This window comes from Dermacentor albipictus, chromosome 7, assembly GCF_038994185.2.
Source record: "Dermacentor albipictus isolate Rhodes 1998 colony chromosome 7, USDA_Dalb.pri_finalv2, whole genome shotgun sequence".
In the NCBI taxonomy this organism is placed as follows: Eukaryota; Metazoa; Arthropoda; class Arachnida; order Ixodida; family Ixodidae; genus Dermacentor; species Dermacentor albipictus.
In genome coordinates this window covers 62,806,229-62,878,317 of record NC_091827.1, presented here as the reverse complement: position 1 = coordinate 62,878,317, position 72,089 = coordinate 62,806,229, and the positions used below count along the sequence as shown (strand labels likewise).

The window sequence follows — 72,089 nt, the reverse complement described above, 5'->3', positions numbered from 1 at the left end:
AACAGTGCCGTTCACTGTGCAAGGTGATCACGTTGTTTCCTGGGCTGTCGCTTCGTACGGCAAGCGCGCAGCATATTGCCCCACACGCAGCCTGTATTGCACGTGTGCATATTCACTGCATTGTTTATATCGCCGAGTTTAGTGTTCTTCCCACCTGCTCCCATCTCCTCACCCTCGGATGATCGCGTCATAAAGCCGTAATCGACTGTGGACGCGCCAAAGTTGAGTTTTCCCTTCTGTGTGACGCGCCACTGCACGAAGCTCGTGATCGCCCTTGTAAACTTGCCGTGCGCGAGGACATAGATATTCCGCCTGGCTCATTCGCCCTCGTACCCGTATGATGCGATGTCATTTTGATGCAACGGTCCTCTTCACACCATCCGACGCCTTCATGAGCCGTAAAGCTCTACCACTGCCCTTCGAAACGCTTGGCATCACCAGCAGCTGCAGCAATATTGTTATGCGAATGAAATATTAAGAACTGGAGACAGTTTACAAAGTATTTACAAAGCATAATGCAGCGCTTGACAGTTCAGCCGACAGCTCGAGAGCCAGAGAGCGTCTGTCGTCTTCGTCGGGGTGCCCGCCTGCGTCTGCCACAAGAAACATGAATATGCATGTATCATTACCCCCGGCGGCAGAAGCACCATCCTGGTGCGTATAAATGTCGGTGATAAAAGGAGAGTAATATAGTTTGAGGCATGCGACCTGCACAACGTCAGCGGAATTTGGGACAAATGAGGCGTTGGTACTGACTGGGACGATTTCTTACGCAACTGCAGAGTCACGGCACGCAGCACTCGATATGGGCCTGTGTACCGAAACAGGAGTTTTTCTGACAGGCCAACATGACACGTTGAGGGAGACAGGAGTACCAAAGATCCAGGCAAAAAGTGGATGGCTCTGTGTTGGCGATCATACAAACGCTGTTGCTTCTCTTGCGAGGTCAGGAGGCGAGCGCGGGCAATTTCGCGTGCTAGGGCTTCCCTGGTGATGGCGTCAATTGCATACTCGCTGGTCTCGGCTGCGGTGGATGGAAGGGATGCGTCCATTGGCAATGTGGGTTCTCGGCCGAACAACAGCAATAACTGGGAATAACCGGCAGTGTCGTGACGCGAAGAATGATACGCAAAAGTGACATAAGGTAGGGCAAGGTCCAGATCAGTATGGTCGGATGAGACGTAATTTGCAACCATGTCGGTTAGGGTGTGATTCAGACGCTTCGTGAGACCATTAGGCTGTGGATGGTAAGACGTAGTCAGCTTGTGCTTGGTGGAGCAGGACTGCAGGATGATTCCAGCACGGCTCTTTTATAGCCTCCACCGGCGTTTAGCGGGCTTTCCGGCGAAGTCGTGCTCCCATAGCATGAACATAGCCTGGGAATTTTCTAGACATATCTCGCGTCTTTGACCGCGGCAACAAGGGTGTTTTTGAGGAGAGAGGTGACTCATCCGTAGGCGCACACTCGTGCTGTCGCTTTACACTTTCGCTATGTCCACCGTCTGTTGAGGCCTCAGATGGTGTTTAGGCGCGCGCCCCCTCTCTCCTCTCTCTTCGCATATCTTTAGAAGCTTCTAGTCGCCGTTCACCATGTCTGTAGTCTGTGGCATATGCGCTCTCTCCCTCTGTCGAAGCTGTGGAGGGCCGACGTACTCCTTTGCTGAGTTAGGTGATACGCGGCGCGTACTTTGACTATGTGCACTTTTGTGACACCATCTTAGGTCTGCGGCTTCCGAGTTTCTGCAAATCACTCTCACATTTCACGCAGAAGCAGTACACACTACTGCGAATCAGACGCGATCATCCAGTTGGTATCAACAGGGGTCCGGGACATGTGGAGAGCATAGATAAAGCGGACCACGGGCTTGCAACGATGCCAAACTGCATGCCCTGCTCACTTCCCAACCCCCGATACGACTAGTAATCAACGTCGACTTAGAAAGCATCAACACCTTAGAACAATCAGGCGTGATTAAGTCACGGGAGACGATTATATGCAACGGACACCATTTTCTAAAGGCCTAGTCACTGGAGAGAACGCCACAACCAGCCCCCAATCCTTCTTGCATGTAGATTATAAGGATAATAGCCAGACTATGGTACATACCCACAGTTGATGATGAGCCAAGACGCGCCAACGTGCTCATTACGATGACGATGATTTCCACACAATGGCACATACCTGTAATGGGTGGTTGGCCGAGAAGTGGGCGGTACATATTGTACCAGCGCCCACCGGCTGTTTAAAATGATCGCCACGTGTTCATGGGGATAATGGCTTACAGGCTATGGCACATGCGTACAATGGGGGCTCAGCCATAAAGCGTGTCCGCGCGTAGATTAAAATGTTGATCTCCATTCTAATGCACACAAGCAGAACCGGGCATTCGGCTAGAAGTGGCCGCTACATGTCGTGCCGACACCAACTAGCCTTTGAGTTGATTGCCACGTGTTGATTAAGGTTTTGATACTATGGCACATATCCACAATGAGAGATCAACCAAGAAGTGGCAGGCAAATTTACAATAAATCAGAACGAATGAATAAATACAAGCGTATAAAGATTTTTGAAATAACGTAGCATGGATGCGCGAAAGCACATGCACCCTCCAGCTTCTTTTGTGCCAAAGACAAAGGAGTAAATTTGGTAAATTTGTATTATTTCATTAAACTCTTCCCGAATGCTTCGTTTCAAATACGTTGCAACACATACTTCGGGGCTATGTAATCATTTATGTTATGAAATGTCACGACTATGGAAATTTCATGGCCTTGTAGTGACCGTCCGTCACTTTGTTGTGCCCGCTGTGTGGGTCATTGCCCCCTGCTCTAACCAAAGCGGCTGTCTGATAGGGGTCCCCACTACTTCCACTCGGAAAACCTGCGTTTACTCTTGAATGAAGCCAGTCGACTCTCCATTCGCAACCTGTCAAAACGTGTATTGCTTGCCTCCACTAAACCGAGCTCTGATAAAGTGGTGCGTGGACATTCACGTCTTTTTTTTTTTGCGAACACTAACCATAGACGACACTGCTCGTACTTCTGCTGGCAGTGACGACACCACCAGCATACGGTGATCTGAACGCGCGGCCTGCAGCGCCTCGCGTTCAGGCCTGCAGCGCCTATTACCATTTTACCGAAGGAGGATGAATCATTCCGACTGTGACCTGATTACCGAATGTTAAACAAGGAGAGCGATCTTTTTTCATACCCGATGCGTAGGAAGATGACATCATTCGCGATACTGGAGAATGGGAATGGTTTTCAGGTATAGAATTATACAAGGGGTACTGGCAAGTACCACAGAAAGAAGAGACTAAGAAGTTTACGGCATTTCTCTCACCGTTCGACATGTACGAGTATAATCGGTTACCATTCGGCTGGAACAATTACGGGTTGTTGTTCCAGAAGATTATGAACTAAATGCTGAGCAAATTTACAGGAATATTTTTCAGCATAAATGTGGATGATATCATGGTCTACTCCAAGACAAAGGAAAATCACGAGGAACATTTGTATAAGGTACTTGAGGCACTAAGCACCACACGACTTAAGATTAACATAAAGAAAAGTGATTTTTTTTTTGCAAGCAGGTAGTTTTCCTCGGAAAGGTGTTTGACGGTTAAACGAAAAGCACTAAGGAAGAGAGTTTTCAATGAATTAGGAAAATTATGAAACCGTAGGATTTTCCTTTTCTCTGAGTGTTTTTGGGGCTGCCGGGCCGTTTTCATGCAATCATAAGAGACTATGCCAGAAAAACCAAATGTCTCACCGTACTGACCCAAAAGGGCGTGCCATTTATGTAGTCAGAAGAGCGTATGAATAGCAGCACCGAGCTTGTCCGCATCATTTCATCGGACGCTATAATAATAATCCCCGATTTCAACCTGCCCTTTCAGCTCTACACCGACTCATCGTAGTATGGAGTAGATGCCATAGTCCACCAGCGTGATTCTACCAAGTACGAAGGAAAGCTTATTACTCTTCCGCTTTTTACGAAGGCACAAGACACAAGGAAACACTGACGCTGGTGTTAGCCTTGAGATACTTCAGAAACTACCTAGAAGGTAACGACTTCAAGCTGTTCACAGACAAGCAGGCGTTGACCTGTTAGAGCTGTCGCAGCCGAAGGGCAGAATAGCTCCATGGGTTAGCGAAATAGAAGTATTCAGCTTTGACCTCGTACATCACCGGGACAGAAACATCAAGACGCCGATGTCCTATCTCAACTCAACGTGCTGCGCGAAACCCAACAAGAAATTTAAACATGTTGCAGCTTTAAGAAGGCACATAGGAGATGGAAGTAAAGAATGGCAAAGTATACGTCCCGGTGACCAAAGTTCTAACAGTCATGAAGCTTCACCACACTAGTCCTAAGTTAGGAGCACACGGCGGATTCTGGAAGACATACCACAACATAGCCCAGCGGTTCACTTGGAAAAACATGAAAGAAAACATCACAAGCTATGCGAAAACTTCTCATCAGTGTCAGCTTGTTAAAGCCAAGTAGAAGCCTAGAGGAAACAGGGTGGTCTTGCAGAGTATTGTTCTATCCCCTTAGAGTTTCTACATTTTGATTTCCCTGAAATCAAAAAGGAGGGGGAGGGAGCTAGGAGGACGCAAGCATTCCTTGTCGCCGTGGACGAGTGCACGCGTTTTGTCGCCGCCAAAGCTGGAAAGGAGGTCGCAAACTGTGTGATATTGCTGGAACGAGAACTGCTCAAGGACGTCAGAGTCGTCGTCGCAGGCATTGGCGCAGCCTTTAGAAGCGGAAAACTGCAACATTGGGCCCAGAAAAGAAGTATCACTCTTCGCTTCCCACATACCTTATGATCTGGAAGCGAATTCCCTTGCAGAGCGAATGATAAGGGACTTGATCATGTACATACGATTATACCCCGAATTCAAAGGCGGCTGGAAATGCGCTTTGGAAGCCACCATTGCACATCACAACAGATCATAGACAGCAGGCCTGGGTTGCAGCTCACATATCACGGCATTTGGCACGAACTAATGGGACCACGAATTGACTTAGTGAAACAAATTGATCTAAAAAATAACATCAAGACTTCTCATCAGCAACAAAGATATAAAGCGACAATGAAAAAGAATTTTGACCGCAGACACTGCACAAAGATGCCGGAGATTGAACCAGACGCGTGGATTCTGCTCTGAAAAGGACTCGATGCGAAACGCCGTTTGCAGGACCTTGCTATGTCGTCAAGACAGCTAGCCAGCTAGGACTGCTGAAGACAATATATTGCCGCCAGCATTGCGAGAACACAAGACGACCGCCACATCCCAACTGCGTTTAAAAGAGCCGCCACACCGCAAGCGTCAAGAAAAGCACCGCAAGGCAACGCTGGGCCGGTGCTGACAGACCGGCGGCTCGTGCGCGAGAATCGGACTGGCACGCGACAGGAGGCGACAAAGAAGAGAACGACGTTAGAAGAAGCGAAGCTCAAGGGACGTTTTTGTTGACGGGCACAGGTTCGCCCAGAATAAACTAGTTTTTATAGAAACGGCCATCGTAACTGTTGGTTACATATCTGGTGGAGGTGCGGGGTATGACTTCAAGCCCCACACGCGCCAGGGAAGGTAGCCCGGATCCCCGAAGTTTGGAGCCAACGGAATTAACGCCGGTCCACCAACGCACGAGCCGCCGCATACGAGGTGAGGCCCCCGAGTTTGGTCCTCTCGCCGATTCACCAAGGGCAGCGGCAGCAGTCAGCCTAGGTACCAGTGCAATGGCTACTCAAGTGATGCCTCCTCACGTCGTCGTTGATTCACCCCGGACGCCAGAATCCTTTCACGGAGACACATTCGAGGATGCCGAGGACTGGCTCGAAAACTTCGAGCGTGTCGCCAGATGTAACGGTTGGGACGAAACAAGGAAACTCCGGTATGTGTACTTCGCCCTGGAGGAATCTGCGCGCACGTGGTTTCAAAACCATGAAGCGTCGTTATCTTCGTGGAACGACTTCCGGCGAGAGCTGCTTGCTACGTACCCTAGCACGGACCGCAGAGAGAGGGCAGAAGCCGCTCTTCAGGCGAGGAACCAGAGAAACAACGAAAGTGTGACTATGTACATTGAGGATATGAACCACCTCTTCCGCCGAGCTGATCCAAACATGGCTGAGGACAAGAAATTGCGGCACCTAATGCGCGGTGTGAAACAGGAGCTTTTTGCCGGCCTGGTTCGTAATCCGCCCCGCACTGTAGCCGAATTTCGATCAGAGGCGACGACGATGGAGAAGACGCTGCAGCAGCAAGCGAGGCAGTACAACAGAGATGTAAGCCTCGCATCATTTGACGTTGGGTCAGGAGCCCTCTCCAACAACATGGACATCCTACGCGAAATGGTGAGGTCCGTCGTAAGGGAAGAGCTGCAGAAACTGCAGCTGGCTCAAAGCCCTCCTCCATTGTCCTCACTTGCCGATGTCATCCGCGAAGAAGTCCGGCAAGTAATTTGTGAGCCAGAGCCTCAGGTACGGCCCCGCGCACAGCCAGAGCGTCAGCCGCGGATATCGTACGCCCAAGCTTTACGCCAGGACTTAGGACGCACCGACTTTGGACGAACGGCCACAATACCCCAGGTACTTCCGCGCACTGTGCCGCCCATGACAGAAGGAAGGCCGCGTAAAAGCGATGTATGGCGCACTGCAGACCGGCGTCCCCTTTGCTACCACTGTGGAGAGGCTGGTCACCTATACCGGGAATGCCAGTATCGCCGAGTGGGACTGCGTGGTTTCTCTGTGAATGCACCTTGCCCCCGAAATGGTGAGCGCCCTGATGAAGTCGAAGCATTTTTGTCCACGCGCCAAGCTATTCGAAACCCCCCGCAACATGAACCTCGATCGGCAGCGCCTATGCGTTATAGGTCGCCCAGTCCGCGTCCCGCTTCAATTTCACCGAGGCGACGCTCCCAAAGTCCGCGACGGGAAAACTAGTGCCAGCGACCCGTGGAGGCAAGGCCGCTGACGCCCGGAACACCGAATGCCCTCCATCGCCAATCCGACAAGACGACGGCAGTGACGAACCGACGAACCAGTGCAGTGATGACGCCGTTACTTCTGAGTTGCGCGTCATCATCGACGACTTCGAAGTGACTGCGTTGATAGACACTGGTGCGGACTATTCAGTCATTAGCAGTGTACTCGCCAGAAAATTGAAAAAGGTATTGACCCATTGGACCGGACCCCCAATACGTACAGCGGGGGGACACTTAATCGACCCCGTTGGAATGTGCACAGCAAGAATCGGCATTAGAGGCTTTACATACGTCAGCAGCTTTATTGTTCTCCCTGAGTGTTCCCGTGAGCTTATACTGGGCATGGACTTTTTGCAAACAAATGGCGCAATTATCGACTTACAAGAATCACGCGTGTTGTTTTCCACAGAAAATGCTGTTACCATTTCTGATACAGAACAGCCACATATTTCCTCTCTCCGTATTGTGAATGAACACGTGACGGTGCCGGCACGGTGCAGTGTGACTGTCGTTGTAAGGAGCGACGTATTCCGTGGCTATGAGGGACTTGCAGACGGAAATATCGGGCTGCTACTGGAGAAGCAAATATGCGTGGCAAGAGGCCTAGTGCACCTGCGTAACGGATGCGCGGACGTCCTCTTGACTAACTTTGGCAACGAGGCACAACACGTGGCGAAGGGAACAGTCATAGCGTCTCTTCATGACTATGTACAACTCGCGGATTTGTCAACCCTCCATGCAACATCACCAGCTTCTGTCACTTTAGACAGTGTCCTTACCTCCATCGACATTGACCGAGAGCTGTCATCACCACAAAGAGATAAGATTGTGAGCTTGGTCACAGAGTTTGCGGAATGCTTTTCGACTTCATCGAAAGTCCGTCGTACTCCCGTCGCAAAACACCGCATTGTGGTCGAAGAACCTGCAAGACCAGTTCGCCAACACCCGTACCGAGTGGCTCCAAAAGAAAGAGAAGCGATAAGAAGTCAAGTACAGGAAATGCTCAAAGACGATGTGATACAGCCATCCAATAGCCCGTGGGCATCTCCGGTAGTCCTGGTCAAAAAGAAGGATAACACCCTACGATTTTGTGTTGATTACAGGAAACTCAACCTCGTCACGAAGCGAGATGTTTATCCACTCCCACGCATCGACGACACCTTGGACAAACTACGCAATGCTTACTTCTTCTCTTCTCTGGATCTCAAAAGCGGATACTGGCAGATAGAAGTGGACGAGCGAGATCGCGAAAAAACAGCATTTGTGACACCGGATGGTCTATACGAGTTTAAGGTGCTCCCATTTGGTCTGTGTTCTGCGCCCGCCACCTTCCAGCGGATGATGGACACTGTTCTCTCCGGACTGAAATGGCAGTCGTGTCTCGTCTACCTGGATGATGTGGTGGTCTTCTCCACTACATTCGAGCAGCACATGCAGCGGCTGAGAGCAGTTCTGGATGCTATTCGCACGGCGGGATTGACCATAAAACCTGAAAAATGCCACTTCGGCTTTCGCGAGCTCCGCTTTCTCGGACACATTGTCAGTGCTGAAGGCGTCCGCCCCGATCCTGAGAAGATCACTGCAGTAGAAATGTTTCCGAAGCCAAGAGACAAAAAAGCTATTAGACGTTTCCTGGGACTGTGTGCCTACTACAGGCGTTTCGTAGAAAATTTTTCTAAGATTGCCGAACCCCTCACGCGACTGACAAAAGAAGATGTCCCTTTTGTGCGGGAGAAGGAACAAGAAGACGCCTTCTCTGAGCTACGACGACGTTTGCAGAGTCCTCCTATACTTGCCCATTTTGATGAAAATGCCGAAACGGACATCCACACCGACGCGAGTAACGTTGGTCTCGGTGCCATACTTATTCAGTGGCAGAATGGAGATGAAAAAGTTATTGCCTATGCGAGCCGTACCTTATCAAAAGCCGAGACAAATTTCTCAGCTACAGAAAAGGAATGCCTGGCGGTTATATGGGCCATCAGTAAGTTCCGGCCATACTTATATGGCAGACCGTTTCGAGCCATCAGCGATCATCATTCATTGTGCTGGCTGGCGAACCTCAAGGACCCTTCTGGAAGACTCGCTAGATGGAGTTTGCGTCTGCAGGAGTATGACATCACGGTCGTTTACAAGTCCGGTCTCAAACACAATGATGCTGATTGCTTATCACGTGCACCAATCGAATCTACGTCACCTTAATACGAGCAAGATTTCCCATTTCTTGGGGCTGTAAATATGACGGAAATGGCTCATCACCAGCGTACAGATCCGGAATTACTCCTGCTCATCGAGTACCTGGAGGGTCGACAAGTCAAAGTGCCTCGAGTTTTCGTCCGCGGATTGTGTTCGTATGTCATCCGGAACAACGTCCTCTACAAACGAAACTTCGAGAACACTGGTGAGACGTTTCTACTTCTCGTACCATCATCGCTGCGAGCTGAGATCTTAGAAGCTTGCCATGATGATCCTGCAGCTGGCCACTTGGGCGTTAGTAGGACTCTGGCGAGAATCCGCCAGAAATATTACTGGCCGAAGTTGATGAATTCAGTGCAGCACTATGTCAAATCATGCCGAGATTGTCAAAGACGAAAAACACCGCCACTCAAACCAGCAGGTTTTCTGCAACCGATACAGCCGCCAGCAACACCCTTTGAACAAATAGGAGTGGATTTACTTGGACCATTTCCCGTATCAACGTCAGGAAAGCGGTGGATTGTGGTGGCAACCGATTATCTGACTCGGTATGTTGAGACATCTTCTCTTACAAAAGGAACCGCCATTGAAGTGGCTCAGTTTTTTGTCACACACATAGTGTTACGACATGGCGCACCTAAAGTACTCATAACAGACAAAGGGACAGCTTTTGTTGCCCGTTTGATGCAGTCTGTTATGAAACTAACACATACTGCTCATAGAAAAACCACAGCGTACCATCCGCAAACGAACGGCCTGACTGAACGGCTCAATAGAACACTCGCTGACATGATCTCAATGTACGTGGACATCGAGCATCGGACATGGGACAGTATTCTACCATATGCTACCTTTGCGTATAATACTGCAGTACAAGAGACGACACATTTCACGCCATTTGAACTTGTTTACGGTCGGACAGTAACAACGACACTAGACGCGATGTTACCTGTAAACAACAGCAGTGAAGACGACCCTAACGCTAGTGAGTATGTAGAAAGGGCAGAAGCACGGCAGTTGGCAAGGCACCGTATCATACAACAGCAAAACGTCGACGCAAACCGGTACAACCTAGGGCGAAGAGAGGTACAGTACAACCCCGGAGACAAAGTGTGGGTATGGACGCCAATACGTACGCCCGGTCTTTCGGAGAAGCTACTGCGCCGTTACTTTGGCCCCTGCAGAGTACTTCGCCGGCTAAGTCCCTTAAACTACGAGGTAACTCCTGAAGGCCAAGTCTGCTCCACACGACGCAGGACTCGCCCAGAGGTCGTACACGTAGTACGAATGAAGCCTTACCATGAAAGGCATTGACAACCGGAATTTGCACGTACGATCAAGCCTAGCACCAGCCATCCCCTGACCACTGTCCTTTTAAAGCAGTTGGCTTCTCTATAGGCCTTTTCTACGCATCGGGACGATGCTTCTTCGGAGGGGGCTAATGCCGCCAGCATTGCGAGAACACAAGACGACCGCCACATCCCAACTGCGTTTAAAAGAGCCACCACACCGCAAGCGTCAAGAAAAGCACCGCAAGGCAACGCTGGGCCGGTGCTGACAGACCGGCGGCTCGTGCGCGAGAATCGGACTGGCACGCGACAGGAGGCGACAAAGAAGAGAACGACGTTAGAAGAAGCGAAGCTCAAGGGACGTTTTTGTTGACGGGCACAGGTTCGCCCAGAATAAACTAGTTTTTATAGAAACGGCCATCGTAAGTGTTGGTTACAATATTACCAAGGATCCAGTGAAAAAAGTCGAAAAGGCTTCAGTTGGGAATGTGCTACAGTTTTATCAACGCGTAGGTCAGGACAGCCGATTCGGTGTGTGCCACAATGCACATCACCAAGGCAGGGTAATGAGAGACAGAAGGAGACGACGAGGTTAGTCGGAGGAATGTAATAAATTGGTTCTACTGCAGTAACCTAGTGAAATGTTTACATGATATATATATATATATATATATATATATATATATATATATATATATATATATATATAAGGTATAGGCAGGCGAGCCAATTTTTGAGTCAAATACATTGCAAACAAAAATTATCCAAAGATTGGACTTTCTTTGTCTTCAATAGGTACTGAATGGAATAAAAATGAGCGTTTAGTGTACCAAAGCCAAGATAACCAGTGCGGCGTGTTCAAGATATTCACTAGAGGAAGACGTACGTATAAATTTATGCCTATATTACAAGGAACAGATATTACCAAAAAATACCAATTACTGAAACCTCTATAGTGTAAGTACATATATGTGCGGAGTTGCGTGTAAAGAACAACGGCATCAGAAAAAACCGTGGGACACATAAGGCGCCTTCTGTGTACCGTCGTTCTTTCTTGTGTATTCGCAACCCTGTGCATACTTATTGCATGCCAATGGGCCAAATTAGCTACCTTATTGGTCTCTGTAGTGTGTCTATGTTATGTTCAAATTCAAGTTCGTTATCCTTCTACCTATAGTCCACGTTGTGTTCAAATCTTACACAATTATTAAATAAAATTGTTTTTTCATTGCGGTAGCAATATATGGACACTCTAGGCGCATTTCCGCCATCGTTCAAGGGCGATAACGTTGCCGCCACGCGTCGCGTGCTGTGCGAGCGAAAGCGTGCTGGGATGAGCCGACGATGGTGCCTGAATCGCGCGCGCGCAAGGGAGGGAAGCGGGGATGAAGCGCGTCGTCTTTCGTCGCGCGCAAGGTACCAGGTGGAGGGGAGCGAGGCTGGGGCGGGGCGTTCTTCTCTGGAGGCGGCTGCGTATGGTGTGGCCGCGCGGGCCCTATCTTAAAAACGATCTGGGATGGGTACAGGGCGCGCAGAGTGCTGATAGCAGCGTGTCTGCTTGTGTTCTCACCGCTTGGTTCGCATTGCAGCGCGAGGTCGCGCGAAGGTCAATTCGCTCGCTGATGCTGCCGCGCTAACTCGAGCGTTTCCATAGCGAGGGTGTTCGATCGTTGAGTGAGATGTGTTCGTTTTTGCTCGTGCGCGCTTATCACCATGCTTGTTAAAATTTAGTCCGAAAGCAAACTTTTGCAAGTTTGTGTGGCCGACAAAGCTAACATCCTTAATTCGTACAGCTGCATACAAATTTGCCATCTCAATCGGCGCTTCGCCTTTCGGGCGAAGCTGTACACAAATCTAGAGAGCTCACTGTAATTTAAAAAAAATTCACAGAGAGATACACTTTCAAAGAAGAACCCATCCCACGATGAACGTCGACGTTAATGCAGTTAGTATTGAAGAAACGTACCGACACACCATACAGCCACCGCTGATACAAGTCACATCTCAGGCGTGTATGCTCCCACTTAGATCCTCTCTCGCACTTCCCTTCTGGAGAGCTTGGGCCATCTAGCGGCACTGTGGTAAAGTATTCGCGTGGAGTGTGTGTTATTATACTAGGTATCTCACGTAAATTGAGTGAAACATTTTGAAAATATGTCTGGCGACAGAAGGAAATCAAGGGGGAACCTGGTACGAGCGGCGAACATTTCCATTGGCAGCACAACGGCGCCCCCAATGGCAATGATTCTAATGTGCTCTCAACACTTATATAATTGCGACAAAACTAACAAAATACTATTGCGACGAATCAAACTGTGTTCCAACACTTGCTGTTGACGGCAATGTAGACGGCCGAGTGGCCAGCGGCCATCTTAAATGTCGTTCCATTTCTGATAAAGACGTCAAAGTGGGCAGCTTCGTGAAGAGAGTATCGAAGTAAGGAACGAGTCACGCTGATTGTGCTCGTCTTTTGCATCACTGCCTGCAATTTACGGCTGGATGCTTGCAAACTCGACAGGAAAGTCTGTCTTCACACACAAAAAAATAACGTAGAGACACTTTCTTATGCCCCTAATGTAAGTCACAGCGTGTCTTTCTTTCGTCGTCAAGCGCAGAGGCTTAAAATGCGGAACTAATGTTTGCTTTTCTCGAGATATTCTTGTCACCGCAAGCTCACCTCATATCGCAGAAGACAGTTGGAAGCGCGTTCAATGACATGGCCTCGGAGCTGTGCCGTTTGTCTCATTAGCTGTCTACGTAGCCATTTCTGATGCTGGCCATAATTGGAACACACCCTCAGAGGCACTGCAAAAGAAATATGACGGCGAACAAGAGCTACCGAAACAACGTAAGAAAGAAAAAAGCTCATGCTTCCTGGGAGCGATGCTAGGGACAGCATGACGCCGTCGTCTTATGTTGGTTTAATTAAGACCACCGCGCTGCCCAACCTCATTTCTCCGTTTCTCTCTAGGACTTTCGCGGCATTTCTCGCCATTGAACCAAACACAGCAACATACGACGACGAAAGGCATCCATTGGTAGCAAATGCTCACAAAAGGTTTAGGTAACTCCCAGAGGCGTTTCTGCATAAATGTTTTTTTACACAAGGTACGCGCTACACATGGTATATACAGACGAGATTGTCTGAATATGTGTGACGCACCTTTGATTCCACCGAAGACTGGAAAAATCTTGAGAGAGAGAGAAAGTCAATTTTTACTGATGCCAGCAATCACTACGGTGGACGCAGCCTCTCAAAGCTTAGCAGACGGCCAAGATCCCCTCGGCGTCAGCGGCAGCTTCGGCTAGCTGGATGGCCGAGACCTGGTTTCGCTAGTCTGAGCTGAGCAGCAGGATCTCCCACTGCTGCCGCTTTTGAGTTTTGCGGCCCACGAAAGGAGCTGCCTTCGAACATGCACATAGAATATGTGGCAGATCTGCCCTACGCATACATAATTTAGGTTGATCATTGTATTGCCCTGAAAAGAATCTGTTGCAGGCCACCGGGCTAGGATACATGTTTGTTTGCAGGCGGCGCCAAGCTATCACCTGTTTCTTGGTTTACTCTGGATGAGGTGGTAGGCACTGCACCCAGCCGATAGTAATCGGTGATTTCTTTGTAGCTGACCATGCGGTCTCCTCTCGTTTCCCGGCTTGGCTGGCTAACTTGCTTCTCGAGTAAGTCCTCCAGCCGCCTTGTAGCCGGAGAGAGAGAAGTACGCCAGCTCGTAAATAATTTGTATGGTCCCGCGATGATGGTCGCTGTTATTATTTATAATTTTGAGCACCTCTAGTGAGATGCGTCCTTTGGCGAAATTGTGAACTGTGATCTTTGAGTCGTTTATGATAATTCTAGCTTTTGTGGAGGCCACCACTAATGCTAAGGCCACCGCTCCACAACTTTGGGGTTGTCCGTTTTCACGGGTCCACTCGCCAAGGGTTCTTCGTCTGCATCTACCGCTACGACGGCTATTCCATTGCGTTCTCCATATTCCGCGGCGTCTGCATAGGCCACGCCCTTTACATCATGGTATTTGCACTCAGTGTGGCACGCTCTTGTCTCTCGTCGCTCCTTGTAGTGCTCCGGGTGCATGTTATTTGGCAGTGGAGGAATTTTAAAGTTCCTCCTCGCCTCCAATGGAATGCTGAGTTTTGTGCTGTAATTTGTTTCATTGTGAATTTTTACTTTCCGTAGAATGTGTCACCCATGGGGCACTCTGTGAGTCTCTCGCTTTGGGCTGTGGTGAATGTCTCGATTAGTTTCGTCAAGTTTTTTATGTAGCCCCAGTTCTGAGAGTTTGTCGTTGCGTCTTATGACTGAGAGGCCAATGGACTGCCTGTTCGAACGCTCGTCTGATATATTCCACCTTGTTTTATTCTACCACACCAAATCTTAGGTACGGTGCCACATAGACGACGCCGCTGACGACGAAGGCCGGCATTAAACGAATTAGGCCAACCTCCCTCATGCCGTAGTGGCTATAGGCAATCCGTTTGATTACTCTTAATGTTTGCTGTGCACTGTTCTCTAGCGCATTCATGCTATCGAGGTTTCTGCGTTCAGCATGCACTCAAGTCCTAAGACTTTGATCTGATCTGCGATAGATATTGGACCCCCGTTCGCCATGATGTTAATGTCCACTTTAAGAGAAATAATGAAGATTTTTTTTGCTTTTTGAAGGACAGCCTATAACCAGTAGCACATGCCCAGTAGCGTAAATCTCGCAACCCAAGTTCGTCCAGCGGCTACCTTCGAACCCAGCTTCCCTCAGGACACGAGCCGGATGCTCCAGATATTTTGACCATGGTCTGAAGTACAGTTCACCGTGATCCAAGTTGTAGGCAAAGCGGTTAGAGAGCCAGCCCGATAGACTTCTAAAAGTTAAAGCATATTATGCCGATCGCATCAAACAGTTTATTTTGATAAATAAGACAGCAGCAAGATCCTCTTTTTGGGATGCACCTTTCGTCCATGGCCCCGGTGCCGATCACAGCACCTTCGGATCGGGCATTTTAAGATCACAGTTTCAACCCAGCGATGCAACTGCAATAAACGCTAGTGTTTCAACCTAAATTACTGGAATTTCCCTCATCGCCGTAGCACTCCAAATACGTACACGAATGCGCGTGTGTGTTTGTGTCGATTTTGAGCCCACAACCGCTGAAACGGTTGAGTGTTGCCAATTGAGGGCAGACTGTTCCATACAATGCTCAGCGTGTGAGCATAAAGAATAACTAGATAGCTACTACTTGTATACTATATGTCATGTAAAATACAAATGCAACGTCACCAGCGATTTAGGAAATTCACCGCATTGCAAATATGTAAACCATTGGGCAGCTTAGAGAAACTATTGGACAGTAATTATTAGTCCCAAAATAATTACTGCAACAATGTGCAGATCCAAGAGAGAGACTATAGCAATACCTGAGTAAGAAGCAAAAGTTAGACGAAACACATTTGTCGAAAACTTTCGGAACTTTGCCGAAGCACTATAGGTCATCTTGAGCAGATTGAGCACATATTACACATAAGCAAAAACGAGAAGAAAGGGGGTTACCCGAGGGACCCAATTTTTATTAGGCATATCATACCAAGCCAACAAACAATGACACAAAGGACAACGTATTGGAAATTACTTGTGCTTAATAAATGAAATAACCAAACGATAAATTAATGTAAATGAAAGTGGATGAAAAAACAACTTGCCGCAGGTGGGGAACGGCCCCAAGAAGGTTGTGGGATCGTTGCCAACATGCGGCAAGTTGTTTGGTTCATGTACTTTCATTTTCATTAATTTATAGTTTCCTTATTTCATTTATTAAGCACAAGTAATTTCCCCTAGGTTGTCTTTTGTGTCATTGTTTGTTGGCTTCACACACACTAAATGTATCACCCCCACTTCCGGCCGAAGGGGAAGCATTTGAAAGCCGTAGCAAAGTTTAGCTTGCGCTGGTTACGCCTCAGAAAGAATGGCCTGGTGATGAGCGTTGCTAGCTGCGTTGCAGGCGTCGAACCTCGATGGTGCGCGAGATGATAGCACAGGAAAACTGTGGTCATTCGTCAGTGCCCAGTGGAAAGGACGAAGTGTGCTTTGCTTAAGGTTTACTATTGGCTCCGCTTTCACCAGTGTGCACACCAACGCGCGGGTATGCACACATCTGCTCAGTAGGAGCGCACATACGTGTCAACGCAACTATCGTGCCGGCATGGTAGCTAGAACTGCCCCAACTCCGGCAGTGCAGAATGAGAGAAGCGTGACAATGCTGTCCTTGGATTTGTTCGCCTGTCTAGCCCCACTGCGCTTCTTTGCCGACTTTTTCACCCACTCTCCCGCGGGCCGCACATGAGCATCAATACAGAGACAGCACGACGGCGCCGCCAATAGGAACGGTCCTGATGCGCTCCGAACAAGTGTATAATTGTTATCGCAACAAAACTAATAAAATGCTACTGTGACGCCTTAGACGCCATGCAAAAAAAAACAACAAGAAACCAAAATCAGAGCCATTCCACTCTGTGGAGGTGGATTACTAGCGGAGCTGTATATATGGTGATAAATATGTTGATAATCAATACGATGATTAAAAATAACGGGCGCTTACCACATATAATTTTATTTTTGAGTGATTTGTCGTTGTTTTATTAAACTGCATATTCAATGTTTCTTTTTATTTTTAGCTTTCGTTTGTTTGCTTCTTTGGATTTATTATTTGGTCACCAGGGTGACTACCGCATTAAGGTCGCTGTGGTATGGGACCAGTGGCTCTGTGGAGATACTGGAAAGGTTCCTGGCCAATGTGAGGTCTACACACGACCGATGACGTGTCGTGGCCACACTGATGTTTGTGCATCATTTAATGCCGAACCTTTCGGACAAAAACGCCGCGAACAACTTCCCGTTCGGCCGAGATACGTCCATGTTCAAATCACCCACAATTACGACAGAACTGGAATTGGTAAAAGTGATCCAATGAAAGGTGCATTCACTTGGAATTTGCGGCATGATGTTCGTCCGTAATACGTGCTGTCCGCCGTCGTCGCGCACATTCCTGCTTCTGTTCGCGGTGGTGTTCTTCCATGGCGGGCTGTTTTTCCGCCGTCCTCATCGCACGCGGCCTGCCCGTTCCACGGGAGGAAGGGAACTTAGATAAGATTACGTGGATAGTGATAATTACGGTGGTTTACCTCAGCAGCGTGTGTGGCAAAAAAAAATTGGAGGACGCTTAAGCTTCGCCTTCAAGAGTGGAACGCGACAGCGTTCCCGTCGACGCGCCAAAGGGTGTAAGACAGCGCGCTACAGCGCAGCGATCACTTACGAGGCGCCCCGCATCGGACACGGTGAGCGTCGAGCAACGCAGTGTTCGGCGCGGCAACGAAATGTGCGCCTAAGCAAACGGAACGAACCAAAGAACTCGGTGTCTCGGAGGAGGAAACAATCTACGCCAGCCGAACGTCGTGATCGGCACGGGCAGAGAGATGGATAGATAGTAATCTAAAGAAAGGAACGGCGCTTGAGTCTGCAACCCGTGTGGGAGAACGGCGAAGCGTCGTCAGGGGAGAGGGAGTCGGGGCATGCGACGCGCCTGGCACCGGTACGCGCACAGCCGTGGCTCGCCACCTGTCGGGGCAGCGCCGTACATTGAGAGTAGGGGGTCTTCTGTGTTTGCCGCAAGATGGCTCTGCGTGTGCGGTAAGCACAGAAGAAATGTTGCGGAAACGTACTGCGCAACTCATGTAAATGCGGCTTCTGTAAGTTACATGCTCATAATTACCGATATACACCGCAGTATAACTTTCTACGGCACGTTTCTAAGGCAACACCACATTCACTAGAAGCGCTTTTGTACTTCTTGCAAGCATCGAACTCGTGGCTGAGTGGTAGCGTCTCTGTCTCACACTCCGGAGACCCTGGTTCGATTCCCACCCAGCCCATCTTCGAAGTTGCTTTTTATTTATGAAGTGCCTGCCGTGATTTATCGCTCACGGTCAACGCCGCGGACGCCGACGCCGACACCGAGGACACCGGCTTTTCTGCGACACGAGCTCCTTAACGCTATCGTGTTAAAACAAGTAGAGGCTTAGAGAGAGCGGTTCGTCATGGTGTGACTTTTGTAACGGAGACTGATATTTGTGCAACATTGAATGCCGAAGGTTTCCAACAGAAACGCTGCGAACAGCTTCACACCCGCCATGGTTGCTCAGTGGCTATGGTGTTGGGCTGCCGAGCACACGGTCACGGGATCAAATCCCGGCCATGGTGGCCGCATTTCGAAGGGGGGCGATATGCGAAAACACCCGTGTACTTAAATTTAAGTGCATGGTAAAGAACCCCAGGTGGTAGAAATTTCCGGAGTCCTTCACTACGGCGTGCCTCATACTCGGAAAGTGATTTTGGCACGTAAAACCCCATAATTTATTTTTAGCTTCGCGCTTCACTTATCATTGGTTCTTGCAATGTTTCTTTTCTTATTGAAGTCGCAGTTGTCTACTAAAGAAGGACGATTGCCGCAGAAATGCCTTACCTTTTTACTCACGCGCTGAAGTCGGCAGTCGCTCACTGTACATGTCCATATCCTTAGTGAATCTTGCGAGAGTATGGGTATATTATATGGCTACTTGGGGACGACGTAAGTAGCAAAGAGCGCTTGATTCAGAGGCGCTTATATTTGAAAAACCTTTTTATAAAACAACGACATCTACCAACACAGGCTGAATGCTCGTAACCGCAAATATTCTTGTAATATGTATGTCATAAACAATTACTAGCAAGTTTGTTCAAAGTATTCTAGTTGCTAGGGATTTTGTGCTCGTCACAAATAACAAAAAACGTGTTGGTGAGCAGTCGTCGACACTTCCACTATTTTTTAATATGCCTTGGATGTTCAAGATTTTAGTATCTGTCCATGTTTATATTGTTACGGTGAAGTGAAGGAAGACGTTGAATTGGACTAGAGAAAGACGAAGTCTGGCGGTTGCCTGAACGCCATATCCATCATTTGTAAATATAAGTTATTTTACACTCGTGGGCCTGCTTTCTTCCCGCAACATTTTGGTGGAGGTGCGGGGTACCACCACGGAACTTCGCAGCGGACGTCATCTACCTGCTGCCACAATGGCAAATCAACCGACACAAGCGACAACGCCTCGGCAGCCCGTGCCCACGGTCATCCTCACTCACCCACGGGACCCGGGAACATTTTGTGGCACGGACAACGTCGACGTCGAGGACTGGCTTACGATGTACGAGCGAGTGTGCGACAACAACAGGTGGGATCCTACAATGATGCTTGCAAACGTAATATTTTATCTGAAGGGAACTGCGAAGCAATGGTATGACACACATGAAGCTGACCTAACGAGCTGGGATGTTTGCAAAGAAAAAATGCGAGACCTGTTCGGCAGACCTGTCGGTCGTCAGCTGGCAGCTAAAAAAGAACTTGCGTGCCGCGCTCAGACGTCCACAGAATCCTATGTCGTGTACATACAGGATGTGCTGGCCCTCTGTCGCAAGGCTGATGACAACATGACCGAGGCAGACAAGATTGGCCATATATTGAAAGGTATTGCAGACGATGCCTTCAATCTCTTGATGTGTAAGGATTGTGCCACTGTGGATGCAATTATTAAGGAGTGCCGGCGCTTCGAACAAGCGAAGGGCCGCCGCGTCACTCAAACTTTCGACCGGTTGCCCAATACCGCCGCGACATCTTCTTGCGAAGACCCGCCGCGGTTCGTTCAGCCCGCAGGACCGGAAGAAATAACGCGCATCGTTCGCCGTGAGCTTGAGGCCATGGCCCCGGCTCCCGTTCGTTCAGACTGTCGGGAAAGCGTACCCGCTATCTCCCTTATACAAGCGGTCGTTCGGGAGGAAATAGAAAGTTTGGGCATTCCATCTCTCTGCTCAGTCCGCCATACCAACACCTACCAAATTTCTCCGACCGCTCGCTCCCGGACGCAAAGCTTTCCACCACTCCGTCGCAACCCAGCTGAATGGCGCACAGCGGATGATAAACCCATATGTTTATTTGTTCCGGTATTGGACACATCGCCCGTCATTGCCGCAACCACTGGTCGTCGCCTCCTCGGTGGTCGTCTCCGAGTAACTACAGCCAAGTACCCGACAATCGCACTTTCTCGCCCTATACGCCGACTAGGAACATCAACGCCGACAGTGCTCCACCAACATCCAGCCGATCCCCGTCTCCGCAAGGTCGTAGGTCCCGTTCGCCTCTCGTTCACCGCTCTTCGTCCCCTTCTGCAACCGGTCGCTTCGCTTCGGGAAACTAGGCGGTGCAGCTCCCGGAGGTGAAGCTGCAACTCCGACCCGGCCCACAAATCCTCTATTGACCCTGCCTACATGTGGAAACCTGCTGGACATTGAAGTCGATGGCGTTCCTGTTAGATCTCTCGTTGATACAGGAGCGCAGCTTTCAGTTATGAGCGCTGCTCTCCGCCGCCGGCTCAAAAAGGTTCTGACCCCCGCCGTACCGTGCACCGTGCGAGTCGCCGATGGGAGTACGTCACCTGTCCTTGGAATGTGCACAGCACGTGTGACCATTGGGGGCCATTATACCGTTGTTCTGTTTATCGTCCTTGAACACTGCCCACACGACCTAATTCTCGGCCTCGACTTCCTTTCGAAACACTCTGCCCAAATTGACTGCTCCGCAGGTGTTGTACAGTTGGACCTGCCGCTTCCTGCCGACGCAACCACTTGTGCTCCACACCGCTTATGTGCTGCTGAATTTGCAAGGCTGTCTCCACAGGCTGCTACAAATGTCCTGCTGACGCCCTGTCCTCCCGTACCTGATGGCGAGTACGTCCTGTCGCCGCTTACTGACGTGGTTTTGTCGCGTAATATTGCCCTACCGAGCACCTTAATTCGGATCCGCGAAAACTGCGCTCGCGTGCCCATCCTCAATTTTGGGTTCTCGTCACATGTTTTGCCACACGGTATCGCCATAGCGCATATCACTCCTTTGGAAGAATTTCAGATTTCTTTTTTGACCTCTGAATCCTTCCTCAGTACGAACGGACCTTTGTCATCCACTCCTTCGTACTCGACGCCTGCGGACGATGTTTCTAAGATGATCGCCCCCGACCTTCCTTCCGAGCAAACAACAGCTCTTCGTCATCTCCTGTCATCTTATCGGGACATCTTTGATTTGGACGACCGTCCACTTGGCCAGACATCTGTTGTCACGCATCGCATCAACACCGGTGACGCCAGCCCCATTCATAGGCGGCCATATCGTGTCTCGGCAACAGAAAGGGCCATCATACAGAAAGAAGTAGACAGGATGATGGACAAGGACATCATTGAACCCTCCAGTAGCCCGTGGGCATCACCGGTTGTCTTAGTAAAGAAAAAAGATAACTCGTGGCGCTTCTGCGTTGACTACCGTCACCTCAACCGGATAACAAAGAAGGATGTTTATCCCTTGCCTCGCATTGATGACGCTCTTGACTGCCTTCACGGATCCCAATACTTTTGATCAATTGACCTCCGCTCCGGCTATTGGCAGATTAGCGTCGATGAGATGGACCGCGAGAAAACCGCCTTTGTCACACCGGACGGTCTGTACCAATTTAAAGTCATGCCCTTTGGATTATGCAATGCGCCAGCTACATTCGAGCGCATGATGGACTCTCTCTTGCGCGGCTTGAAGTGGTCTACATGCCTGTGTTACCTCGACGATGTGATTGTGTTTTCGCCGAACTTTGAGAGCCACCTGCGGCGCCTCACAACCATACTCTCCGTGTTTCGCAGGGCTGGCCTTCAGCTAAACTCCTCCAAGTGCCATTTCGGTCGCCGTGAAATTAACATGCTTGGTCATCTCGTCAACGCCGCCGGAATCCAACCTGATCCACAGAAAGTTCACGCCGTGCGAAATTTTCCTGTACCTTGTTCAACGAACGATGTCCGTAGTTTTCTGGGCTTATGCTCTTATTTTCGGCGATTTGTGAAAAATTTTGCGGACATCGCTCACCCTCTCACTGACCTTCTTAAGAAAGACGCCTCTTTCTCTTGGGGACCGCTACAGGAGAAAGCCTTCTCTACCCTGATTGAGCGGCTTACCACTTCCCCGATTCTCTCCCACTTTGACCCTTCTGCGCCCACTGAAGTACGAACTGACGCGAGTGGTCATGGCATCGGCGCTGTCCTCGCTCAGCGTCAACAGGGCCAAGACCGTGTCATCGCTTACGCTAGCCGCCGCCTTTCCACGCCCGAGCGAAATTACTCCATTACTGAGAGAGAATGTCTCGCGCTCGTATGGGCGGTCGCGAAATTTCGCCCGTACCTTTTCGGTCGGAGCTTCTGCGTTGTCACCGACCATCACGCCCTCTGCTGGCTCTCCTCTTTGAAGGACCCAACTGGACGACTTGCACGTTGGGCATTGCGCCTACAAGAATATACATTTTCTATTATATATAAGTCAGGACGCCTGCATAAAGACGCTGACTGCCTGTCCCGCAATCCCGTGGATCAACCGGACGATACCGATGCAGACTCGGACATCAGTATTCTGTCCCTCTCCGGCTTCCTCCACATTGGCGACGAGCAGCGCAAGGATCCTGTTCTTCGAACACTTATGGAACGCCTAAGCTCCTCGCCCAATGACCCGTCCCTTCGGATGTTCACCTTGCGCGATGGAACTTTATACCGTCGTAGCGTTCGTCCTGACGGCCCGGAGCTCCTCCTAGTCGTCCCCAAGCACCTTCGACTCACCGTGCTCCAGCAACTTCATGACGCTCCTACTGCTGGACATCTGGGCGTCACTCGTACTTACGACCACCTGCGGCGCCGCTTCTTCTGGCCTGGCATTTATCGCTCTGTGCGCCGTTATGTCGCTTCTTGCGACCTGTGTCACCGCCGGAAGACGCCTGCTATGCCTCCCGCTGGTTTGCTTCAACCCATTGATATACCTACAGAGCCCTTCTTCCGTGTGGGCCTCGACCTCCTTGGTCCGTTTCCAATTTCCATCAAAGGAAACAAATGGATTGCTGTAGCAACCGATTATGCCACTAGATATGCCATCGCACGAGCCCTGCCAACCAGCTGCGCTACAGATGTCGCCGACTTCTTACTAAAAGACGTCATCCTGCACCACGGCGCCCCTCGCCAGTTGCTGACGGATCGCGGCCGCTACTTTCTATCGAAGGTCGTTGATGATCTGCTCCGCTCCTGTTCTACAGAACATCGGATTGCTACCGCGTACCACCCTCAAACGAACGGCCTCACCGAGCGACTCAACCGCACACTCACTGAAATGCTCGCCATGTTCGTTTCCAACGATCACCGCGACTGGGACGTCGCTTTACCATACGTCACTTTCGCATACAACTCGTCCCGTCACGACACTGCCGGATTTTCACCATTTTTCCTTTTGTACGGCCGCGACCCCACCTTGCCTTTTGACACGTTGCTACCTTCCGCAGTACAGTCACCCAGCACTGCTTAAGCTCGCGATGCTATTGACTTAGCCGCCCAGGCCCGAGATGTCGCCCGTCATCGCCTCACAGTCTCGCAAGCTTCTCAAAAGCGACGCTACGACCTTCGGCACCGAGACCACCATTTTTCACCTGGTTCCCTTGTCCTTCTCTGGACGCCTTCACGTCGTGTCGGCTTGTCGGAAAAATTACTGTGCCGTTTTTCTGGTCCGTACCGGATCTTACGCCAACTGTCCGACGTGACCTACGAGATCGCCCCACTCGGTCAGCCTTCCGTGCCTCCCAACTTAACCAGTGATGTTGTTCACGTCACCAGGCTCAAGCCCTATGTCCCCCCAATAAGTGAGGCTGTTTAACTTGCACCGGGACGGAGCTCCCCCACCGGGAGGGTGATGTTACGGTGAAGTGAAGGAAGACGTTGAATTGGACTAGAGAAAGACGAAGTCTGGCGGTTGCCTGAACGCCATATCCATCATTTGTAAATATAAGTTATTTTACACTCGTGGGCCTGCTTTCTTCCCGCAACAATATATATAGTAAGGACATTAAGAATACCGTGCAGACTCGTGTAAGGGCGGCAGTTCATTTCCATAATTTTTACGAGGTGTGGTCCATACACGCGACCTTATACAGGATATATAGTTGGCTCCAGATACACCATTATCCGCTACTGTAAATGGCTCTCACCGTCTAGTAGGGGCACGCGGAAGTACACAGCGCGCAAAAATTCACTGATGCGTGTGCTCAGCATCGGGACACTGAGTGCGATTGCTTCTTAACTTGAAATTTTTGCCACAAGTTCTCGGCTGCTAATTTGAGGGTGCGGCCCTTACACAATACACGAGTCTGTAGGGCAAGCGTAAGCGGAAGTTTATTATGAGCGGGCGATGAAATGAAAGGATATGTCAGCGAATCTCTCCGGTTGATTGTTTCTGTTTTTACACGAGCAATAAAAAGCTAAAATGATTTGGAAAGTTTTCGTGCTGCTTTTCATGTGGTCTCCTTCCTTTTTCATTTTACAGCTATTGATATTTTCTCAGTTGACCTTAGAATGAAAAATTCGTCGGTTGCGAAAGGTCCACCTGCTGATTGTGTGAAGGCATTCGTTAAAAATTTAAGAAAACGGAGAAGCTACGTCCTATATTCTCAAGAATGTCAGACGTACCTAAGGAAACACGAAGAAGCTTTTGCCGAGACTCTCTAATAAAGTCTGTTTATTGTGCCTTTTGTGTGGTTTTTAGTATTTATAAACTAACGCTACACACGCACGGCAACAGGGTCCTTGAATCTACATCAACTAACTCTGAAACAATAACGTGTTCTTAAGCGTGGGTATTTCGCAAGTGAATATGAATACCTTTGATGTGGCGACAAAAAGAAACGTGATCACAGGCGTTCGTGGGCTTCATACTTCGAAAAAATGAAAGACCAGCGAAGTGCTACCTTCTCAAATGTAATTAAAGGATGTACGGTATTCGGTGAGGAACCGCGGTTAGTCAGCCCGTAGCAGGCATGAAACGTGGTGTGCACGCCACATCTCGATTGCAACTACTATTTCACGCTAGACAATGTATTTCACCCTCGTCATGCAATGAAAACGAACTGCCCAATTCAAACTAAGATAAGCATAAACATTCATTCATTGCACTCCGTACCCTAATACATCCACTGGCAGGGTTTGTAAAACAAATTGCGGGACTCATGCTTTGATGCAGGGTTAACTTCCCGTAGCAGAATGAATTGTATGTGAACCGAGGAACTCGTTTTTTTTAACACCCGCATGGGTTTCCATCGTGCTGCTTTCATGTTAATTGCCACTTTTCTCTGTCTGAATATTTCTAATTTGCAAAAGACTCTTATCGTTCTAGATATAATAAATTATGGCGGTATTTTCTTAGTTTTCCCAAAACTATGTCCTTCATATGAAGTCACTCATTACACCACGATAGAGGCCGGATACTTTGGCGCTATACCCCCGTGTTTTGACAGAAGCTGCCAGGAATGTGTGAATAGTTAGCAGTGTTACGCACTAAATGGCACAATACTGTGGTAAATGATTTCGCTGCAACTTGCAGCTTACAGGAAACACTTCCAATGACTTCTAGGCCATATTTTGTCTAATAATATGTATAGGGAAGGACGGCATTGTTGCAATATGCCTTGTGACGGATGAGCTAGTTCACATTCTTCCAAGGACCATAAGACCACTTTTCTGTATTTCTTCTTATGCTTCAGTTTTCAAAAGCCAGAGATAACTAGATGTAGCAAATTGCATTTGTTACAAAATAAGCCCTGTTTGTGTGAATGGCATTTCTGTTACGCCCGCTATGAAGCAAGAATTGTTACAGCCTTACAGGTGTCACACTCGCATTTTGCTCTTTTCTATGCAAGGTTGTCAAACGCTCACTTTTTTATTGATATACGTATACTGTCATTGCATTGTGAGACGCTGCAGAAGATGGGATGGGGGAGTATTGAAGCTGCTTACAGAAATAATCAATCAAACATCACACGGCATACAATAGGACACATACTAAACAAGAAACTGTATGAGTCTACAAGTAACAGAAGAGCACGTTAATACCGTGGTTCAAGTCAGCTGTGGTTAATACATTCCATGGGAACATGACTAAATATACAGCTGCGAACAATACTAAGAACCATGCTCACTCAAGAGTCAACGTTGCAATGCACACTGCAAAACAAAAAAAGCATCGTAAGTAGAAGCAAGCGCGTTCACAATAGTCGCATTGTTTCATTGGGTGAAGTTTAATAGGCATTTAACTGGCTTTTCACTTCACACGCAACATTCACACTTCACACTAACGATCAGTACATAGGAAACAGTGTCCGCACAGTGGATGTCACAGTCGAGTCAGGAAGTGCGTAGAGGCGTCAGCCTCTACGCACTTCCTGACTTTCCACCCACAACCTTCGCATTTCGCGAAGGTTGTGGGTTCGGTTCCCACCTGCGGCAAGTTGTTTTTTCATCCACTTTAATTTCCATTAATTTATCGTTTCTTTGTTTCATTTATTAAGTTCAAGTTATTTCCCCTATGTTGTCCTTGGTGTCAGTGTTTGTTGGCTTCTTATGATATGACTAATAAAAATCGGGCCCCTCGGTTAACCCCCTTTCTTCTCTTTTATTACATAACGAGGGTCTCGAATCCGGCAACATTGATGCCTTCAGGTAGCATATGTGGGCTCATTGACCAGTTGCCTTCACTCAAAAAAAAGATCACGTTCTCGTGACGCCTGCGGCAAAAAGGATGTTCCACATCCGCCGCCAAGGTCTGTGAGTGGTGGCGCTGGCTAACACTCCCAGGGTTCTGCTAGGACACTTAAATACCCAAGAAATTGGATGTGCAAATGACGCCGCGGTAGCTCAATTGGTAGAGCATCGCACGCGAAATGCGAAGGTTGTGGGTTCGGTTCCCACCTGCGGCAAGTTGTTTTTTCATCCACTTTAATTTCCATTAATTCATCGTGTTTTTGTTTCATTTATTAAGGACAAGTTATTTCCCCTATGTTGTCCTTGGTGTCAGTGTTTGTTGGCTTCTTATGATAGAGTATCCATTGCAATCCTGAACAAAGTGTGGAGGGATCTGGTTTCGTTCTCGCAACTTGTCCAGATGTTCTTGTGTGAGCGTCCGGATAACGGTTGCGGCCTTTGGCTCGGAGTCACTTGAAGTTCGACGAAATGGGAGCTAAAAGCATTTCATGTTTAATAAAAACGCGAGCCTGCTGTAGCACGTCACATGTTTCGATAAGAATGATTGCGCAGTGAAGCTGGGTTAGAGACGGTCTGCGATAATGACAGCTTCTTTTATGCTTGTATAAAGTTTCAATGATTTCCCAAGCACAAGCACTAGTATTCATATGCCTGTTTTTCACATACAAAATTCATTCAACAACTTGCCGAGAATAAGATGTGACGTCATGCCGTTTAAATTGTTATTGTGTTATCGTAACGTTCATCCGGGGTAAGTTCCAGTCTCGCCAATGTTTATTTTTACACAGAAGAGTGAGGTGTTGTCCACCCCCGCAACAAGCACAAGAAATAAAATTGTTACGACGTGCTTCAGTACACCAAAATTTTCTTCATTAAACCGTCCTCTTTTTTTTCTACAGCTGCACAGTGTAGAACAGTGTCAGTTGCCAGTTGACTGCTCGTGCTCTCTTATTCTTTTCCTCTCTGTCCCTGCCTATTTTGTGCAGCTCTGATAATGAACGTGAACCAAATCGCCCAAGCTCACATGTTATTGCAGCTTCAAAGTCACAGGTAATTGAGCAACTTTCCCTTGTATTCAAAATGGAGAAAGTAAATTTGAAACTAACTTTGATTTTACTACATTCCCGGCTATGTCGAGGCTGTTATCCGCTGGGTAGTTCAGTACCTCAATGTGGATATTTCTGTATAAATATACAATATTATATGTGCAATGAGTCAAGATATAACAAGGGGGCCTATATAAAGTGCCCCAGCTAATGTTAACCAAGCAGTACAATGAAAAAAATACATTTGGTTGACACGGTGCAAGATACGCCTTTAGGAGCTATGGTGCTTTAGGAGCTACGAAAACGACCGTAGATACTCATTATAAATGAAATAGCCGCAATAGTAGTGGCTAGTACTGGGGATGCCACTTCACCTTGAGGCACAGCAGGAAACGCGACGTCGTGGCCATACTGAACCAACGTTCAAAGGATGAGGAGCCTTGATCCACACCCCAAGAACCTATGCATCAGTGCAAACAAAAGGCAGAAATTATAAACATTGTATTTGGAAAGAAGGGTCTCACCCCGAACTTCAATAAGACAAGTGCGCTATGGAAAATATTCCTGCATAGAACGTTGTTGTGTTCACAGCTACTGTCGGTTGCTCTTTGTACTGTCGACTATATAATTTCAATATCTTCAAACAGACCACGAAAGATAGCGCATGTTAAAATAAATCTCCATCACTTACGACAGTGGGACTACCCAATCATTGTCCTAGAATAGATAGACAATCTCGGCTAGGTGTCTGAAAAACTGTAGTTATAGAAGTGTCCCGGCTGTTAAAGGAATTTTAAACTTACATGAACTTCCAGGGCGGTGCAGGTCTGGGCATCTTTCTTTCATAAACTCACTTATTATAACGTCTTTTGAAGCAAACCATGTGTTGCCATGTTGTTTATATTTCATTGCGACGTACGAGCCTATTAGTCGGCCGGACTGTGGCACCAACCAGTTTAGAGAATCATCCACCCCTACATAAAGCTTCAGCTGAAATCGCTTCGATGGCAAAAAGAAATTATGGGGTTTTCGCACTGTAGTGGGTGACTTCAAAATAATTTGAACCACGTTGGGTTCCTTAACGTGAACATAAATCAAAGTAAACGGGTGTTTTCGCCTTCATCGAAATGCGGCCGCCATGGCCGGGATTTGATCTCGTGATCTCGTGCTTAGCAGCCCAACACCATAGCCACTAAGCAACCATGGGGCATGTCGAGTGCTGAAATTCAGGATTCTAATAACTGAAACACAACATTACACAGTGAGTTTTGTGAACAGGTATTGCAGTACCTATAAGAATATTATCCTGCGGTTCTCGTTTGTAGTTCCGAAAGTTTTGATGCGCATTTAGAATGATTTTATTTAACCGTTTCCTAACTCGATTTCAATCGCGTTGTCTTCTTTCAATAGACCTCTGTTAATTCTCATAATTATTCACGCCACGCCAGTATGAAGGCCATTAGGAAAAGTTTTATTTACCTTTTAGTGTGCCGGAAGCTTTTACGTGTTTGTCACTTTAATGAACTCTTTACTCATACCACCAGCGGCAACCTTTCCGTCAGGTTAAAGTTTTTACGTGTTAAAGCTTTTACGTGTTTCTCACTTTCATGAACTCTTTACTCATACCACCAGCGGCAAACTTTCCGTCAGGTCTAAAGTTTTTACGTGTTAAAGCTTTTACGTGTTTGTCGCTTTCATGAACTCTTTACTCATACCACCAGCGACAACCTTTCCGTCAGGTCTAAAGTTCGCCTAGCGACACATTTGTTCAAGCTATCTGCTAGTTGCCTCTCCACATTAAGTTTAGATTGCCGACCTATTCGAGTGGGATATGAGAAAATTTCCGTGTTAAAGGTCGCCCGTGACGTTGGGAGTAACTATTATATGACATCTACAAAAAGTCATATCCAGAATTTTTTAAAAAATTGTCAGTTATGACTGTAACAGAGTTTATTTAAGGGGTGACATTATAAATGTTACGATTAAATGTCATGAAACTCAGGGAACAGACTGAATAACGTCTACAGACTAGGCTTGACACGGTGAGCCCTATATAAGTTCATGACAACCTGTTCGAGACTTGAATAAACAGTGTGTGCAGGTTCGTTTTTTGAGTCAACCAACTCTGAAGACACTTACAGCAGGGAAGTCATGGCAGGATCCAAAATCGAAATAGTTCTTTTGATTTTCGTGTTGGTGGCGTATCAGTCGTCAGGAGCCCGTGAAACTGAAGTGCGTCAAAGAGATATAAAAAAGGTGAGCAACTCTTTATATGAGGAATTGTGTCTAGGTTTTAGTAGCTGCATTCAAATATAAAAATTACGCTGGGATCTCTGGAATGCTATATACAGGAAGTAGGGTGTCATAGGTGAGTGCTTTCAATTTCACACCTGGTGTTCTTTTACGTGCATCCGAAGCACGATGCACGAGCGTTTTCGCATTTCACACTGATAAAAATACGTTCAGGACCCATTTCACTCTGTGAAGGTGGATGACTAGCGAAGCTGTAGCACATCGCACAGGGTAAGAAATAGGTAACTGTATTTATTTTCATCATGTCGTAATCGCAGTTGCGATAGTTTGTGATTACGGAGATATACAATGACTGGTTCGGTTACATCCTTGGACGCAATCTTGGTTAAAGTTAAATCTATACAAGACCATCGTTCAGTGTTTGAGTGACTGGAACTGGTGTGATACTTCAAACTTTTCTAGGACAAACCGAGTGAACCATTTCTTCTCCGGTTTTGAAAAGTCCATGCTGAATTCTCCAATGACGACAACAGGGTTAACGTCATCACGGCATCCATGCAAAGTCCCTGGTAATAAACTTATCCACATCACATGATATCCCTGGAAAGAAATGCAAAGTAAATATCACAATTCCGTTTTTCGTTTCTAGGGCAAAAGTCATTCATGCCCATAGCCGTTGGCATTGTCCTCTTGCGAGTAAAGAGGTCAAATGCGCATACATTGTGACCTTAGCGTATGTGGAAACGCCTCCTGCTCGTGAGTCCATTCGCAAACAACTTGACGCTTACGGAGCTATGAGCCATTGTGTTGTTCTGCTTGCTTACGGGTGTATGAGCCATTGCCTCCGCAGGTATATGCCACTGATGATCCCAGTTTTTGACATGCTGTTCTCTAGGTTGTATGCGTCATTAGAAAGAACGTAAGTGCTGTTGGCTTCACTTTGCTGAAGGCTTCTACCATTTTCCTTACAGTACTACGAGCCATACGATTTTCATTTGCTTAGAAGGGTATGAGCCAATGTAGATGCGGATAGTTCTGATCGCAAACATGAAAATTACGCGGAATCCTAGCCTTAGACAGTTTAGTGTAAAATGCCTTGTCTCGAAGTTAAGCACTCAACTCACTATCCTGCTCAGTAGCACAGTGCCATCCACCACGATGATGAAATCTCGCAAGGTGTTTTACACCGCAGCAAGGCACCCATTCCTGCGCTAAGCTCTGGCATCCCTATGCGTTCTCGGCGTAACCGAGTGAACGAGCTCAGCGAAGGATGAATGGGCGAACGCGGAGCGTATACGCGGATTTGGAAAGATGGCTATAGCAAGCAGAGCGCGAGGATGAAAGTGCAGGAGGACGGTGCAGCGGAAACATGAGGCGGAAAGCGGAAGAGGAGGGTATGACGAAAGCGTGAGAAGAAAAGCATAGTGCAGCGCAAGACGGGCTCTGCGGCGACGACCGCTACGAGATTGCCAAAGTAGCACACCACCGTCGGTTTGCTGATGGCATGCGGGGACCCGTTCCACCGATACCACATATGGAAAAAAGCGCTGCATAAGCGAAGGTCTTTCTGCGGCGGTTGCTACGAACCGCGCCTACCCGCCATCCCCACGCCGGATATCGCCATCTCCCGATTTGTAAGGCATTTGCACGACAATTCGCACTGTTTGCAACGTGCCGCACGAGACAGATTGTCCACACCAGCCAATATGTCGCGAAATTAAACACGTAGAAAGCTGTGCTCATATTTCGCATTAGGGGCTATTGTAATGGTCAGCGAACTTATAAAATACGTTTTTCGCTATCTTCTTTCCGCGGTTTGGTTGTGCATGCCTAGCTGACCAACTTTTCCTTTACTTGCTCTTTGTGGAATGCCGAAGACCTGTTCAGTGCTCTTGCGCATGAGTGTGTTTAGTTTCATCTTTTCTATTTTCGTCCAGTTGTGGGCAGAGGCGACGTAATTAAAGGGCCCCTGAAACGGTTCGGACAAATTTTGTAGACGCGTAGGGTACAGCTTAAGTAGAACATTCGCACCCCAATTTAAGGGAAGCGTTACGTATTAATGGAGCTACAAGCGATTAGAAGTTACCCTCCTCCCCAGCCATGCTTTTCCTCCTCAACTCGTTCGCCGAGCGAGCGGGGCTAAGCTCCGCCTTCACTGGTCCTGCGTCACGATGCGACGTCACATCGTCCACTTCCGGTTTTGGAGCCCGTCCCCGCCCGCGCGACACCTCTCCGCTAGCCGCTTGGCTGTCGACCGAGAGCTATCGAAGCAGCGTGCGTTGCGAGCATTCTGTCGTAGCGCCGAACGTGTCTGGTATTCCGCTAACCACAGGCAAGCTGGTCATTTCGGCAAATGACTGGAGGCATAAACTCAAGCTGATGAAGGAACTTTGGCGTAGACGTACGTGAGCGGCCTGATCGGTCTGCACGGTCCAGACACTTGTTGGCGCAGTGCTTAACCAGCCAAACAAAGCGCTAATATTGCTCTAACCAAGTGTAAAACATTTTAAACATTTATAAAAACAACGTATTGATGATTACACTCCTGCGAAAAATACACACCAGCAGCAACGAATACGCTTCGTTGCTGCTACTGTGTATGGTTGAGCTCTATGCCACCAGGTGGCTGCACCGTGCAGACCATTCACATTTGCCCTTCTGCTCATCTCGGCTCATCCCATTACGGCACAGTCAAGCGGCCAGACCCTGTCGCCTTGGGCTTGCGTTTGCCCTAATACGGGACTCGCGAAATGCTATTGCGTTAGTAATCTTCCGGTGTAAAGTGACGGCCATAAACGCGCAAATCCTGGCGCGGATCGGATATAGCGGCAGTCCGATGCGCCGCAGCCAGTTCGCTCGTACACTGCCTTGCAGAGGGACACGATGTCGCAGCTTGACATATTGCCAGTCGCTACGTTTGCAGTCCACAAGGCAACAAAGTCGAATCATAGTGCTCGCGAAAAGACTGAGACCAACTTGAGACCAAAATTGAGTACGTTGTAACACAAGCAGGCGACACTTGCTGTGTGCCGGAAGTGCTTAAGTGCACTGAAAAATTGTTCTGGTGCATTCTCTTTATGCTACTTTCTTTTTATAAAAACAAATTAACTAACATTCCAACTATCCCGAAGATCATTTGTTTACCATAAAGTTGGAAAAATTATCGATCACGCGCCCTGGTCAGCCAATCGGATAGCTCGCCCCACTGACGTCATATGGGTAATTTCGGTCATATGGGTAGGGGCGGCTTAAAATTCCTCCGAGCAGTGCGCTGCGATCGGCAGCGATGTGCATTTTTAAAACGTTATAATAAATTACACGCTTTACGCAGAGCACTTAGATGTGTCAATTAATGATCAGAAGGACCTACTCTAACGAATCAGTACGTTTGTAGAAAATCGTCAAAAGCGTTTCAGGGTCCCTTTAATGTGATTCATAAGGAACACGTGGTATACGAGCAGAAGGTTATCTTCGTAAAGACCCTTCTTGAGCCCCGAGACTCTATGGATGAGTCTGATCATGTTTTCGGTTCTGGCAGTTAAGTGTTTGATCGTGTGTCCGCGGAATCCGGTGGCTTCGATTAGGAGCACAAGAATGCGTCGGTGGTTGACTCGCGCAATCTGTCATCTGTCTGTTGTGTGTAGTGCGATCGGAAGTTCGTCCAGAAGAGTTAGGTAGCGGACTCCTTGGCAAGACTTGCGAATAGTAAGAGTTCCGATTTCTTGGAGTATAATTTCATTCCTGTGTCTAGTAGGTACTCTTCCATGGCATCAAGGGCAGACTGTAATGCCTGCTCCATGTCTGCCAGGCAGCCTCCCGGGCTGCATATGGTAATGTTATCTGCGTATAGAGCGCAGTTCACGTTTGGGATGTTTTGTAGTTTGTCTGCGAGTCCCTTCATCACTATATTAAATATTAACGGAGAGATGACTGAGGTTTGCGGTGTTCCGACGGAGCCCAGCGCGCAGGGGCCCGACTTAAGTTGTGAGACTAGCAGTCAGGTTTCTCTGTCTTTTAGGACGAAGCGTACGTACTCCTGAAATCTCTGGCCGAGGCCGAGGCCTGCCACAGACTCCAGTATGAAGCGGGGCAAGACAGTTAAAAAATTATGGGGTTTTACGTGCCAAAACTATTTTCTGATTATGAGGCATGCCGTAGGGCAGGACTCCTGAAAATTTGACCGCCTGGTGTTCTTTAACGTGTAACTAAATCTGAGTACACGGGTGTTTTCGCATTTCGCCTCCATCGAAACGCGACTGCCGGGGCCGGGATTCAATCCCGCGACCTCCGTACTCAGTAACCCAACACCATAGCCACTGAGCAACCAAGGCGGCTGGGGCAAGACGGTGTCGAATGCTTTCATGAGATCGAGGGCGAGGATGCCTCGAACGTCTATTGTTTTAACGTCGAGGATCTGTCTCTCAAGGAGTAACATGACATCTTGGGTGGATAGGTGGGGTCGAAACCCTACCATGTTGTGTGGGAGGAGTTCGCGTTCCTCAATGTAACGTGACACTCGGTTTTGAATGACGTGCTCGGCTAATTTACCCACGCATGAAGTAAGGGGCATGGGGCGTCATCTTCGTCAACACGGCCGAGGGCTGCTTTTTGTAACAAAACGCACAGGGGCTATTTGCGTTCTATACGTTAAAGATAGCGTACGTAAAACGCACAAGAATTGGTCTTTATAAACGCGGATATCTGCAAAAATTATGCAGCAGAGCCGAACAGCGTGCAGAGAACGTAGAAACCCCTGACAACTTTCACCACTTACCTGCCTATTGCTCAACCAATGCTCTTTTTCTCCAAGCACGAGTGGCGACCAGCGGCAAAGCTTACCACAAAGAATGATTAATGTGTAAAGAGCTTACCACAAAGAATGATTAATGTGTAAAGATGAAAACCAAATTTCATAAAACTGCTCACAATTTACATTACGTGCACTATATATGCTTAATGGCTCAATTTTTCGTTGTACTTGGTGTCTAGAGTTGCCGTTACGTATATTTTTATGTCCTAATCTACGGCACTCTCGTGCTAGCTTTGTGCTTCCATGGTCGCCACGCGTTACTCATCTTATGTATTTACACCTACACAGTCCAGTGACTATATGTATTATCTACAGTTGCAGATAGATATTATTATTTGAAACATCGGAGAAAAGACTGTTCAATCTGACGGAATTATGTCACATTTACAGAGCGGTTCTGATTTATCACTGAAACATTGGAGGTGCACCATGATTCGAGATTCCTGTTCAGCATCGGCACTAGGGTTTGACTGTGATGGCCTACAACGGTCACTTCATGGTTGAGTTCTACGCATATAGGATTTACTGCAGGTTTGTCCAGAGCGAAGAATGCTGCAATTTTGGCGTTTGTTTCGTGATGATGGTTTATCTCTCTTGTGTACGTCTGTGTAGTTGTAGATATATTGCAAGGAGACATAAGTTAGCCGAAACACTTTCTCCCAGATATCTTCTTTGGCCAATAAATAATTTTACATTTTCCTATCTTGCTTTCATTTTCTCGACGTAAATGAGATCATATGGACCTACAACAGCACAAGAGGATCAACTTTATACTGCCGAAAGGACCTCAAGTTGGCTTCCACGGAAACTAAAATTAGATTTGAACGGTCACATTTCAGTACGAGGCAAATGTATGATTTGTAGATGAGCCATAACATGCACAGACGTTAATATAGCTGCTTATATTGTCCGCAGGAAATGGATTGAAAAATACCTGGAAGGAAATTATTCAATTTGGCACCGGCAGAAGAATAAAACTCAGAGCTACGATGAACTTCTGGTTGGCTCAATAGGTGAGACATTTGGTTTCTATGCAAAAAAATCATAAAAAAACTTTACTGTTTGTAAAGCGTACCTCAAAGCCTCAAATGTTGTCTATCAAAGCCATTCATTTTCGCGGCATAACGCTCTGAACCTTTTGCAGACAACTTGTACGGGTATTTGCTTTCCTCACAAGCTTCTGCCAAAATTAAATTTATTCCCATTTATTTTCTTGTTCTTCTACTAACTTCACCCTAGAAAACGCCTTATACGATGTGTATTAAAAAAATAATGCCCCGGACTCTAACAGCTTTCACGTTATTTTTATTTACCATGATTTCTAAGGTAGGTTCTAAGCTTATTCAGAGTATTATTTGGTGGAGAATTCTACCCTTGCTGTTCGTATTCAATTCGTATTCTAAAAAGTTGATATTCGCCTTCCTCTAATATTAGGTGAAGCGCATTTTAAAAAATCAAAATATGGGGTACAGAAGCAACACACCAACTTTGATCAACGCCATAGTGGGAAGCTCCAGAGTTATTAATTTAGACCACCTCGGTTTCTTTGAAGATACATCCAAATACAAGTTGCACGAGCGTTATTGCGTACCGTCTACGTGGAATTGCAGTTGTCGGGGAAGTGAAACCTTTCACTGCTACCGTATTTAGGTCGTCAGATTCTTTCCATCTTGCTGCACTCTTTTTGATGGAGTTATCACCAGGCCACTGCTATCGTCTCGTCAACATCATCATCATCATCATCACTATCAACATCAGCCTGGCTACGCCCGCGGCTGGGCAAAGGCCTCTCCCATACATCTCCAACTACCCCGGTCATGTTTTAATTGTGGCTATGTTGTCTCTGCAAACTTCTTAATCTCTTCCGTTCACCTAACTTTCCGCCGTCCCCTGCTATGCTTCCCTTCTCTCGGAATCCAGCCCGTAACTCTTAATGACCATCGATTAACTTCCCTCCTCATTACATGCCCTGCTCACGCCCATTGCTTTTTCTTAATTCAACTAAGATGTCATTAACTCCTGTTGGTTCCCTCACCCAATCTGACACCGTATCACCTTAACGTTACAACCACCATTCTTCTCTTCATAGCTCCTTGCGTGGTCGTCAATTTACCTAGAACCCTTTTCGTAAAACTCCAGGTTTCTGCTCCGTAGATGAGTATTTATTTATCTATTTAATATACCCTACAGGCCAATTTAAGGGCATTGGGTAACGTGGGAGAAAAAGTAAGTGTTTCAACAGGAGTAAACAATATAAATATCGGTACAGGCAGTCACAACAAAAGAAAAGCAAAGTTCAAAAAACGTTTGTCTAGGCTGAGCATTAGAGAGCGTAAACACAGTTATATACTCGTACGCTCAAAAAATACAAAAATACAAGTGTGAAAAAGAGGGAAGGAAAGCAGGTCAATAACATCCTTATACAGTGTTTCTACCTGAAGCTTTGCAATTCTTCGCGAAAGGTGTCACGATTTGTTAAGCACACAATGTTATCAGGAAGGCTGTCCATACGGTTAGCGCACGTGGCAGTGTGGATGCGTTAAATGACAGTGTATTGCCGAATATGCGCATGAAACTATGCTATTGTTAAGGAGACGTGACGTGCTCGCTGCTACTTCAAACGGCCACACATGAGGTCGATTATCATGAACGTATCTATGGAAAAGGAAAAGTCTAATAATAATAATATATGGGGTTTTACGTGCCAAAACCACTTTCTGATTATGAGGCACGCCGTAGTGGGGGACTCCGGAAATTTTGACCACCTGGGGTTCTTTAACGTGCACCTAAATCTAAGTACACGGGTGTTTTCGCGTTTCGCCCCCATCGAAATGCGGCCGCCGTGGCCGGGATTCGATCCCGCGACCTCGTGCTCAGCAGCCCAACACTATAGCCACTGAGCAACCACGGCGGGTGTAAAAAAAAAAGAAGTCTGATCGTGCTACGAGTTTCAAGGGGCTGGAGGGCAATATCTGCTTTAATCATAGTTACTCTTAGTTACTGGTAAGAGACAGCTGTTATACAATTTTCTTTTGGGGGATAATGGCAACCTGCTGTTCATGATCTGAGAATGCCTGCCAAACGCACCCCAGCCCATGCTTATTCTTCTGATTATTTCAGTCTCACGATCCGGATACGCGGTCGCCACCTGTCCTAAGTAGATGTATTCCCTTACCACTTCCAGTGCCTCGCTACCTATCGTAAACTGCTGTTCTCTTCCAAGACTGTTAAACATTACTTTTGTTTTCTGCAGATTAATTTTTAGACCCACTCTTCTGCTTTGCCTCTCCAGGTCAGTGAGCATGCATTGCAATTGGTCCCCTCAGTTACTAAGCAAGGCAATATCATCAGCGAATCACAAGTTACCAAGGTACTCTCCATTGACTTTTATCCCCAATTCTCCCCAATCCAGGTCTCTGAATACCTCCTGTAAACACGCTGTGAATAGCATTGAAAAGATCGTATCTCCCTGCCTGACGCCTTTCTTTATTGGGATTTTGTTGCTTTCTTTATGGAGGACTATGGTGGCTGTGGAACCGCTATAGATATCTTTCAGTATTTTTACATACGGCCCGGCCCGTCTACACCCTGATACCGTAATGCCTCCATGACTCCTTAGGTTTCGACAGAATCAAACGCTTTCTCGTAATCAATGAAAGCTATATATAAGGGTTCGTTATATTCCGCGCATTTCTCTACCACCTGGTTGATAGTGTGAATATGGTCTATTGTTCTAAGTCGTCCATTAGTATAGTGTATTTTGTTTTCACTCTACCCATCGCCGATTCCACGTCTTCATAGAAGCTTTCGACTTCCTGGTCATCATGACTGGATGTAGGGGCGTAGACCTGTACAATCTTCATTTTGTACCTCTCATTAGGTTTCACAACAAGACCTGCCACCCTCTCGTTAATGCTATAGAAATCCTGTATGTTACCAGCTATATTCTTATTAATCAGGAATCCGACTCCTAGTTCTCTTCTCTCCGCTAGGCCCCGGTAGCACAGGATGTGCCCGCTTTTTAGCACTGTATATGCTTCTTTTGGCCTCCTAACTTCACTGAGTCCTATTATATCCCATTTACTGCCCTCTAATTCCTCCAATAGCACTGCTAGACTCGCCTCACTAGATAACGTTCTAGCCTTAAACGTTGCCAGGTTCATATTCCAATGGCTGCCTGTCCGGAGCCAGTGATTCTTAGCACCCTCTGCTGCGTCGCAGGTCTGACCACCGTCGTGTTCGGTTGCTTCACTGCCGCTGGGGACTGAGGGCCGGAGTTTGATTATTGTATTCATATAGGAGGTTGTGTTAAGTATTGCACCAGGGTGGCCAATCCTGCTCTGGTGAGCGAGTGCGCTACCGGTTCTTGTCACCGGGATCAGGCCGCACTCCACGCCTGTTTGTGCTATTTTATCATCACGCGGATTTTTTTCATGCGGTGTAAAATTGCGTGGCACCGGGATTCGAATCACGGTCCTCTCGCACGCGAGGCGAATGCTCTACTTCTAAGCCACCGCTGCACCACATTTACCTGTAATTATGAGCATCCCGTTGTTACAGCCACCTTCGTCAATACTGTGCCCTCAGCCAAACGCATTAGTATTGCCTGAAAATATCATGCCGAATACCCCGCTCATGCAAATGACTCGCAATACCACGATCAACTAAATATTCCTTCTGCAGCACACAAGGGCGATGCGAAGTCAGTTTCCTCTAGACAGCTCACTTGAATTGTCAGTCCAGCTGGCTATACAAAACAACTGCTAGTTTCATCATTTTATCTCAATGTCTTCTGCAGCACACCGAGTCAAGTGGAAGACGTGGTCCTTAATGTCAATATTAGTTAGTTTTTGCGCATCACGATAGTCAAGGGGTCAAGCAGACTTGTTCTTTCAATCTTAAGGGCACGATGAGGGGCTAAGTAAATAGAATATTAGGGTAATTATCTAAATGTTAGATAATATAGTATACTGTAATACAAACAAGCTATTAAAGTATGTTGCCAACAAGTAACATTGATATGTTCATATGGCAACACACCAGAAATAAAATACTAACATAACGTACGAGTTGGCGACATTATTTTGTTGCCTACAGGCAACATATCAGAATTTTTTTTTTCTTTTGGAGTTTGGCGTTCAGTACTAAACTTCTGGCTAAATGTCTTCTGTCAACAATGAATAACTCGCTTTCGTTTTAAAGCATAGCCAGAGGAGAGTGCCTTATGCAAGATATCCCGCTGAAGTAGTGTCACAAACGTGATCTAAACAAAATGAAATTTCACCGATGGTTCTCATATGATGAGAGTTGTCTGAAAATTTCAAACAAGGTCATTGGTGGCTCGGGGTGCAGCCCTCTTCCAGGCTTCTGCCTGATGTTTCCCACCTTTCGCTGAAAATTTTCTTCAAAATATTTTTTCCGTTGATTGCGCTTATTGATAACGTGTTCTTCACATTTACAAATACAGTGAACATTTTTCTGGGTATTTGTATATGCCATCGTGACAACGGATACATGATAACGGATGACAACGGATGACACCGAATGCATAATAGCAAGTCTCTACCCGCCATGGTTGCTCAGTGGCCATGGTGTTGGGCGGCTGGGCACGAGGTCACGGGATCGAATCCCGGCCATCGCGGCCGAATTTGGATGGGGGCGAAATGCGAAAACACCCGTGTATTTAGATTTAGGGACACGTTAAAGAACCCCACGTGGTCGAAATTTCCGGAGTCCTCCACTACAGCTTGCTTCACAATCAGAAAGTGATTTGGCCCGTAAAACCCCATAATTTAATATAGCAAGTCTCTGACGTCAACACAATGTCCCGGATGGCATGACAATGGCGGATAATCACGATTGAATAACGAAATCATGACTACAACATAATGACGAAAAAGGAATGGCATTGCTGGATTAGCAAAGATGATATGAGGACGCCGACATGACGAGATATACTAACTTTACCGAAGTGATCAAGGCGCTACGATGACAGCCTGAAGACGACAGCATGATGACATGGGTATGATGACGTCTTTGGGACGACGCTGGCGTAAGAGTGACGGGCGGCCGAGAGTCGGATACCGAAGTTAGACTGTCAGCGATAGAAAATCGTGACATCCTCACAACTACGGCATGACAACGAATGCACGATTACAACACAATGAGTACGATGGCATCCCATCTATAGGGAAACAATGGGGTTACGACACCTGTATGACGGCAAGGGTGCGGTGACAACTGTATCACGAGTCTTGTAAAGCCTTCAGCCTACTCGGCATGCAAACTCACCATGTTTAGATAAAACTAATGTCCACTTCAACTTTGTTTTATTATTTTAAGACTGTTACACTTGTAGATCAAGCTAGGTTTTTCGAGCGCTGTCACTTAACTGAAGCTCCATGCCGTGTGCGTGGCAACGCCCAGTACACACAGTGAGATGGTACGTGCCCTCTAGACAACACATCAGGACATCGTGATACTCTGTGAGAATTTTGAGGCCATCATCCATCTACGGGTGCCGAGTTTCTCCGAATCCCTCTCGCATTTCACCCGGAAGCAGTGCGCACTACTGCGAATCAGATGCAACCATCAAATTTGTATCGACTGTGTCCCGTGACAAGCTGAAAGCGCAAAAAAAGTGAACGATGTGCTTGCAGCCAGGCCAAACTTCACGCCCTGCTCACTCCCACCCCCTGATACCACTAATAATCAACGTCGACTTAGCGAGCCTCAACTGCTTAGGACAGTAAGGCGAGATTTACTAACGGGACGCGATTCCGTGCAATGAACACCCATTTCGAAATATCTGCCCACAGGAGCGAGCGCCCCTCCCCCTCCAGTCACCCTTTCGTGTGTATTATAATGATGATACGCAAACTATGGTACATATCCCCAGCAGATGATGAGCCAAGAAAGCGCGTAAGCGTGTTGATTATGATGCCCATGATTTCCATACTGTGGCACATACCTAGAACGGGAGTTGGCCAAGATGCAGACGGTATATATTGTACCAACGCTCACCGGCGCTTTAAGGTGATCGCCTCGTGCTCACGATGATAATGATTTCCATGCTATGGCACATGCACACAATAGGGGATCAGCCAAAATGCGTGTCCGCGAGTGGATTATAATGTCCCTTCCATGCTATGGCACTCAGCCACAACGGGGGATCGGCCGAGAAGCTGTCGGTACATATACAATGACTAAGAAGGAACGAATCAATACAAGTGTCTATAAGATTTTTAACACTACGTAACACGGGTACGCGAAGAGGGCATGCGCCCGCCAGCCTATTTTAAGCCAATGACAAAGGAAGAAAATTGGCTAATTTATACCATTTCATTAAGTCCTTAACGGATACTTCCTTTTACATACATTCCAACATATGCTTTCGATCTGCAGAATCATCTAATTCATGAAAATTAATGGCCTATTTCTCGCAGAAAGCTCAGCTCAGAAGGCCACATTGCAGCAATAACTGAGGAAAAAAAACTCGCTGCTGCCATCCCCCTTGAGACATCTTGGCGTACAAACGCACCACGTTTAGCTTCAACTTCTTGCGATTTCGTTTTATCGTTTCATGACAATTTCATAGATCAAGCTAGGTTCATCGAACGGTGTGATGCCAGGTACGTATATATCTGTAGGGAATATTGTTTCTTTCTATAGGCAAGCGAACATTCAGATATCTTCTCGTAAATACACTAAATTTTCCTAAATGTCATGGTGCAAGCTGCAATAACGTCGTGTCCCAGCAAAACCGCTGCAGCCGTTCCAGAAAACTTCCGATTAAATGCTATGTGGGACTGCATTAATTTCATACCACGCATCACTGCCAATAATAATAATATTTGGGGTTTTACGTGCCAAAACCACTTTCTGATTATCAGGCACACCGTAGTGGAGGACTCCGGAAATTTTGACCCCCTGGGGCTCTTTAACGTGCACCTAAATCTAAGCACACGGGTGTTTTCGCATTTCGCCCCCATCGAAATGCGGCGGCCGTGGCCGGGATTCGATCCCGCGACCTCGTGCTCAGGAGCCCAACACCATAGCCATTGAGCAACCACGGCGGGTGATCATTGCCATCTGAATGTAATAATTTTATTATATATATCTCATAACAGTGTAGGGAACAATAGGGTTACATTCAGAACTTTTACATGCATAATATGAATGAACTAATGAATGAACAGGGCATCATGCAGCCATCAGGGCAAAAGAAAATGCAAGTGGGTGCGTCAGTGTGGCAGTCGAACACATTATAAAAAAAATTTATTTGAAGTTTTGACCTTCTCTGTCTTCAATAGGTACTCAATGGAATAAAGATGAGCTTTTAGTCTACCAAAGCGAAAATAACGAGTGCGGTGTGTTCAAGATATTCACGAGAGGAAAACGTACGTATACACTTATGCCTATATCACAAACAACAAATATTGCCAAAATATATCAATTACGGAAACCTCTAGTGTAAGTGTTTTGTTTGTTTTGTTACAATTATACAAATGTTTGAGCGCATTGGAGCCATTGCCGTTGGCGGCACTGTCATGCTGCCAATGTCGATATTGTTCCCCGCTCGTCCCAGGCGCCTCCTGGAGTTGCTTCTGTCGTAGCCTAGCGTATTTGCTACGGTTGCGAAACACGTGGTTTTGTGCCGCTTTGCAGGAATGGATGATTAGCGCAATGACACCTGACTTTCAATCAGGAAGTCGCAAATTCGAAACCCACCGTAGCTATAATTCTTGCTTTTTTTGAAGATCCTATTTCACTTCATTACATAACGTTTCATTTTATTTTCTCTTATTAATACAAAGTTTTCTTTATGCGAGTGAAAGCGTCACGCTTCAGCGACAGTTTTACTCAGTAAGTCGACATAGAAATGCGTAGATATTTACAACATTCAAGTGCCACGTAGACTTACAGAAACAAGGTAAAGTTGTTTGCCATCTCTAGCAGCAAGTCAGAAAATTCGATGGGACACAAGGTGCCTTGCGTCCCATCGCTCTTTCTTGTGTCCGTGTCCTTTATTTACAACTCTGTACATACTTATGGCATACCGACAGGGCCAACTGGACACATTAGTGAACTATATATTCTGTTTATGCTATGTTCAAATTCGAATTGGTTGTCTTTCTACCCATTGTTCACGTTATGTTCAAATCTTGACAGAATGAATAAATAAAACGTTTTTTACAAACTTTTCATTGTGATAGCAATTATATTGACAATCCAGGTGCTTTTCTGCCGTCGTGCAATGACGATAACGTCCAAGGGCGATAGCATCGCCGCCGCGCGCCGTACGCTATTTGTGAGTGAAAGCGTGCGAGGGTGAGCCGACGACGGTAGCTCAATTTCGCCTGCGCAAGGGAGGAAAGCGGGGATGAAGCACGCCGGCTTCCGTTGCGCGCAAGGCACCGGAGAAGCGTTGGAGGGGGGGAGGGTGGGGGGGGTAGGTGAGACCGTATCCGGCGGTGGCTGCGTATGGCGTGGCCGCGCGAGCCCTATTTTGGAAGCTGCGATGGGGACAGAGTGCGCCTAGTACTGTTAGCTTCGTCTGTATATGATTGAGGGCAGCTCTATCACTGCATACTGTGCGATGAGAGAGCTACCCTCGGCCATATACTCTGCGGATGCAAGGAAGATCTCCCACCTCCAGGATTAGGGTAAAACCTGCTTCCAGATGACTGGGAGACCCTCCTGCACAGCTCGAACAAGGGCGTCCAAGACCGAATACTCAAGCGTGCCTATGAGGTCTCCAATAGGCTTGACCTGCTGGCCATATAGTAGGGCAGTGTACCCCGGCCGTACATAATTACCGGCTACATGAAACTTTATTTTCTCTCTCTCTCTCTCTCTCTCTCTCTCGGCGCTTAGTTTGCGTTTAAACGAGAGACCGCACGAAGGTCCATTCGCTCACTGCTGCTGTCATGCCTTCTCAATCGGGCATTTTTACAGCCAGTGTGCGCGATTACCGAGTGAGATGCGTTCATGTTTGCCGCTGCGCGCATGACACCATGTTTGTTAACATAGTTAGCAAGCTAATGTTTACAAGTTTATGCGGCCGATAAATTCACTATCCTTAATTCGCATAGCTATTTAGGAACTTGCTATCGCAATCGATGCTTCGCCTCCCGAGCAAAACAGCACACGAATCTAGAGCACTCATTGTAATTAAAAGATACAAAGAGAGACAAAGAGAGAGAGATAAACATTTAAGGTGAAACCCATCTCACAATAAATATCGACGTTAATGGAATTAGGTTTGAAGCAGTGTACTTACACACCGCATAGCCACCGCTGATGCCCGTCACATCTCAGGCGTGTAAGCACTTTGATCCTCTATCGCGCTCCTCCCCCCCCCCCTGGACAGGTTGTGCCATCGAGTTTCGCTGCGACAAAATCCGCGCGTTAAGTGTGTGTTAATATACTAGTTGCCTCATGTAACTCGTCGCAATTTTTTGAAGGTGCTCGAACGACCATTCTATACAGAAGCAAGGTAAGGTTTTTTGCCGCGGCTTGGAGCAAGTCACAGTATATTCTGTATCTCGCCTACCGGCATATGTAGCTATTATTTATTCAACTTCCGATAGATTTTATTCCAAGCAAAGGTATCAATAGGAAAATGGTAGACTATACTGCAAAAATTACCGCTTAGTCGCGCGGCACATTTTCTATTTAGCGGGCTTTTTTTTACATGATTGGAAAAACATTTTGTATAGCACTCATTGAGCAACAGAAAACAGGATTAGGAATCTTCCAGATGTTCTATCATTTTCTCTTTGGCATTCTTGCTCTGAAAATAATATTTGCCCAGTTTATTAATTTTAATACCTAATTATGTTTTTAGCAAAATACAATAAATCAGGCAGCTGAACTCTAGGTAATATTGTCACGTGGTAGTGACGGTGAAGAAAGAAGCAATAACACAGTAGCAATACTGTGAACGAGAAAACTAACTTTTATTGGGCGAACCTGTGCCCACAAAAACAGGCTACACTTATAGCACAACGATAGCGGCGAACACGGTCGGCGATCGTCGGAAAAAACTGATCAGCGGGTCAAGCGCGTCGGCTTTTATAGATCAGTCGTCGAATGTTCCAGATTAACTGATGGGACCCGCGTGTCTTCCACAAAGTTCTACACCATTCGTGTCACGCGATGAAATCTGATAACACAAGGTTCGGCGACAACAGACACGCGGATAGAATCGTCGATAACTTTCCAGAAACGTCGGATACATGCAGGCGCGTCCCTCGCTGTGCGATTACAGTTGTTAAGCGGCGAAACGTGGTCGCCCGATAAAGATAAGTACACGTGTCAATACCCCCCTCTTAAAAAGCATCGACCCGATGCTACATACAAGCGAAATAAAAACACCCGTAGCAAAGAAAACAACAACAAAAAATAAGGAATTTCGTCAGCGTCCCTAAAAGGGTTTAAGGCGCGTGGACCACTTCAGATCGTGCGCGGCGCCGCTGTGAATGCGAAATGCCGTCTGGCACGACCTCATAGTCCAGAGCGCCAATACGTCGGATGACCTTGTAGGGTCCGAAATAGCGTCGAAGTAGTTTCTCACTGAGTCCTCGTCGGCGTATCGGTGTCCAAACCCAAACACGGTCGCCGGGCTGGTACTCAACAAAGCGTCGTCGGAGGTTGTAGCGTCGGCTGTCGGTCCTCTGTTGGTTCTTGATCCGTAGGCGGGCGAGCTGTCGGGCTTCTTCGGCGCGCTGGAGATAGCTAGCGACGTCAACATTCTCTTCGTCAGTGACGTGGGGCAGCATGGCGTCGAGCGTCGTCGTCGGGTTCCTGCCGTAAACCAACTTGAACGGCGTGATCTGTGTTGTTTCTTGCACCGCCGTGTTATAAGCGAATGTTACGTACGGCAGGACGGCATCCCAGGTCTTGTGTTCGACGTCGACGTACATCGCTAGCATGTCGGCGAGGGTCTTATTCAGCCGCTCCGTAAGACCATTCGTCTGCGGGTGGTAAGCCGTTGTCCTCCTGTGCCTTGTCTGACTGTATTTCAGAATGGCTTGGGTGAGCTCCGCTGTAAAGGCCGTTCCTCGGTCGGTGATGAGGACTTCTGGGGCGCCATGTCGCAGCAGGATGTTTTCGATAAAGAATTTCGCCACTTCGGCTGCGCTACCTTTCGGCAGTGCTTTTGTTTCAGCGAAGCGGGTGAGGTAGTCCGTCGCCACGACGATCCACTTATTTCCGGTTATTGACGTCGGAAAGGGTCCCAGCAAGTCCATCCCGATCTGCTGGAATGGTCGGCAAGGAGGCTCGATTGGCTGTAGTAATCCGGCTGGCCTTGTCGGCGGTGTCTTGCGTCGCTGACAGTCTCGGCATGTTCTGACATAACGGGCGACGTCGGCGGTCAGGCGCGGCCAATAATACTTTTCTTGTATCCTTGATAGTGTCCGGGAAAATCCGAGGTGTCCAGCGGTCGGATCGTCATGTAGGGCATGCAATACTTCTGGACGAAGTCCTGACGGGACAACAAGAAGGTAATTGGCGCGGACTGGCGAGAAGTTCTTCTTCACGAGTAGACTGTCTTGAAGCGTGAAGGAAGATAATCCGCGCTTAAATGCCCTGGGGACAACGTCGGTGTGCCCTTCCAAATAATCGACGAGGCCTTTAAGTTCCGGGTCCGCTCGTTGTTGTTCGGCGAAGTCTTCCGCGCTTATTATTCCAAGGAAGGCGTCGTCATCCTCGTCATCTTGCGGCGGCGGGTCAATGGGGGCGCGGGATAGGCAATCGGCGTCTGAGTGTTTTCGTCCGGACTTGTATGTTACGGTGATGTCGTATTCTTGTAGTCTGAGGCTCCACCGTGCCAGCCGTCCTGAGGGATCCTTTAAATTCGCTAGCCAACACAAGGCGTGATGGTCGCTGACGACTTTGAATGGCCTGCCATATAGGTAAGGGCGAAATTTCGCTGTAGCCCAAACGATGGCGAGGCATTCCTTTTCGGTTGTAGAATAATTGCCTTCCGCTTTTGACAACGACCGGCTAGCGTAAGCTATCACGTGTTCATGTCCATCTTTTCTCTGGACCAGGACGGCGCCGAGGCCTAGGCTACTGGCGTCAGTGTGGATTTGGGTATCGGCGTGATCGTCGAAGTGCGCAAGTACGGGCGGCGACTGCATGCGTCGTTTGAGTTCTTGAAATGCCTCGGCCTGCGGCGTTTCCCACTTGAACTCGACGTCGCATTTAGTTAGCTGCGTCAGCGGCTCAGCGATGCGTGAAAAGTCCTTGACAAAGCGCCTATAGTAGGCACACATGCCAAGGAATCTGCGCACTGCCTTCTTGTCGATTGGCTGCGGGAACTTTGCGATGGCAGCTGTCTTCTGCGGGTCGGGGCGTACTCCAGATTTGCTGATGACATGGCCTAGGAATAGAAGCTCATCGTAAGCGAAGCGGCACTTTTCTGGCTTCAGAGTGAGCCCTGATGACTTGATGGCCTCTAATACTGTCGCAAGCCGCTTAAGGTGATCGTCGAAATTTCCGGCGAAGACGACGACGTCATCCAAGTAAACAAGACAGGTCTGCCACTTCAATCCTGCTAAAACCGTGTCCATCACGCGCTGGAACGTTGCAGGCGCCGAGCACAGTCCAAACGGCATAACCTTGAATTCATAGAGGCCGTCTGGCGTGATGAAGGCGGTCTTTTCGCGATCCCTTTCGTCGACTTCTATTTGCCAGTAGCCAGACTTGAGGTCCATCGATGAGAAGTATTTAGCATTGCAGAGCCGATCTAATGCGTCGTCTATCCGTGGGAGGGGGTATACGTCTTTCTTCGCGATTTTGTTCAGTCGACGATAATCGACGCAGAAACGTAGGGTTCCGTCCTTTTTCTTCACTAAAACAACTGGAGACGCCCACGGGCTTTTCGACGGCTGGATGATGTCGTCGCGCAGCATTTCGTCGACTTGTTGTCTTATAGCTTCGCGTTCTCGCGTCGAAACTCGGTAAGGGCTCTGGCGTAGTGGTCGAGCGCTCTCTTCGGTGATTATGCGATGCTTTGCGACTGGTGTTTGTCGAATCCTTGATGACGTCGAAAAGCAGTCTTTGTATCGTCGAAGCAGACTTAAGGCTGCTTAATCACGGGGAGACTTGGATTTATGTTGAAGTCTGGCTCGGGAACTACGGTCGTCGGGGTAGATGCAACAGAATCCGAGAGGACGAAGGCATCGCTGGTTTCCTGTATTTCCTCGATGAATGCGATCGTCGTGCCCTTGTTGATGTGCTTGAACTCCTGGCTGAAGTTTGTCAGCAACACTCTCGTGTTTCCTCCGTGCAGTCGAGCGATCCCTCTTGCGACGCAAATTTCACGGTCGAGTAGTAGACGTTGGTCGCCTTCGATGACGCCTTCTACGTCAGCGGGTGTTTCGGTGCCGACCGAAATAACGATGCTGGAGCGAGGCGGGATGCTCACTTGATCTTCGAGCACACTCAAGGCGTGGTGGCTACAAGGGCGCTCCGATGGTATCGCTTGATCTTCCGACAGCGTTATTGACTGCGACTTCAGGTCGATGATGGCGCCGTGTTGATTCAGGAAGTCCATGCCGAGAATGACGTCTCGTGAACACTGTTGTAGGATAACGAAGGTGGCAGGGTAAGTCCGGTCATGAATGGTAATTCTTGCCGTGCAGATTCCAGTCGGCGTAATGAGGTGCCCTCCAGCGGTCCGAATTTGGGGGCCCTCCCATGCAGTCTTAACCTTCTTCAACTGGGCGGCGATGCGTCCACTCATTACGGAGTAATCGGCCCCTGTGTCGACTAAGGCAGTGACTGCGTGGCCGTCGAGAAGCACGTCAAGGTCGGTGGTTCTTTGTCTGGCGTTGCAGTTAGGTCGTGGCGTCGGATCACGGCTGCGTCGTGTTGAACTGAAGCTGGAACGTCGCTTCGTCAAGTCGTCTTTCGTCGGTGTAGTCTTGGCTTCCTGACTTCGTCGGGACGGCGGCGTGTCGTCATTAGGTCGTCGAGACGGTTTCTTCGTCGTCTTCGTCGGCGGCGGAGGATCTTCGTCAATTCGACGAACAGCAACCGCACCTCCATCGGTTGCTGCTTTTAGTTTTCCGGATATGGGCTCACAGAGCGGCCCCGGGCTGGGCCGGTGTATGGTCGGTGCTGCGGCGACAGGTAGCGGCCTGGTGACGGCGAACGGGACGGTCGTCGAGGGCTCCACTGAGTAGCGGCGAGGTAATCGGCGATGTCACGAGGGCGTTCACCTTCCCTCGGGCGCTGTGCATTCACGGCGAAGCCTCGCAATCCCAGGTCGCGGTATGGGCATCGGCGGTACACGTGCCCGGCTTCGCCGCAGTGGTAGCAGAGCGGGCGGTGGTCGGGGGCGCGCCAAATGTCCGTCTTCCTCGCGTAGGTGCGCTGGGCGACGGGTGGGCGTGCTGGCGGCGGTGGACGACGGAATCGCGGCGTTACAGGGACCTGGCGTTGTCGCGGAGGGGGAGCTTGACGGCGTGCGATGGCGGCGTAACTCATCGCTTCTGGCTGGGGCTGCGGTAATTGTGGTTGCACCTCAGGAACTCCTAGCGATCGGTGCACCTCTTCTTTCACGACGTCGGCGATCGAGGCCACTTGAGGCTGCGACGATGGCAAGACCTTGCGCAGTTCTTCGCGCACGATGGCCCTGATGGTCTCGCATAAATCGTCCGTGGCCAGTGATTGAATTCCGGAGTAGCTTGTCGGCTTGGTGCGTCGGTCAAATTGCCGGTTCCGCAATTCCAGTGTCTTCTCGATGCTCGTCGCCTCACGAAGAAACTCGTCGACGGTCTTCGGTGGACTTCTTACCATACCGGCGAAAAGTTCCTCCTTTACGCCACGCATCAGTAGACGTACTTTCTTCTCCTCGGACATTTCTGGGTCGGCGCGGCGGAACAGACGGCTCATTTCCTCAGTGAAAATCGCGATCGTCTCATTCGGCAGCTGCGCTCTTGTCTCCAGTAGAGCTTGGGCTCGCTCTTTTCGCACGACGCTTTGAAATGTTTTCAGGAAGCCGCTTCGGAAGAGGTCCCACGTCGTCAAGGTGGCTTCTCGATTCTCGAACCACGTCTTGGCGGCGTCCTCCAATGCGAAATAGACATGTCGTAGCTTGTCGTCGCTTGCCCAATTGTTAAACGTAGCGACCCTCTCATACGTTTCCAGCCAGGTTTCCGGGTCCTCAAATGTGGAACCGCGGAACGTCGGTGGTTCCCTGGGCTGCTGCAGGACGATGGGGGACGCTGGGGCTGCCATTGCGGTTGCCTTGGCCACAATCTTCTTGGTCTTCTCAGGTAGAAGTCCGTGCTCCGGGGGCAGCTGTTGAAGACGGCGGCTTGCTCGGTGGTCCGGGATTACGTTGGTGTTCTGTTCGCGGTCTGGGCTGGGATCACGGCTTGTCGGGGGCGTTCTGTACATGGACGAAAAGCACCTCCACCAGATGTCACGTGGTAGTGACGGTGAAGAAAGAAGCAATAACACAGTAGCAATACTGTGAACGAGAAAACTAACTTTTATTGGGCGAACCTGTGCCCACAAAAACAGGCTACACTTATAGCACAACGATAGCGGCGAACACGGTCGGCGATCGTCGGAAAAAACTGATCAGCGGGTCAAGCGCGTCGGCTTTTATAGATCAGTCGTCGAATGTTCCAGATTAACTGATGGGACCCGCGTGTCTTCCACAAAGTTCTACACCATTCGTGTCACGCGATGAAATCTGATAACACAAGGTTCGGCGACAACAGACACGCGGATAGAATCGTCGATAACTTTCCAGAAACGTCGGATACATGCAGGCGCGTCCCTCGCTGTGCGATTACAGTTGTTAAGCGGCGAAACGTGGTCGCCCGATAAAGATAAGTACACGTGTCAATATCTACAAAGGCGAAGGCTTCTTGATGAACTGTTGTTTTCGAGGCAAAAATATTTAATAAAGAACAGCATGGTATACGAAACATTTTTTTTTTATTTGCAGTGAATGATAGATAGGCTGGACATTATATACACATATACACATGCAGCAAATCATGTGTACATTATTTGTTAAAACTTTCAATGGTGTCCATAGTCTCGTGTTTCACTCGTGTCGTTTGATGAATTGGTTTCTTCTAGTGCAACTGCGGATCGAAAAGCGCGAAGCATCTCAATGCACTACTTCGTGCGTGAGAACGGGTGTTCTATACAGTTTGTAGAAGCATGCGTCCGTGGCGTTCGGTGTTAGAGGCCAGATACGTACAAAAAAGTGCCTGGAACTCGGCAAGAAAGCTTGGCTTCAAAAAAATTTTCTGACTTGCTGCAAGAGATGGCAAACAACTTTACCTTGTTTCTGTCCGCCTACGTGGCACTCGAATGTTGTAAAAATCTAATCATTTCTATGTCGACTCCCTGAGTAAAACCGTCGCTGAAGCGTGACACTTTCATTCGCATAAAGAAAACTTTGTATTAATAAGATAACATAAAATGAAACATTATTTAATAAAATGCGAAAAGTTCTTCAAAAAAGCAAGAATTATAGCCACAGTGGATATCGAACCTGCGACTTCCTGATTGAAACTCAGGTCTCACTACGCTAATCATATATTCCTGCAAAGCAGCGCAGAACCACGTGTATCGCAACCCTAGCAAAGCTGCAGAGCGTCAGCTGCCTATAGGTTACGACAGAAGCAACTCCAGGAGGCGCCTGGGACGAGCAGCGAACAACATCGACATTGGCCGCATGACGGTGCCGCCAATGGCAATGGTTCCAATGTGCTGAAACATTTGTATAATTGTAACAAAAGAAGCAAAACACTATTGCCACGACTGAGTCTATGTTGCAATCCTTGCCGTAGACGGCAAAGTTGACGGCTCAATGGACAGCGCCAATATTACGTGTCGTTTAGATTCTCGCGAAGACGTCAAGGCCATGGTAGAGTTTAGCTTGCGCTGATTTCGCCTCAAAACGATCGCCTACAGCATCGCTAGCTGCTCTGCAGGTGTCCAATTTTGATGGTGCACGAGATGACACCGCAGGAAAACTGTCGGCATTTCTCAGCGCGCAAAGGAAAGGGCGAAGTATGTTTTGCTTAACAATTGCAATCTATTCCGCTTTACCAGTGTGCATATGCACACGCCTGCTCAGCAGGAACGCTAATATCTGTGCACGCGACTTTATGCGACCAGTGGAAGCTAGAACACTTTCCCAACTACCGCATAGCAAACTCAGTGGAGCTTGCGAGTGCTGTCCATGGATTAGTCGCTTATGCAGCCACACTGCGCTTCTCTGCCTACTTCCCTACCCTCTCACCCGCGGGCCCAACATGAGCGTCAATACAGAGACGGCGCGACGGCGCGCCGATGGCAACGGTTCCAATGTACTTCGAAAATTTGTGTAATTGCTATCGCAACAAAACTAACAAAATACTGTTGTGACGCCTCAGACGCCATGTAAAACAATTGTTCTTCCTCCGCCCTAATAATATACATAAGAATTCGAAAGCAAAACATTTCACGGGTATAGTCTAGGCTTTCTATAACGTCATGTGGTTATCAAAAGACATTTACGAAATAAAGTACTTTGTTAGCCGCGCTACTTATGGTGTGCACTTAGCGGCGGTGGGCAATAATTCGCCTTAGCAGCGCGTGTAACAAGAAAAAATATGCCCTCAGAGGGCCCGATTCATGACTACGCTGAAGCCAGCAGTCCCTTACGTCAACTCTTTGTACGCTTTGCGAAACTTGCGCGAGTATGAGGATATTGTATGGCTACTTCAGGATGGCGTAAATACCCGACAGGGCTTGTTTCAATAGGGTGGTTATGTTTAAACGAAATTTTCATAAAATAATCCCAACTAACAGCACAGACTCAGTGCTCGTAACTCAAAATATTCTGGTAATATTGTATGTCATAAACAGTTTTATTAGCAATATTCTTCTAAATATTCTAGTTGTCAGGAAATTTGTACGCGTCATAAATAACAAAGAACGTGTTTGTAAGCAGTCGTCGACACTTCCACACCTGTAACATGCTCTGGGCGTTCAAGATACAACGATCAACGAATAAATAAATAGTAAAGACACCGGAAACAAGCGTAAGCCAACGTCTATTGTCAATCGGCAATGAAACGAAAGCATATTTCCGGGAATGTCTTCTGTTCATCCTTTCGTGTTTTTACACAAGCAATCCATTACTGAACTTACTTCTAACGCTTTCGTGCTGCTGTTTCATGCGGTCTTCCTTTTTCATTCTCCAGCTATTGATGTGTTCTCAGTTGACCTTCGAGTGAAAAATTCATCGGTTTCGCAAGGGCCAACTCCTGAATGTGTGAAAGCATACGTTAAACGTTTAAGAAAACGCAGAAGCTACAACCTGTATTCTCCAGATTGTCAAACGAACGCAAGGGATCACACAGAAGTGTTTGTTCCGACTCTCTATTAAAGTCTGTTTATTGAACCTTTTGTGTGGTTTTTATTATTCATAAACTAACGCTACACACGCACGGCAATAGAGTTCTTCTTGAATATACGACAAGAAATACTTAAACGGCAACGTGTGCATTAAGCGTGGGTTTTTCGCGGCAGAATTCAAATGCATTTGATGTGGTGACAAAAAGAAACGTGATCCATAGCGGTCATGCGCTTAATACCTCGCAGGAAGAAAAAAAAGAGCAATGAAGCGTTAGTTTAACAAATTCTAATAAAGCATGTACCGTATTGCGTTAGAAACTGTGGTTAGTCAACTTGTAGCAGACGTGAAACGTCGCGTGCAGGCCACATTTACATTACGACTATTTCACGCTAGGCAATGTTTTAACGCGATAGCGTTAAGGAGCTCGTGTCGCAGAAAAGCCGGTGTCGTCGGCGTCGGTGTCGGCGTCGGCGGCGTTGACCGTGAGCGATAAATCACGGCAGGCGCTTCATAAATAAAAAGCAACTACCAAGATTGGCCCGGTGGGAATCGAACCAGGGTCTCCGGAGTGTGAGACGGAGACGCTACCACTCAGCCACGAGTTCGATGCTTCCAAGCGGTGCAAACGCGCCTCTAGTGAATGCGGTGTTGCCTTCGAAACGAGCCGTGGAAAGTTATACTGCGGTGTATATCGGTAATTATGAACATGTAACGTACAGAAGTCACAATTACACGAGTTGCGAAGTGCGTTTCCGCTGCATTTCTTCTGCGCTTTCCGCACACGCAGAGCCATCTTGCGGCAAACACAGAAGACCCCCTCCTCTCAATGTACGGCGCTGCCCCGACAGGAGGCGCGCCGCGCGCGCATTGGGACCGCTGCCAGGCGCGTCGCGGGACTCCCTCTCCCCTGACGACGCTTCGCCGTGCTCCCGGTCCTTTCTTTAGATTACTATCTATCTCTCTGCCCGTGCCGATCGCGACGTTTGGCTGGCGTAGATCGTTTCCCCTCCGAGACACCGAGTTCTTTGGTTCGTTCCGTTCGCTCAGGCGCACGTTTCGTTGCCGCGCCGAACGCTGCGTTGCTCGACGCTCACCGCGTGATAGGTGGGCGCTAAGTCCGATGCGGGGCGCATCGTAAGTGATCGCTGTGCCGTAGCGCATTGTCTTATACCCCTTGGCGGGTCGACGGGAACGCTGTCGCGTCCCACTCTTGAAGGCGAAGCTTAAGCGTCCTCCAATTTTTTCACCCTCGTCTTGCACTGAAAACAAACTACGCAATTCAAACTTAGCTAAGCCTAAACATTTATTCTTTGTAGAACTGTACCTTAACACATCCAACGGCAGTCTTCGTAAAAGAGCTACGGCACTTAAACTTTGATGCCCGGATAAAATACCGTAGCATAATGATTGAAATGTCAACCAACGAACTCCTCTTTTAGAGCACCAGCACGGGTTTCCATTGTCTTGCTTTCGTGTTAAATGCCACTTCACCCAGATATTTCTAATTGCGAGCAAATTTTTATTATACTAGATATAATAAAATACGGCAGCGTTTTCTTAGTTCTTTTATAATTACGTTTTTTGTGTGAAGTCAACGACTCCACCAGGTTAGAGGCTCGGCATTTTGACGCTGTGAAGCCGTGTTTTGATTGAAGTTGCCGCGAACGCGTGCATAGCTAGCAATGCAGGAGCTAAATAGCAAATCACTCCTCTAAATAATTCTGCTACAACTTGCAATTTACCACACACAATCGCAATGAATTGTATAACATTGTCTTATAACATGCATAGACAATGATGACATTTTTGCTATACATATTGCGACACATGAGCCTGTTCAAGTTTTTCTCAAGGCTACAAAACCGCTTCGCTGCGATTTTCTCACTTAGACTTCACTTTTCAGAAGCCAGATGGAGCTGAATCCAGTAACCTAAATTTTTTGCATAAGAAGTCTGTTTGTGTTAACGGCACTTTCTGTTGCGCCGGCTATGAAACAAAGAATCGCGACAGCTTTACAGTCCTTTCTATACAAGGTTGTCAAACACTAACGTTTTATTGATATGTAAAGGAGAGGAAGAAGAAGAAAGGTGGAGGGGGGGGGGTGAAGAAGAAGTGAGAATAAACAAACATGGCTACCTTGTCATATTGACGTATCTCAGTTTTATAACAAATTTGGCGCAGTCAAGGAGAGGATTCGAACCTGTGTAGTACACCTCATCTGCTTCGTTTCACCGAGGACCATTTGCTTGGACATTATGGAAATCGGCGAAGACGGCGACACACACACGAGCGGGGCAAGCCTTTTCCACGGAGGATGGTTCCCTGTTGCAGGTGAGCCTTGATCCCTTTCAAAAAGCTCACAAACGACCTTTTGTTGTCGGCGCTACAACGTAACCGTGTACGACCAGCATGAGTGAACAAGGCCGAATATATGAGAGAGCGCAAGACATTTTTCATCATATAATGGAACTCGAGCAGAGAAACAGTGAACACTAGCAACAAATACTAGAGCTCGTGACGAAAAACGCCGTCCAGCATTCTCGGAGCCCGTCGTTGGAACCGGTAAAGCCCGATGTTTACGACAGTTCGCCACCTGCAAATGCACAAGCTTGGCTGAGTTTTTATGAGTACGCGTGTGACCAATATGGTTGGCGACATGACCTTGACAAGATTAAGAATGTGCGCTTGTGCCTAGGAGGCTTAGCAAAAACCTGGCATCACTTGAAATTCATCCAAAGAGTACACCGACGTGGGCTGATTGGAGAGACCGTTTTTTGACGTCTTTCTCCGAGAATGAGCTCCAGAGCTGGGACAGCGCTATAGCCTTGAAATATAATTCCGGCGCTCTGGTAGAACACTTCTTTGAGAAGAGAAGGCTGCTACATATTGCTGACTCCACGTTATCGGACTCGTCGCGCGTACAGCTGATTACATTAGGATTGCCAAAGAGCTAACCCGCCGTGGTTGCTCAGTGGCTATGGTGTTGAGCTGCTGAGCACGAGATTGCGGGATCGAATCCCAGCCACGGCGGCCGCATTTCGATGCGGGCAAAATGCGAAAACCCCATGTACTTAGATTTAGGTGCACGTTAAGGAACCCCAGGGGGTCGAAATTGCAGGAGTCTTCCACTACGACGTGCCCCATAATCAGAAAGTGGTTTTGGCACGTAAAACCCCGTAATTTAATTTAATTTAACTTGCCTAAGAGCATGCAGCGCGAGGTACAATTACGAACTCCACATACTGTTGATGACTTGCTTACAAATATGAAATATTTATCCACTTTACCGCATCAAGAGACTGCTTCTAACGGCTACAGTACTTCCTCCAATGAAGATAAAACACTGCAGTGTAAAAACGGGACCAAGTTGATATCGGGAGGTCACCCTCCCTCATTTAAGGAGACCATCTTTCTTACCGATCATGCCAAGCTTGTGTACATTGCTGAGAAAGCAAATGGGAAGGACGTCGAGGATTAAGTAGATAGTGGAGCTTCGATAACAGTTGTAAACAAGAGCGAAATTCCGAACCTAAGCATTTTGGCAGATTATCCTGTGACAGCGTATGGTTACGACGGCAAGAAACAGATGTATAATGAACGGGTGGAAGTGTTCATCCCGTATAAAGGAAAACGCGCCTTAACTAAGGCTCTCGTACTCAATGGAGTAAAATATCAGCTGCTCTTTTCTCGCCCAGCCATGCAACAGCTACGACTTAACCTCTACTGGGATAGGGAAGTCACTACTCGAAATGACCGCCAAATGTCTTCGGTTTCACTTGCTGAACGTCAACGGAAGCCCACTACAGCGGCGGACGTTATGAAGCTGTATCCAGAGCTAATATGCGTCGGGGGCTATTCCAAGGCCACATCAAAGTTTGAAGTAGCGTTTGAACTTCGCGACAAGAATGTAGGGAAATGCAAGGCTTGCAATATATCGCGAGAAAAAAAAGCATTGGTTGAAGGAATAAATACAGAAGATGCTCGACGCCCGTGTAATCCACCCATCAACATCTGCCTTCGCTTCTCCGATCGCTATTGCTCCTAAAGCAGATGGCACATTTCGTCTCTGTACTGATTACAGGCAGGTCAACAAACAGGCTTGTTTCCTTTTCCAATGCCACTTATCAACGAAATCATCAATGAAACCGGGGGCTGTAAGATCTTTTCTCGCTTGGACCTGTGCAAAGGCTTCTGGGAAGTGCCAATGTCAGAGGAGACTAAAACTTTTTCCGCCTTCGTGACACCATTCGACATATAAGAATATAACAGGCTACCTTTTGGCTGGAAGAACTCACCCGCATGGTTCCAGAAGATGATGAACAAGGTTCTAAAGTCATATACCAGAGTTGTTTGCGTTGTTTACATTGATGACATCATTGTGTATACTAGGTCTGAGCAGGAGCACACCGAACACCTGGCGAAGGTCTTACAAGCACTCAGCATTGGCAACCTGAAGATAAATGAAAAAAGAGTGATTTCTTTCAGTCCTAGGTCCGTGTTCTCGATAGAGTTTTCGACGGTGCTACCAAAAGTACCAAGCAAGAGTCTGTACATCGGATTTCCACACTTAACAAGCCGCATTACCTTCATTCGCTGCAAGTTTTCCTTGGACTAGCAGGCCACTTCAGGGCTTTCACCAAGGATTTTGCAAAGACGAGAAAATGCCTGGCCGAGTTAAGAAAATAGGATGTTCCTTTTATTTGGCCCGATGATTGTGAAGTAGCCTATCAAGAACTAGTGCGCCGCATCTCATCCGATCCAGTACTAACTCTACCTGGCTTCAGGCTACCGTTTGAAATGAACACAGACGCATCACTATATGGTACAGATGCAGTGCTGTATCAAATGGACTGCAGTAATCCAATAAATCGACAACTTGCTATCGTAGGGTTCTATTCCTACACCTTTAACCGTTCTCAGCTCAACTACTCTTCAACGGAGAAGGAGGCGCTTGCCGTCCTCATGACAGTGCGATACTTCAGATCGTACATAGACGACAGAAAATTAAGACTGTATAGGGACCATTAGGCTCTGGCCTATCTCCTCAGTCAGTCGGAGCCAAGAGGAAAGCTGGCGCGCTGGATAAACGAACTACAACAGTATGATTTTGAGGTCATCCACCGGGCAGGCAGCGGGTTGACGGATGCAGATGCGTTATCTGGACTGGCGGTTGAAGTTACACATGAAGTTTCAAACAAGACGAAACTACGGGTAGGATCCCAAAGTCTACAGCCTGCCAATGGAAGGTTCGTGGTGACGGAGACTTTCGTTCCAAAAGTGCTCCGCATGTACCATGACACTCCCAACTCTGGCGGTCATGATAGTTTCTGGCGAATTTATAATTAACTTCTACGAATGTTCACATGGAAGAATATGAAGAGAGACATAGCCAAATATGTTCGCTCATGTCATTTGTGCCAGGTCAACAAGGCAAAGTACCGGCCACGGGCGGAAGAGCTCGTATTACCGTGCCACTCAGGCGCACCTTTCGAAGTAGTGCATGTGGATTTAGCCGAATTGAAAAAGAAAAGCGAATGTGTGCGCCAAACACTGTCATTTCTAGTGGCAATCTCCGAATGCACAAGGATGGTAGCTGCACCCTTGGAAAAAAGATACAAATAGTGTTATTGCGCTTCTTGACCGAGCAAGAAGTTTCACCAGTGGGCAGATGGCCGCGGGTTTGTGTTGCGGCGCTGCTCTCCGTATCACACCCAAGCCTATGGATTGGCGGTGGGAGTTCTCCGTGATATAAAGCAGTTTATGGTCATGTACCCAAATTTCCGAGGGGGATAGAAGTGCTGCCTAGAAGCAACCGTTGCACACCATAACTCGACACATACCACAAGCCTTGGATGTAGCCTCCATTTTGCCGCGTATGGTGAAGTGCAAAGCTGTCCCCCGACCAGGAGCTTGGAATTTCCGACAAGCTTCAGTTAACTGAACTTATCAAAACCAGCGAGGAGCGGAGCAGGCATCGCGAAGCGATGAAACGCCAGTTGGACAAGAGGCATCGGATACATTTACCTGATATCAAGTTAAACGACTTTGTTCTTGTCCGAAAAGGACTACCAGGAACCGACGTAAACATTCTTGGTCCGTTCCAGGTGGTGAAAACATGTGTGCAGCACGGCGTACTCAAGACTGTTGGGTATATGAACAGTGGACAATTAGAGGTTGCAGCTGTAAGCAACGCCCTTCCGTATCACCCCAGGAGGGATGAGGATTAAGGGAGAAGAATCAGAGGAAAGGGGGGGAGGCGAAGAGGAAGAAGTGATAATAAAGAAGGTTGGCTACCTTGTCATATTGACGTATCTCAGGTATACTGCGATTTCATTGCGAGGCATTGCGTTGTGAGGGGGGGGGGGGGGGGGGGTTGGCGGATGTAGTGAAATTGCTTGCGTACGTAGTAGTAAATCAAACATGACGCAGCATACAATAGCATACATACAAAACAAGAAACTGCATGAATCTACAAGTACCACAAGAGCGGGTTACATATACGCCTAGCTCATAACAATACTAAACTACGCGTAACAATGACGTATCGAAGCGTATTTACTTGATTACGCAATCGCACCGTGGTTGAAGTCGATTGCACTTAGTACATTTCATGGCAACATGACTAGAGATACATGTGCGAACAATACGAAAATCCATGCTCACTCAATAGTCAAGTCGCACTGCACAGTGCAAAGAAAAAATTGTAAGTAGAAGCAAACGCGTTGACAATAAACGCATCGTCTCATTGGGTGAAGTTTGGTAGGTATTGATAAACTGGTTTTTGGCTTCACACAAACCACTCGCATTCACACTCACGGTCACTGCATAGTAACCTGCGTCCTCACAGTCGATGTCCCAATGGAATCAGGAAGCGTAAAAGCGTCAGCTTGACGACGCCGCAAGACGGAAGACGCGGAAGAGGACGGAACGTAACTTTTATGTCCTTGTCATCTTTTGTTAGTAAGCGTGTAAATTATAACGCTTCGAAAGAAGTGTTTAGGCTTTGGAAAGTTACAAACAAGGTCTCTCATACTGGCGGCATAAAAACATGAAGTCTTCGTGATATGTAGCGTACGAGTATGTAGCCATGATTCTGCGTCTGGCACCACTGACAACAGTCCAAAATTCAGCATTCAACTTTACACGTGACCTGAGGGAGACAAGTGCACTTGACCCGACGTTTTGGCATAGTGGCTTTGGTGTGGCGCTGCTAAGCCCGACCTTGCAGGAACGAATCCCGGCCGCGGTGGCCGCATTTCTATGGGGTCGAAATGCAAAAAAAACACCCCTTTGCCGCGCATTGGGTCCACATTAAAGAACCTCAGATGGTTGAGGTTAAGCTGGAGTCCCCCGCTACGACGCGCGTCGTAATCATATCATTCATTGTTCTGACACGTAAAAATCAAGAATTTAACTTTTTTTAGCTGGTGCACTTGAAATATGGAGCCTTCATTTTGAATTACAAAGGGAATAATGTAACTTCTAAGAAAGCTTTGACAGGAGCCATGGCTGAGCTTAGGCGCTGGTTGCAGGACAATGACGTTGGTTCTGTACAAAATAAATGAGACCATATGTGCTTTCAAGATGACTTAAAACCCATGAAACCCGCGAATGTCTAAGAGTTCCATCAGTAAGTTAGGGAAGAAGAGGAAGAAAAGACGAGTCTTTCGACATCACTAACGGGAGGCACAGCTTCCGCAAACGCATGCGACTCGCATTTTGTTTACTTCTCCAAAGCAGAATCCTCGCTCGCCCTCACGAGTGAGCACTCCAATATATACCGCGCAAAACTGCAAAGGCTTACTACGGATTATATGTTGCTAGCTATCTCGTCATGGCTTCGCATTTTTTTACAACAAACGTAGGCAATAAGAATTAGAAACTTCTTGACGATGAAAGCAAAAAAAAAGAATATACGTAGCACCTCAATCATTCACGAAATTTACGCAGATGTTTGAGACGTCAGCTACACTCTATAATAAATGAACTGTAGATTGTCGATTGTCCAGAACAAAATCCCCGCAATCGTGTTTAAATGTGCTAACAAAGCAGGACTAATGTCAATGTCCTCCCTTCACTCACGCTTTAAGTTTGCTTTCCAAGAATGTGAACATGGGGATAAGACACGATGGTCAGTGATATGAAAACTAAAGCTGGGTGTTTTTCCTTTCTTTTTTACACACGCTGAACGATGCTGTATCAGTTTTCGCCATTTTCACTCTCATTCCCAATGCAAGTTTGCCAGTGCTTACAAAATGCCTGTATTCCCACTGACAAAAAAAAATTTGTTTGGGAGTGTGCGCAACCACCCGTTCCCCTCGCGGCATTCCTTTTCATCAAAATAAAACCTTGTTGCCCAGGACTTCTTTCAGTGGTCCAAACATTTGGAAGTCCCTCGGAGCGAGGTCTGGTGGGCATGGTAGATGCGGACGACGCTAAAGCTTGAGGTTTGGTATTGTCGCAATCGTTCCACGGGCCACATGACGTCGTGCACTCTAGTTTTGCAACAGCAATCCAAGGCGATCCGATTTGATTGAAGGCCGAAGATCATATTTTAAGACGTCATAGTATGATTCACTTGTTTAGTAGTACCTCGCGATGTGCAGTGTTCTAAGATAACGCATTTTTGTCGCAAAAGAGCGTCAGAAATACCTTCCCTGCTTATGGCTGGATTCGAAACTTCTTTGGTTTGGCTAATGAGGAATGGCGCTATTCCGTACTCACTCTCTTCGTTTCTGATAGGTTGTAGCGAACCCAAGTTTCGTCCCTGGAGATGATCCTTGCATGGAAGGCATTCCCATCTTGTTCAATGCACCGCAAAAGTTGTTGACACGCATCAACACGTTGCCATTTCAATTCAGTGGTCAGCTTCCGGACACCGATCTTTCAAGTACTATGTGAAAGCCGAGCACATCATGCGCAACGAGGCGACTGATGTTTTCACTTCCTGTAATGTCAACTCCAACTTACTTACTGTGTCTAGTGCCAAATATGGGCAGAAACGCGCGCACGGAGCGCCGTCCGCGATGGCTGTAGATGCAGCAGCTAAACCCAAAGCCCCGTTTCGTAATGGCGTCTCTCACTACAATGGCAACGCGACGCCAGGCTTTAACGCGTATCACTAGAGTGAAATGGCTAGGCAAACTAGTCAGAAAAAATGAGAACACCGTTTATGTTGACGCCTCTCAGTACAACTGGAAGCATGCAGTAGTCACTGTCATAGGCAATGACAAGACTAGCCTAATCTCAAGCGCCTCCCTGATCACGTCCTCTATTTCCAAGGCAGAATGCTTCGCCATCGCCTTGGCAATCAAGGACCGGGAACGGACGGGGCCGTTGTACAACACCATCATCTCGGACTCTCAGGAGGCGTGCCGCTTCTTTATGAACGGTCGTCTCCCTTTCAAGGTTAGCCGCCTCCTGGGAAAGGAACTCAAGAATACGTACAGACTGGTCTGGTGTCCGGGACACGCAGGCCTGGAGGGTAATGAGAGGGCTGACGCTCTAGCTCGAGAGCTCACGAACCGAGCGGAGCAACCATCGCCCTCCCATTCACAACCCGCTACTTCACAGGAGAGCCGACGCGAGGAGGAGAATAACGATCCGGCACGTATGGCACCACGCTATATTCTTGCTCACCAGCGCGGCATGCGGCAAAAATACGGCGCCCCCCACACATCTTTGCAAGGGGAGGACGCAATAGATCTCCGCAGGATTCAAACGGGGGTCTACCCAAATTTATTAAGATTAAGCAAAATTTTCCCAACGATGTACGGGCGTGCCTGTCCGTGGTGTAGCGACTCACCACCGTCTTTGTACCACATCTCATGGGGATGCCAAAATAGACCGCCGAATTTAAATGCCCACTTACTTAGGTATAATCTAACCAACACACTGGAGCAATGGGAGGCACAACTCGCCAGCTCAGACCCGAAGGTGCAGAAGGCCCTTCTTGGTCACGTTCGGCTAGCGGCAGAAGCCAGTGGAGCCCTGTACTTGGGGCACCACCCATCAAGCTCCTAATCCCCTATCCCCATTTCCCCAATTCAATAAAGTTATTCTCTCTCTCTCTCGGATTCGGCGGCTGCTAACGAAGATGACAGCGAACAAGGAGCACGGAAGACCTTCACATATAAACGCCGCGATCCAGGGAAGAAACATGCGAACGCACGGGTGTAACACCCTTCGACGCACGCACTGTGATTCTAAATCTTGAAGAGTCACGCAGAATCATGGATTAAGATTTTATTGTTATCGATGAGGTAATCTGGAACCACATTCACATCGTTCCCTCAACGCAAAGGAAGGAAGCTGATTCGATCGTTCAGATCAGAAACGTGGGCAGGAGCAATCCAACAACAATTTACAAAGATAATCGCGACACGCGGCATGCTCCTCTGACTTTAAAGCAGCTTCCAATAAATGATAAGCCAGCTACTTTTCAGGCGTACGAGGCCATACAAATGGCTCACGTCCACGGTATCACCCGCACCGCAGGGGGAATGACTGCCGAGCAGCGTATGATTAAATTGCACTGCCGAAAATGCGACATATTCAGGACTCACTCCATTGGGGAGAAAGGCAAGGCTGTAGTCACTGTTAAAGGGCCTAGCCTTCCATACAAAATCGGACTCAATGGCGCCCTCAAGTTCGAGTGCTCTCAAAAGAATGTGACCATGAGACACAACTTTTACACTGGTCCTCCCCGCTCACCATCAACTGCTGCGATGGCGCCGGAAAATAAACCACATTTCGATCACGGCAAGCACAGCTTTGCCAATTTCGTCAATACGGCTAACGTCGAAGCGTTAGAACAAGCGAAAGCGAGTCGCCAAAATTAGAGGTCAATCTGTCCCCGCCTGATTCTTAGCAAATGAATGGGCACATCACGGACGAGACACCGAAACCACCTCTCGACTCCAGACTCTCGGTGCACCAAAGCGGAGCCAAAATAAGCTGCTAGAAACGCAGATAAAACCACAAATTCACCCTGATTACGCAGCCAACTTCTGTGCATGCCTGGCATAAATGGTACACACCATGTTTAGTTTACAAATGATGATAGAATGAGCTATCCAAACATGCATTTGCACCACCATGAAGCGTCTAATGCTCAATGGAACGCTCGCTTTCGGAGATTTTGCCACCACCGCATCTGTTCTCCGATGCCACACATCAGACATCTCATCCGACATCTCCGACGCAGATGACCCACACACAACATAATTCAGCTCCTCACTGAGGTTAATGTTCGAAGTCTAGGTCGGGATGTGGGGGGAGCCATCGCAACCGTCATTCAGTGGAACTGCAGCCTCAAGAAGAGAAAAACAGACATGATTTTACACTGGGGGCTGTGGTATAGCAGTGTCAGACCCGCTGTCCTGGCATTGCACGAAGTGAACTGCTTCATGCCACGTTTACCACGCTACGAGAGCTATGGCTTCGCTGAGGACACCGACACACCTGCGTGCACAGCTGCGTATGGGGATTGAAGAGGGCGAAGTAGCCGCATTTAGAGGCGTCCTACAGGAGCTACGCGTAGTTGGCACCATAAAGTTTCATACAATATTTGCAGGAAGAAACTCTGGCGCTAGTGTCTACAGGAGCTACAATCGGAGTGGCTGTGCCAGCATCGGAAATATGGGAAGTACACGGATTTGCCTAAACTTCGTTTTTCAGGCTTCAGACTGCTTTGCGTCTTTGTAAACTGGTCATTTTCAACAATGAACTGCCTAAAAATAATTAAATAAACAATATTAGGATTGTCTGATGGCAGGATTTGAACTCTAGCACAGAAACCTGATATCGAGACCATTAAGTCTCAGGCGGATGCATCGCCAAGCGATGTGAAACGCCCTTATGAATTTATCGCGAGCATGTCAGTGCCTTGAGACGCTTGTCGCGTTTCGGCTTGACCACCTTGAGAAGATGAATCGTTGCAAATAGCAGTGATTGTGCATGTGCGAAGCGTCTTCCACACTTCGAAGAGTATAGATTGCTCTGAAATTTACGAAAATGAAGGCATATAAAGCGTAATAAACTGATCCACAAGCACGACGATTAGACAAATCTATGTACTTCCCATCATTCCCCTTGTGTGTAAACGATTGCGGCGCCAGCGTTCCCGCTAGTATAGTGTAGAAAACTGTATGCTTGGCAACCTAAGAGCGAGTCCAGAATGACCCTTTCGGTATCATGAATTCACCCGTCCGCACGCCTCCAGTTTCATTGGCTTATCTAAGTTTACTCTTCATTTATGACTTTTTTGATAATGTCAAATCGATGCGCGTACACCAGTGGTTGGTCGGTTGGGCCGGAACGGTGTTGCATCGCAAGGGATATGACTGCAATACAGAACGCGTGAACCGCTCCCTTTTCAGTACCGACACATTCACACTGACATCACCGACAACGACAGCAGGCGTAGGCTCATCGCAGCTAATTCTCGCAAAGTGAGTAGCCACGAACCTTACGGCACATTGCGTCATTGAATTTTTCGCTTGCTGACAGGGTATGAGGCATTGCTCATGGGGCTATGAGCCATTGATGATGACAGTTATCGACAAGCTGTGCTGTGTGTTGTATGCGTGATTAGAAAGTATTTAAGCACTGTTCGTCTCACTTTGCTGAAGGCTTGTAGTCTTGGCCTTGCAGGACTATAAGCCAATAAATATTTTGCTTGCTTACGGGAACATAACTGCCTACGGGGATATGAGCAATCCATGGTGATAGTTTCTGTTCACGGAGAACAAAAATCCACCGTACCCTTGCCATATACAGTTTCCCCGTAAAAGAAGGTCTGACGCAGGGAGTCGGAAGTAGTGTATATCCACACTGCTTACATAAAATCCACGATGTATAATTGTGACAGCCGCCACGTAGAGCATAAAGGTCGTCTCGAAATCTTATGTACCTCACAACAATAATGTTGGAAAGGGAGAAGAATTGGTATGGCACATACAGTCATGGTAACGCACCACATCACTGAAACAAGACATCAAGCGCAATACCCATGGCCCATGAATTTTCATAGAAAATTTAACACAATTACAAAGGCTTTAAATTTATAACCAGTAAAGATGGCCGGCAGCTGACTACAACGTGCAATATATGATACTGTTATTATCAGGACGGTACAAATCAGAACAAATACAAGTTGCAACATTGTGAAGAAGAAGCATCTCATTAACAAAATATCAACGGTGCTAACCACACCATTAAATAAATGTGGAATAGAATAATCACCAAAATAATTTAAGAAGGAAGAACATATTCACGTATTTACATGGGAATATTCACATATTTGCAATATCAACGTATGTAAAAACAGGAATACAAAGGGCACCAAGCAGAATATAATATATGTGAATGCAGCGTAACTACTCCCTGTTAAAAGAACTAGGACAAGTGCTAGTGCGAGTGGTAGACCTGAGTGCCACATGAGCGCATAAAGAACAGAAAACTGACGTGTTCATCAGAATCATCATCAATTCATCAGCTCTTTATCTCAGCTTCACCTATTTCATTCTGAGGTAAAGTTGCTAGAGCTTGAGCCCGAAATTGACATGTACATGTAGGAAAATTCTTTTAGTTGAAAACTGCTCAGAGTCTAGTTAGTTATAAAATTGGATTAGCTTTTCTTTATCGTACGCGTCTGTAGAAATGTCGTTTGGCTGCAGTTGAATTACACTTCACTAAATAGAATCTGTCCGTGCATAGACATCGCATCTAAATTGGTTTTAGAACATTTGTATTTCGTACTTACTCGCATGGAGGTCAGATAAACGGTCGCACAACTGTGTGTGCGGACCGCTGAATATTCTTGACGCCAATACTCAAGGAAAAGGTTTTTCACCTCCCGCACTAATCCCTGAAGTGGCTGCGAAATGCTCCGACTTTCGATTTGTCACCTAGTTCTGAAAAAAAGAACTACACTTTTGCCCTGAAGCTTTTATGTATATGAACAGGTTGCAAATAAGGTGTGTCTCTTCTTATAGCTTCATGTTGGGCTTATTTTTATGGCTCGTTATGTTGACGAAAAAAATGGCTGTGGCTTAGGTAAGGTTAAGCCCAGGATGCGAAGCATACTAGCCTTTATTTTAGTTGTTGAACCACTGTTTAGCTTGGTGAACTGCTGTTGATTGGCTATATTTGGTTCGGCTAGACGAAGAAACAACTCATGCATTACTGCTTCGCCTTCAAGAGTGGAACGCGACAGCGTTCCCGTCGACCCGCCAAGGGGTGTAAGACAATGGGCTACAGGGCAGCGACTACGCGCCCCGCATTGGACGCGGTGAGCGTCGAGCAAAGCAGCGTTCGGCGCGGCAACGAAATGTGCGCCTGAGCAAGAGACGCACGCCTTAGAAACAGCTCGTTTCTAAGGCAACACCGCATTCACTAGAGGCGCTTTTGTACCGCTTTGAAGCATCGTACTCGTGGCTCAGTGGTAGCGTCTCCGTCCCACACTCCGGAGACCCTGGTTCGATTCCCACCCAGCCCGTCTTGCAAGAGTTGAGCCAAAGCCACTTCTCCTCTGTCGTGACGTCACGGTGTCACGTGGTTTCATGGCGACACCGCCGCGCCTGAGGAGCTGGGTTGAGCTCTCGTAATATGCTTCGCACAAAAGGTCATTTTCCATTGCCGCTAGTAACGAGAAATTAGTGGCTCGGCACAACCCTTCTGTGAGAGGAAATGTTTATTTCTTTCCTACGGTTGAACAAACGAGACGTATTTCCTGCAACTCAGCCACTGAACTGCTGCGTAATACGTCAAGTATCCAAATTCAGATTCCGTCGCGTTTAGAAATCTGCGGAGCTTGCGCTGATCAAGCCCACGCTCTCAGATCACAAACATCGGCATGTACGAACAAGTGAACGAGCTGACGCGAATTGCGCCACCTCTACTGACGCCAACGTTGCCTGCGCGTGCTAGTCTTGACCGAGCCCAAGGTCATGCGGAGGTTTTCAAGCAAAAACCGTTATTTCCACATGTTAGTTTGCGCAGTAGACAAACTGTGTTTAAAGACATTCGAATTAAGCGAAATCCCTTTCTATAGTTAGTGCGCCCGAAAATTTTCTTAGAGTGCAAATATGCATTTCTACAAAAATCACAAATGGAACCTGATCAAATCGGTCGGTTCGAAAGTTAGGGGGAATGTGCTCTACACGCTAACAACGAATTTCCAGTAGCGCTGCTGTTCGCTTCCGTTTTGCCTGAAGCAATATGCTGTACAAGAAATAATTAGGAAGTAATTAGCAAAAATAAATAGCTCGAAGTTTGGCTGAATTATGATTCTTCTGCAATTTCAAACGACAACTGCAATGTTGTAACGAATGTATCATCTTAACTAGGCTCATCGGATGCAATATTTTTCTTAAAGAACCAGCGAAAAGTCAACGTTATTCGATTCAAAAGAAACATTTCGTAATCACGGTAGCAGTACGAACCCCGAAGATTGGTTTCATTGAACCTATATTGATGTCTGACGCTACGTTGCGATGCAAGCCATACGTTCTCGTCGTTTAGATCGTTGTCACATATTTTCTTGCAAACATTGTTTTAATTTTGATATGTATCTGTAGCCACATATCTCCAAGTGGGTTCGACTCCCACCGAAGATCGTGGGTTCGAGTTCTTAATTAACTCCATCTTAATTACATTTGCCCTAATTAACATTACAGATCTTTCTGACGCTTTATCTTCACCTTGGCTTGACACTTGCTTATACGAAATTTATGGTCCGATTCTCCTTATTACCAAACGTCGTGGGTCCGACTCCCTATGAATTTTGGTGTCATGGCGCCGGACATCATATTTTCCGACCCATGACCAATCTAACAATTTCGTCTTAATAAAGGTCACGTAACGAGTAAGGGGAGTTTTACCGAGTTTCAGCTCATCACAAGTACATCCTCCCACCCATAGATGCGCATACTGATTCAACGAAACTGACAGAATTTGCCTATCAGGCTGATTTATTTACATCGTAGCGTTTACACGGAAATGGGTACGAAGGCCACTTTCCCATTTAAAATTTCCTGTTACACACTACACATGGTGTTTTCTACCACTCGTGTTCTACGACTGACAATCGCGACTTACATATCTTAGCGATTTTTATTTCCTTCCGTCTTGTGGTAAATCCGACATACATTGTCTCGAGCACCGTCTCGCTGTGTTATTGATCTCGATTGCCAAGGTCACTCAGAGGCGTGTCGGCGTGGCGATCACTCTACGATGACGCAGTTATGAAAATGGAATCACTCGGCATTTCTACATCCGCCATGGGATGGGAACGTCTAGCTCGGGTGCGGATGGAGGACCCCAAGCTGCAAGGCTTGCGTGACCAACCCCATACATCCCTGTGCCAACGCCATGGATGAAGGGGCTCCATCGCCAGCTCAAGGCTGCCCTCACGGCGCGCCCGGGTTGAGAGCACTGGGTCGGCCCATGGTGATTCTATGGTGATCTTATGGCGATTCTTGACCTACGCGCCCTCCACCCCCGGGATCTTGGCTGTTCAGCGGCCAAACTCGTCTACAGTTGCCCCCACCCGCGACTTCCTAGAGAATTGTCCATTCCTTCGGCCCCCTCGCCCCAGTCGCTGCAGTGCCTATACTGTGCACTGATGCCGTGCCATTTAGTCACTCCTTTTTTACGCCTCGCATTGTGCGCAACGACGCCCGCAGGCGTATGTATGAAAAACAACAATACAAACAAAAAAACAGATAATCAAGATATCGGATCTGTGCTGAATGGCACGCGGCTATGGCTGCTGTCGTTGTCGAAGTAGCGCAGCCTTTCCAGCGCCTCGTTTGCCGCCAACGTTGGAAACGATGCGCGATGCCCCCCTCCCCCCCCCCAGAAACAAAGAAGATAATCGTGCTTTGATCAACGCAGCTGACTTGCGAAATTCTTTGCAGCGTTAGTCGAACGTGCACTGAGCAGCGGCGCGTAATCTAACGCCGGTGCGCCAGTGTAAGGCGCATGTGGCATCTCCGGTCGCGCTTTCGCGCGTTATATTGAGCACTTGTGAGGTATACGCAGGAGACAGGAGCACGCCGTCAATGCCGACACAAGCTCGTGCAACGACACACCATGCACGCAACTAACCACCACGCTGGCGCACCAACTACGTACACTGGCTCTGGGAGCGGCTAGACGACGTTAGGCAACCTAACAAGCAAGCACCGGCCGAAGATTCGGCAAAAAATTCTAAATTCCCAGTAGCAAGCTAGGCCGTTCAGTTGCATGTCCAGAAGGAACGGCGACGGCTGAACGTTACAAAAGCACTCGCATGAGGTCTAGGATGGTAACCTACAGCGAGGAAGCGTCCCATATAGAAAGGCAGGCGCACGGGAACGCAATGAATCAGTGATTCGTAAATGAATAGCTTCTCTGACACAATAAAGAGTTCAAGTTCATTCGAA

The 72,089-nt window shown here is 47.6% G+C and overlaps 1 long non-coding RNA gene and 1 other non-coding gene across 3 annotated transcripts; both read left to right on the top strand.

Moving 5' to 3' along the window:
* Window positions 1-27,306: 27,306 nt before the first annotated feature.
* Window positions 27,307-27,379, top strand: TRNAS-CGA (transfer RNA serine (anticodon CGA)). The gene has a single exon. It is a non-coding gene; the product is annotated as a tRNA-Ser (tRNA).
* A 2,942-nt stretch (window positions 27,380-30,321) lies between these two features.
* LOC135904750 (uncharacterized) lies at window positions 30,322-54,666 on the top strand. 2 transcript variants are annotated; one of them, XR_010565198.1, is made up of 4 exons: window positions 30,322-30,466; window positions 36,189-36,286; window positions 43,586-43,672; window positions 54,506-54,666. It is a non-coding gene; the product is annotated as an uncharacterized lncRNA (long non-coding RNA). The 2 variants fall into 2 exon arrangements; XR_010565199.1 differs by lacking the exon at window positions 30,322-30,466 and adding an exon at window positions 35,685-35,804.
* The last annotated feature ends 17,423 nt before the right edge of the window (window positions 54,667-72,089 follow it).